Raw genomic sequence first — 72,089 nt, forward strand, 5'->3', positions numbered from 1 at the left:
CAGCAATGTTGTATTCAAAGTAACCCTTCCATTTCCTGTTCTTCTTAACCATTATTTGTATATTTCAATCGGACGAAGAAGTCGAATACTGCATTGTTGAAATATTCTGATGATATGGAAAACTCGAGCATCCATTTTTTGAAAAGTTATGTTTTTCAACATTTCCAATTATTTGAAAAACGATAGTTTTTCCCATATGCTTTAGATGCACAGCAATCTTTGGTTCTCTTGTGATATTTGTAGACATTTTCAAATTTCTTTTTACATTTCTTGAAACTTTTAATATACCCATGATTTGCCATTTTCTTTGTCATGATCACAACAATTTGAAATGTATTAGAATGATGGTAACACACAACATAAATAATAACAAAAAACAAAAACTACACTTATTTAATCCCTTGGTAATTGAATCCAAGTAAAATTAATTTTTTCATATATTACTATATCTATTCATACTATTTACCACATGAAATAAACATTAAGATTAAGATATCATTAAGTAAGATTAGACTAATTTAGAGTTCAATTAATTCAACTTATTCCGGGTTCAATTAATTTGAATATCTAGTAATTCGATTTTTTGAACCAGTTGAAGGGTTTTCCTATATTCTCGAAGACTGATTTCAAATCAAGGTACCACCTATTAAAGATTATTCTTAAGGACATATCTTAAAGATCTATCAGGACCTGTATAGGTATCATGAGTTCTTAATTATATTTATAAGGTTGACTAATTCATCAATAGCTTTCACGAGCTTGATGATATGATTTTTCCTATACTGTTTTGTAATTGAGTTCAGTGGACATATCTTGATCTACTCCAAGAGTAAGAAAAAGCGCATGAAAATACCTTTTATATTGTTCTGGGTGTCTGGAAAACAAAATTTGTGTTGAAAATTTTCAAAAAATGTGAATTCTAGTAGTCTTTGGGTGCGTTATTAGGGCTTGTTGTTGTGGTAAAATGGGTGATGGTAGATCCTGAAATGACTGAGGTGGTGAAAATTGGGTTCGACCTACTTCTTTGACAAAGTTAGGAGGTTTGTGTATATTGTTAGCTACTATTGTATATTTTTATGAATTTTACTTCTATTGATATGAATCTAAAAAGTCTAACCCAAAAAGAGGAACTCTTGAACATTATCAGGAAAGCTTAAATGCGCTAATGGCCCTCTTGATACCTACCTCTATTCTAACATACCAATACAATATACGAAATATGATATACAACTACGAAATTATTAACTGTGAAATCAAATTTATCAGTAATTGTTCATTTTTAGTGACAAAATTTACTTTTCGTGCTTAAATATATCAGACACTTAATTTTAGTGACGTAACATGAAAATTCCTAGCAATGTTTTGTCTATGAAAGCTTCCCACCAAAAAATGAATTGGCACCATTTGTTAAGTAGTGTTAGTCATGAAGTTAAAACTATTAGTAACATATTATTTCGTAATTAATAATGTACCTAATTCATGTCAAAATATTAGTTGTATTAAAATTTATAAATTTTTCAACGCAAATAAATTTAATCAAAAGTAATATGTTGTAACAATATCGATAAATTAGAGTTCGTAGTTAAGTATTATAAGTTTTAGCTATACAAATTTAGATTTAATCAAGACATTTATTTTTGTCGCTAAAAATATAAATAATTGGTGACATATTTTATTGTATATAATCAATATATGTTTTAGTGACAATAACAAATGGTCATAATATATGTAAGGTGTTAAATGACGGCGATTTAAAATTGGTAGTGAATAATTCAAATGTTTTCTATGAAAAAATCATAGCTAAATATTATTTTTTGGCTACAATTGTTCGTAATTACAAGTGATAACATATAAAAAGAATAATACAACTTCTTCATAAGAAATAGGCAGAGTCCATTGGTTAATTGGCGAGGAAAAATATTAAAACCAACGAATTCAGGCGATTTTGTAAAAATAGAATACTTCAGTTCATTAATTGCCTTAAATATGCAATTATGAAATGCATCATTTGAAAAATATAATATAGGTTGTTAGTACCAAGAGTGGGGTACGGTTCTACAAATATATTGCTAATGTTTATTGGCTTAACACTTTCGTTTTTATTTGATAACACTTTCATTGATAAAGTCAATAGAAAAACTATTTCTCAAGTTTTGGAGCAAATTTTTAGTGTGTTTATTGATTTGGGATGTGTAAACTACATATCATAAGGCGATACATTTACTTCTTCCTAATATGTACATATTTAATAGTGATTCAACATATGTACGTAGAGAAACTATACAAAGATAACATCGACTTAAAATTTAGATTTTTTTAAAGGTGTGAAATATATCATTAATTCCTATAACTTTTTCCATCAGTGTGAAAATTGAAATAAACTAAAAATCAAAGCAAAAATAAAACAAATTAACCAACAAATAATTCAAATATATTATTATGAAGTTCTATAGTTATGGAATCAATATATTTTTAAAATAATTGATTTACTAATAGACTCGAACGGTTTATTAAAAATTTTAAAATAAAAACGAAAGTTTAATTTATATAAATTTATAATTGTACTTAATAATCTATAAAATATATAAAAATAAAAACATAAAATGACAAAATCATACTCAACATATATAACGATATCTTAAAAAGTAAACAATTTAATTAAAATATAGTCTACATTTCAATGAGTGGGTGGTAAGTTTAGTGCATTTCTGTACATGTATAAATAATAATCATACAATATATTATTTGCTACAGAATTTGAATTTGAAATAAGTTAATGAAGTTAAAATTAAATAAAAATGAGAGTCAAGATAGAGTTGATCGGATGGTAAGAACTCCTCACATTCAACCTTAAGGTTGTGAGTTCGAGTCCCCAAGAAAACATAACGTAGGAGACCCTCTCGAGGAGGGGCTACAAATATTTAGATGGGGAGATAATATGAACAATTACCTTTTGTATAATAATAAATTTATCCCTAATGAATAATTTTTGTTTAAAAATTAACTTTATTATATAAATGTAGTCATAAGTAACTAATTTAGATTTTGTTCAACTACTTAATACATATAACTTTAGTTAAAATTGATGTCATCACTGATTAAAGTAAAATAAATTAGGGACGATATAATTTTTTCGATAGTATTAACCGTTTTTGTGACAAAGCATACTATGAACTATAGAAAAAACTTTACTTTTTACGTCAAATAAATTTGTCACGAATGTTTAAGCATTTAGGGACAATATACACATTTAGTGACGACTTATTGACAAATTAATTTTTGTCTCACTAGATTTTAAGTGACGAAATATGATTTATAATTGAAAAAATTAATTGTCCCTGATAATCAAATTGATGTAGCTATTTAAGTTAAGTATTATATTTTTATGATGATATTTCACATTTGGGTTTTGTTTTTATGTTGATACAGAAGATAAATGTCATAGACTATGATTCAAGGTAGTTGAAGGTTCATGTGAGATGATACTGAACTCATGATTTGGAGTTGATAGTGTTTTCTTTCAACGTTTGGCGGCACTATCTCCATGGAGTCAAATGTGGGGCATTCACTTACTATTAAAGTTTACAACATGTGTTCACTATGTGATATTTGAATTTGAGAAAAAGAATGTGGATAAAATTGTTAAAAAAGACTATGAAATTACTATTCAGTTAAGGCTATGGTGGCTGATGCAATAAGTAGAACGACAATTAGCATGGCATTTTGGCTTGCTTGGAGTGTGTAAGTTACCCTTAGTAAGAGAAATACAAACTATAAGGCAACTTTCATTAGAAGAGATAAAGACCAAGCAGTTTGAGGACGAGGACTTAAACAAGATCAGAAATAGAATACAATTTGGGAAGATTTAACATGGTACTCTAGATACATGTGAAGTTCTCGGTTTTAAGGGAAGGATTTGTGTTCGTCAAAAGTTTTTAATGTGATACACTTTGTTTTAGATAAGTCTCACTATTTACAGGATTACATTCATTTGGGTGTGACCAAGAAGTATCAAGATTTGATGAGACTTTATTGGTGTTGTGGAATGAAGAACACAATTGTTTAGTAAGTATCCAAATGTCAAAGTTACGGAAAGACTGAGATTCAAACGTTTGAAGGATTTCTTAAAAGGATTCCTATTTTATGAGTAGAAGTGGGAAATAATAGCCATGGTTATCATGGTGGGACTTCTTATGACTTTGGGAGAGTATGACAATGGGTCATCATTGATAGATTGACTAAGTCTGCCCACCTTCTCCTACACAGAGTTCACTATCACTGTCAACAATTGATTATAACCTATGTCAATGAGAGCGTGAAGTTTCACAGGGTGCCTATATATATTTTTTTAGATCGTGACACTGATTTTACTACTATTTTTTGGGGTAAGTTTCATGAAGCGTTGGGATGTCAACTTACTTTTAATACCAATTTTCATTCACATATAGATGGTCAGTTGGAGAGGATGATTCAGGTACTTGAAAACATATTTATGTGTATATAATTGATGAATTCTGTCACAATAAAAATTATCACTGCAACATTTATATGGCTCTATTGAGGCATTTTTTTGAAGGGGATCATATCGCCCATAGGATGGTCAGATGCGGTTAATGTCTTTGGGTGTTGATTTAATTAAGGAAGCCTAGGAAATGGTGAGGGATATTTAGGCTAAGCTAATGGCATCAAACAGTAGACATAAAGAGTACGCATATTGGGAGCTAAAGGAAATGATATTTAATGTTGGTGATTAGATATATTGAAGGTTTCACCGATCAAAAGAACTTTGGTATTAACAAAGGTAAGCTTATCCCTCGTTCCATTAGTCTATTAGATATTCATGACAGTATTGTCCCATGTCTTACATGTTAGCACTGCCATCCTACATGTCTAAGGTTCATTATATTTTTCATATGTGTATGCTAAACAAGTATCATGGGAATTGAAGATTAAATCAACAAGTGGGAATAAATATTACTATAAAAGGATTTTATTATGAAATAGAACTAGTTGTAATTTTTTATTGGTATGTGTGGATGTTTACGGAAAAGGAGATCAAATTGGTCAGAGCATAGTGGTAGTATCATCTAGTTGCAGGGGCGGAGCTACAATTGCTCAAGAGTGTCCAATTGGGCACCCTTCGTATATATAGTCAAAATCTTACTTTATATTGATGTATTAAGCCTTTTGCACTCTCAAAAATACTAATGAGACGTACATCAGTGGTTAATGCGTGCTCAATTTGTACACAATTCCCAAGTTCGAATCTTATCATCAACGTTTTATATATTTTAACCCCCATTCGTGATGCTACAATCCAATCCGTCACTCATATTAATGTGGTCTTCTTAGTTCATTAAAAACGGAATAATTTTCCAGTATAGAGCACTAGCTTGATGGCAATATTGTGCAAAAGTGTGTTTTCCACTAAGGTTCAATTCTTCATGGTTACATTTTTTCCACTCTATTTTGGCTTTACTTTGGATACCCTTCACAAATTTTCTGCCTACGCCACTGTCTAGTTGAGAAAGATTGAGGCAAAACCCAGTTTTAGTATTACATCACTAGAGAATGTGTGATGGTTAAATTGTATCTATTATAACAACCTACTCATTTCATTATGAGTAGACCAAATGATGGAAGAATTGCCCCACAAAAATATTTTGGGTAGAAACATAAATTCTACCCTAGCAAAGTCTTAGCTAGAATATGATCAACGACTGGTCAACCAATGTTTGAGGATTGGTGGGATAGTATGTATAAGCTTCCTTTATGTTTTCCAGTAGCTAAGTCAATGAGGAACCCATGGGGATTTTTTGAATTGAATTTGGGTGAGTAAAAGACCCATAATTTAACTTGCCATGAAAGGGTTGGTATATGACGTTAGGTTCGAAGGTATGTTTTGAAATGGATGCTTTTGAGAGATCTTTAAGTTTATAGTTTCATGATAGCATCTTTATTGGGCATTATTCTGCTATATCAGGACATCTATGAAGGCACTATAGTGGTGAAACACACTATGAAAGCACAATTATAATAGGTTGGGCCTCTATTGTCACATTCAAGGAGCACCCCCTTGAAGTAACATGGCGTACTTGACCTCTCGAAGGTCTTATACAAGCCCATAGTTATTACTCATCACATCGACATTGTAAATTGAGTGGAAAATTTATAACTTTTCATAGAATCTTATAAGGCCTAACTTATTCCCCAAATCTAAAGTCTACTTGTGCAATGTATATTTAAGGCCCCATAACCTTACACATACTTAGTAAACTTATCATGGGAGCACAAGCCTTTATATCCAAGTCATATATCAACATAGTAAGAGGACACCACTTCATTTATATCTAGAAATACCTTCATCATATAGTCAACAAGATCAGCATCACCCATAAAGACTCATATCATGCACATCTTCATAAAAAGAAAACCAATACTACAAAGTCATGAACATGGACATAAGCATAAACTTACATATTAGGTCACCTTACTAGTACTTCCTAAGGATCTACTTGTGAATTATCTAGATGGGTTCATTACATCAACCAATACTAAGTAATTTACCTTAAGTCCTCCTAGCTAGGATCCTATTCAATTACTTCCATTCTCCATTTTACTTTAGGGAAACTATATCCTTAACCGACACTTAGGCCATGGGTGCTAAAAATGAAATTTGGTGTTGTAGAGGCTTATACCAACGGAAAGTGTTCCTACGTAGCAAAGGTATAAAATTAACATATATCCTAGCATCCTAAGTGAATTCACTTTGCTCGATCCTATGTTGCAAGCACAGTTTATGGAACTAACAGATAGGTATTACCTCTTCATACGAATTGTTGATTGGGGCCTCATCTCATGAGAAAACATGAGTGAATCTTCCTCAAAGGAAAATCAACACCTCATGTGGGTCCATAGGTGAGTATTCCTCTAAGGGAAGTAAACATTCTAGAAGGGACATATGGTGAATCTTCCTCCAAGGGAAGTCAACACCTCTCAATGTCAAGTTCACTCGCTGCTAAGCTAGGTTCCTTTTATTTAAAAGCCTTTATTACATTTATTTATAAAATATAGACTTAGTATATTTGATATTCATATGCTTATAGCGTACTCAAGCACCTATCTAGTTTAGAGTATTCTTGGGCACCCTTCTCAAGGTCTCTGTACTTACTAGACCATCATACATGTGTGTGAGTGTATACATAGATGTGAACAAACCTTTCACATAACATATAAAACCACACATGATAATACATTAATATTCATGCACATAGAGACCAAACCTAGGAACTATCCTATTAAGGTACACATGTCCAATGCATAGACAAGGTCCCATACCCTTGCCAATATTAGTACACCTATCAAGTCATCCTATCTAAGGAAACACATATCATGCTTTCATAAACATCATCTTAACCTTTATCGTAATAGATACTAGTGAATATGAGAACTACCTTTCATATAGATACCATGACATTTACTATTTGTAACATGCATGTAAAGTGAGTGTGTGTGTACATTGGTCAACTTCATCATATAATGACTATCAACAACATATTGAGGTAGCCACCCTCATAGAGCATAATACTCTATCAAGGATAAACCACACAACACACAAAAGCATAGGAGACATGTCAACTTCATATTACACTTTAGAATCCTAACTTGTGCTATTCATGAATTCACATAGGGGTACATAGGTAAGGGATTATTAACCATTTTAATCATAAATCGAAGAAACTGTACTTTACCCTTACATGGACATACACATGCTCATACAATAGCCATACAACCTAAATCACAACTAGAATAGGAAAGTAGGAATAATTTTCTCATAGTATCATCATAACAACATGTTCATATATTCATCAATTTGCCTTCAAGGCCATGGTGAACATATATATAATGACAATAAATTAAAAACCTCCACAATAAGTGGACCATACCACACAATGCCATACAAGGCTTCATCAACTACAATACTATAAGAAAAGTAGATGAGATAAGCATACTTACCAATTTCTCACCCTTTGATCATCATTGATCAATATACCTTATTAATAAACAATAATATATATATATATATATATATATATATATATATATATATATATATATAAGTATATATATATATATGTATTTTAATCATAAAAAATCCATGTACAAGTCGCTTCAAGATTATACTATCACATAATACAAGGCATCTCACATGTAATGGGAAGTAAAGACTCGTAGGTCATCAACTAACCTACCTAGTTTAGTTCATCAATCGTAATGTACCAATAATAAACATTTAGGGCAGTATCCTAATAGACATAAATCAAATCTAAATCATGCTTCATCTACCCTTGAATTAAGATCACAGAATGTTCTTTACAACATTCAAATTGTAGTGTAGAAGAACCTAGATTAATTCATGCCAAGATTACCTTTCTTTGATAATGAAGAATTCATACCCACAATCCATTAATATAATCAATATAAGTCAGTATATAATGACAATATAATGTACACGAAATCCTAATACCATTGCTATAACCTTTAGATTACAGTGAACATGTTATTTAAGACGTCCATGGAGAGTAGAAGAATCGTAGGCTAATCAACATTGATCAATCATGAAATAAATTATTTACAATTCATCCATAATATCAAATTAAGAAAGTATATACAATGATCTTTACCCAATCGAAATCTCCTAACAATCACTATAAATCCGAACTTATAGTGAACTCATAGAACATAGGCTAGTTTTTTCAAAGCTTCATTCATGGATTCACATGGATAATTCATCAATGATTCACCATAAGTATACATACTAGACAGTGGAAATAACTATATTAACGAAATTGAATCACAAATCGATACTTATAAGATCAAGATCATAAAGCCATACATAGGCTAAAATTGAGTTTGTGAAAGATGCACGTGTTCATCATTCAATGGGATTGAAAATCACATAAAAATTAGTAGATAATCATCAATACATTCATATTATGATTTTTAAATCAGTTTAAGAAAGAATCCATGTCTAGAATGAAGAAGAAGAACTTGATCATATTTTTCTCTTTGAAAACTTTTTGATTAACTCTCTAAGTGGAAGGATAAGTAGAGATGAAGGATAACCTTACCTTTATCTAAATTAAAATATCTAAAACATTACGATTAATACATGGAAATCCAAGATCCAAGATGTTCTTGAGATTCACCAACAATCAAGGTTCTAGAGAGAATATTTCTGGACGGAAAAGTCTAATTTGTTGAATTGTATTGGGAGTGGGGTTGATCACGTTTTTACTCCCTTATGTACACCCAAAAGTATATAAATAAACCTATTCAAATAAATTTAGGACGTGGGGAGAATTTCTCATTCACTACTTTAATGAAAACAGACACAAGCAATAATTGACAGACCACAATTAACGGAGCAATCGACTGTCCTTAGGTCGTCAGTCTACGGGCCGCCCTTTGGCTTCCGTCAACTGTTCTTTTGCCAAATTTTAGGTTGATACCTGACCAAGATAAGTAATAATCGATGATACCTCACCAAGGGTCCGTTGGTTGACCAACCGGTCGTCATTTGGTCTGTCGATTTACACCGCCAAGGCAATGTCTCAACTAGCTTTAGGTCCTTCTTTTGGGGCCTTTTGCGGGGACCTTTAAAATTCTTATCCGGAAGTTTACAATGTGAGTACAAATTTTAAGAAGTTTTAGACCTTCCACGTAAGTTTCACCTAAATCAAACACCTACAACTCGTCCAAATAGGCTAGGTCCCATCGAGACACATGTTGAGCGTCTTAATGTCTATCGTTCGAACGCCTTGGATGTTCTTGGTCGTTGACCACCAAACTTCTCGAAACTCCATATACCATCTTGAATAATAACTATATATAATTTTAGGAATTAATAAGATCATGACATATAGTATATAACATGATGGACATATGAGGCACATAGGTGACTAGTCGTCGAATATTTTAGTTGTCCATTGACGTTCGACTTCCAAATAACTTCAATCTTTACAAAATTCATCTAAATAATATTATAAGTAATTTTAGGACCTTATAAAATTATGATAAACATGTTAGGATTTAAAAACCCAGTATCATTTTAGGGTCTTACATCTATAGCAGGGTAAGTTAGGGTTTTATGCAGAAAAAGTTCTAAACCTCCTTATTTTCTGTACAACATCATTATTAGGAGAAGGGAAATGGATTAGGGAAATTAATATATATATATTCCAACAAATCTTTGGTTAAGTTAAGGTCATTATTCTACTATATTGTAATTTGATTTTTAATCTGTATGATATGGAATATTACTTTTGGGGAGGGTTTTGACTTGACTTAACGAAGGGAAAAGACCTAGTTTCTATAGAGTGATTATGAATTGTCATTGGTTTAGGATTTGAGTATAATCCAAGTTGTGTCTTTATCTATTCCTGTTACTTTATGATCCTAGTTATAATCTCATGTAATGAACCTAATTATTTTACTGGTAATTTCTAGTATGTTTTTTCACTCCAATTGTGATTTTGTATGTTGTGTGAATGCTTTTAGAATCAGGTACCATGTAACCATATTAATAGTAAAAGTTGGTTTGTGTACCACACTTAGCATAGATTCTAACAATGGTATACTTGGGTACCATTCTTGTACACTAACAGATTGTGGGTGTTGATTCCATAAAGGATTGCGTATGTGAATTTTGTTTTCATGTGAGAAAAGTTTCACACATGATTTGATTGAGAACATTATTGTTTGGGAATTTTATTACATTATGCGTTCCATGAGAGGACCGGGCATTTGTAATTATTTTTCATGTGGGACATGTTTCATGATTATTTGATACAATAATTTTATGTTTCTGAATGTGTATTATATTATGGTTGTGGTATATGTTTTCACCTGTTTTACTATTTTCTAGTTGCTTGATTACATATGTTTTGGAACTGGCCACATGATTCTCCAAGTACATTAGGCTGTGTTTTGATTGTACACTTGGTCTTATCTTGTAGACTATTGGGCATATCTAGGTAGCTTATACGAGACTAGATTGAGACGCATGACCATTTAAATTCAAGGGTGAGCTAGTTATCTGTGCTACCATGGATTCTTCTCTGTTTATTAGCTCATATTTATGGACAGAGATAATTTAGACTATTAAATTTATGCTTTCTATTTTTTAGAATTGCATCCCCATTATTGAAAATTAGAGTTTTTGAAATATGACTTTTAAATTCTAGGGTGTTCAATTCCATAAATGTTTTGACAACTATAGAGTTTATGAGAACTGAATCTATTTTACATTAAATATATCATGTTTGACTGTTATACCTTCGGTTTGAGTTGGTACATGGTTCTTCCACTAGGTGGTTTATCTGGGTGTCACTCCCGGTATTTTGGGTCGTGACAACTTCAACCTAGCAAGTGTTACTTCCTCAGCAGTAATGTTATTTATTTTTCTCGATAGACATGGATTTGAAATCCTTTTAATTATAATTCATTTTATTTCTTAGTAGGAGTGAACACAATATGTATTCACATGTGGATAAAATAATCTCATGTTATTACATGATAATTGGTTGGAAGTGCTCACAGTATTCTACAACACATTATTTTCCCTTGTAGTAGAATTAAATTTATTATATACCCTTTGCTTTAGAATTTATGTGATCTTAGATATTATTTTTGTTGTACGCCAAACGTCAATCTAAATGAGGAGTTATGAAACTGCAAGTTGTTCCCCATAATTTGTGGTAATACTAGCAAATCATAAAGTTTATAAGGTCCAAGTGGTGCAAAATAAAATAAAGGGTTTACTTAAAATTAGAATATGTGGTTTCAATGACTTTGAGGACCCCTATTCACTCATAGAATATGATTTTTTTAAAATATATTTATGAACAACAAAAACTCTATCTTTATTGTTTTAGTATTTGACCAAATATAAAGCTTCTTTTTCAAATGAGCTCTGATTATCAAACACTTAGACATTAAACCGCGAATCTTCATTGTACTCATATACAAAGTAGTTTTTTTCTTCATGGATATGGTTATCCACAAAATCTTTTTATCAACATGTAAAGTCTGCATTCTATTTGGACCCTTTTGGACCTGTTAGGCTAATGGGATCTGCTAGTTTTTCTCTCAAACTGTTCTAAATATTTTGGAGAATGATTGGAAATTTCAAAATTTGTCTTTAAGACTTACCTTTCATGTATAATGTGAATACTAGCTATGATTTTGAAAATTCAAATAAAGGGCTCTTCGGGTAACATTCTGGTCTATTTTTATTCTGTAGCATGCGATTCAGAACGGGATGGTTCCATTTTCTTGTGTGTGTACACCGACACAATTTTGTAGTAGATTTATCCCAGCTCCAGTGTGGTCCTTTTAGTGGTAGGTTGAAGAATACCAAATTCCCAATTTAACCATTGAGGGGAAAATTGCCACTAAATCCTATCAATTATGTTTTGTCTCCAACCCACCCCCCTACCACAACAATCCCCCCACCACACCCACCCCCTATCTACCACACCATGTAGCTCTCCCAGTAGTCACCCTGTTGCAAAAAAATTATAAGTACCCCCCACCCTTCAAATTTTTAATTACAATACAAACATTATTAATATTCTCTTAATATCTCTCAAAGATTTAATTTTATTATATTGCAATTGAAGATTTCTATTATATTGGTGTATTTTGGAGGAACAATCTTATTCAAACTTAAAGTTTTGACATCAATTTTTTAATTCTTAATTATTGTCGTATGCTCTTTTAAATAGACATTTCATACATTCGCTCTCCTCTATAACCTTATATTTTTTTCCGTATTTAATATTTATTCTTGTTAATTTTAAAAATATAAGGATTTTTTTACTTAAATAGATGAATCTTTTAATAATTCTTGTAAATTAAATTTCCTCTTACTAAAATTAATACAGATGAATTCTAACAAGCGAACAAAACTATTTTGTCGTGTCCCTATCCTACTGAATTTAATTCTTCTACGCCTATTATTTATGCATAGGTTCATAAAAGATTTTATGGTGATTTTGAAATATATTTATATGACAAAATAATATAATTTAACAAAGTAGTTGATTTAAAAGATACACCAAAGTTTCCAAACCCTGATATTACTGAAGCTCCAACTAAGGATGTTCCTTAGGTTTGAGCTATTGCAGAGATGCTATACCTTTGACATGGAACGTAGTCGTGATGTTTTGATTATTTAGGTTTTATTGCACATTAGAGTGAATATAATTGGAATTGCAAAGAAAAATTTATTATTTATAAAATTTGTTAACATAAGAAAAATAGGTAGTTATAGCTACTATTGTATTGAGAATTTTAGAATATTATTGCTCTTTATAAAAAAGTGGTTAGTATTACATTAAATAATTATCCTACTTATTTAAGTGTAATTAATTTGTTAGATCTACACTTTGTCTAATTAGTAAAGATTTTTTTCATGTTAGGTGTGTTGTACATCTCATTAATGTAAATCTTGGCATAGCCCTCCCCCATATATGTAGTCTTGTGATCTATAAAGCATGGAGACTTAGTAACTCTATCTACAAGAATCCAAATGGAGTCATGTTGTCTGCGAGGACGAGATAAACCTGTGATGAAGTCCAAGTTACTAACTTCCCACTTTTATGTATCGTGGTTTCACAGTATTTTCAATGCATTTTACTTAAGAGTTGTGTGTGTCTGAAGACTTTTTGTAGTAGTTTAAATAAGTTTTGTGTTGTGTTTTGCAGGAAATTTGTCAACGTTGAAAGCACAGAAGGGATATGAAAAATTGTAGAAGACGAATTACGCAGGCCATCGACGATTCGTAGTTTGTGATCGCCGATGAGTAGTTCAGGCTTTGGGAGAAGATCGGGGAAATATGAACAAGTGTGTAACCAAGAGAGTAAACAACAATCTATCAATTGATCGAAGGATCGTATGGGTGAACGATCGATTGGTTCAGAGAGGGGTCCAGTACTTGACTTTTCAAGATTCTAAGTGTGGACCTACAGAGGAGCAACGACGGACCGTACTGTTGGTCTATTGTTTGATTAAAAAAGGTGCTATTTGGTGGACAAAAATAGTTGTAAGTCCTGACAGACGGAGGAAGTCATTGACCAACGATGGTCCGTTAATAGGGTCATCGATTAAAGTTGCATACAGGGACAAAATTTTCCTTATTTAAATTCTCTTTTGTTTAGGAATATTTTTTTATATATATAGGGTATTAAAACCTTATTTTTTGGAGTAAGCTACTATTATTTTTGTTCTACTGTGTGTTTGGAGATTGATTTTTGCAATGTTTGTACTTAATAGATATCCAGATTTGGTTTAAAGGATTTTCTTGCAATTTCAAGTTGAATTTCAGTGTTTTTTCTTCTTATTAAGTAACTTAATGATTTTTTTCATTAAAAATTTTGAATTGTAATCTTGATTGCATGGGTAACTAAATCCACAACTAGGTTCGTGGGAACCATGGATAATTAACAAGGTATAACTAGAAATAAGCAATTATCAAATATTCTGTTTACATACATGGATAACTCTTTTTCATAGAAGTCTATTTAATGAGTGCACGGGGTGTAACTCACCTTGTTTCTACTTGTTGGACCTAGGAGGTAGGAATAGGAAAAGAATAAACAACATAGATTTAGTGTGATACTATCTAATAGACTAATGTCGACTGGTGCGATGTAATGACTAAGCCATACATCGATTATGATGTCTAATATGAGGTTAAGGTAAGGGTTAGTAACTTATACACACGTTCCCGGACAAGGTACGGGGTGGAATTCTCTAGATGTTGGACCAAAGATTTAGATATACCTGACTTACCACTTTTCATGTAAAACACAAGGAAAGAATTGCTAATTTTAGGAACATTGCGTTATGAACCTGTAAGGAACAGATATACCGTAGTTATTATAACAACTTGATAAAATCTCAAAATATACTTTAGTTTACTTGGTAACTTACACTTATTAAGGAACTTATTTCACAAACACCCCCCTATAATTTCTTGTTTTGTAAAGACATTGACTAAACATACATCATTGTGAATTAAAGCTAAGTCTACATCATCTTCCTTGTGGGATCGACCCCAACATATTAGTGGATTTTCTACTTGATTAGGACCACTTATACTTCTTTAGGGAGGTATAGTTTGAGTGTATAAAATTTTGGCGCCTGTCGGGATATTTGGTTTTTAGATTAACTTTAATCATGTTATTGAAATTTAGTCAATCATTTCTGGATTTTACTTTTTCTTGTTGTTTTTGTTTCTCTTAAGTCTAGCTCTAGTATATGAAAAATAAATGGAGCCGAGGCAAACAAGTCATTCTGTATGATCATGAACTTAATGGAATCTTAAGAGGAATGGAGAATAAAGAGGCGCAGTGAACCCTAACAGGGCGAACTTAGATTATGGAATAGGTCAAAAACCTCCTTTACCAGTTGAGGCACACAATTAGGCACGAGTTGAGAACCAACTGGGAGAGGTTGTGAAAATGAAACCTCCATCAGCCCCACGACTTTAGAATTACTATAGCGGCAACTTGAACAATGCCGATTTTGATGTACCTCTTGTCCTACCCCCTCTTCCACATGTATACACATTTGTGGTGTCGAGTAGCTCGATGAAAATTTCACCGTGAGGGTATTATTAACGAGACTTCAAATGGAAGACACACATGCTCATATAGCTAAACTGAGGTTTTGCAAAAGTTGCATGGGTATACTAGACTTGGATATGAATGTCATTGGGTTGCGACTGTTTCCTTTATCACTAACAGGATATGTCGCTATATGGTTCATTGAGCTAACCTACAACTCCATCTATACTTTGGATTAGTTGAGAGATGTGTTCTTTTCAAGATACTATCCAGTGTCTAAAAAGCTCAACGAGAAGGATAACGTGAATAACTTTGTGGCACTACCGGGAGAGTCAGTGTGTAGCTCTTGGGACAGATTTACTGCTTTCGTGAAAGGCATCCCAAACCGCTACACTGATGATAAGTCACTAAAATATTACTTCTACAAAGTTGAAGATGTCAACAATAAAGTAGTGCTCGATATATTGCTGGTGGCTCCTATGGGGTATACACGTACGCTTATATCGTATAAAAGTTGGAGAACATATCGCACAACAATAAATCCTGGAGCACTAGAAAGTAAGATACTGGGCAAAAAAACCTTCGCAGTACAGGCTACAAACAATAAAACCGCATATAAAAGGCGTGAAGAGTTGGTTCAAATGAGAACTGAGTTAGGGTTGGTAATAAAACATGTGAGCGGAGACACATAGAAGGTCAGTGCAGTGAACTATTAGAGTAAACCATCACCGTCGACCGACCAATAGTACGAAGAAGAGGATGCATATGCAATTAATGATTAGATGGTGGGTTTCCAACCAAGCCCAAGGTTCCAATAAGGATAATTGGTGCCGAGTTTAAAGAAACCAATGTGATGGGTAAATATGTTCAAGATGGGAACTACGACCGCGACAATAACTTTAATCGAAATAAATATTGTAATAGTAATGATCGGAGTGGTCCATATGTTCGCCATCAAAATTGAGTAGTTTCTCCTAGGGACGATGGAGGTAGTATGACGTGAGATGAGGATATGCTGCAAAAGATGAATAACAGGTTTGATGAAAGTAATGAGAATGTCAAGGAGATAAGAGGTGCCTAGCTATCATCAGACAAAAGGTCGATGAACATGCGGTTTAAATATAGCATCTTGAACTAGAGATGACTCAGTTGTCTGCTACTATGAACCCACGCTGACATGAAACTTTGTCACATTAGGGGAGCACCCCTTAGATGTAACCAATGTCTTCGTCCTTGAAGAGGTATAAGACTAGGCTCTTAGCATTCGTCATAACATATCATATGTTAAAAATGCTGAAAATTTAAAACTTTTCATCTACATCTACATTGAGGTTTACATAGAGCTCTCACTTACACATAACATATACATAGCGAGTTCACATAGACTCCTCGCAATAGAAATGATTTCATAGGTTTTTACTTTTATTTCACATACACAATATAGGGACATATTTTAATAGGAAGTCTAGAATAAGTCTCATATCGAATATCGAAAACGAATACAACATTTGGGCATAACCCCGAATACAACATTTGGTCATAACCCCGAAGACAACATTTGGGCATATCCCTTACGTCATTACAATGATATCCATATGTATGCTTATGCAACAATCGTATCAAATACAAAAAGAAAGAACTCAATATATCGAAACTAAAGCAACAACAATAGCTAGATAGTGGTATCGTCCTCGAAAGGTGAAGACATACCGAACATGGGAAATATTCAAAGTTCTCTTGAAAAGAATCGTTGGGTCATCAAAAAAACAAACCTATATTATTGTAGAAATAGAAGCAATATGGGTTAGTACAACACTTGTAGTAAATATAGGCATTTGCACATAAATATTTGGAAACATGCATGAAAAAGATCATTTCTGTAGAAACCTGCTAGGTAATTTGAAATCCCTTATGCACACAGAATATAACATATACAAGATAAGGAATCACCAACAACATAACATATGTTTATAAACAGGACGACTTCACCATGGATTAAACTTAACATATCATGTTCATTACTTAATATCATCAACATACAAGAACCTTACAAACAATTCCATCCGAAGCCTACAAGTGCAATGCTTATGTGAAGCCCCATAACCCCACACAATCAAGTAAACAAGATAGGAGAGCATAAGTAAAGCATTGCTTCATATCACATATAATCATACACAATAATCACCACATATAGCAATTTAGACCAATATAATGTTCATCGATGTAACCAACATCATATACGAGTACCATCATGTAGGAATAACATATATACATTTCATGATATCATTATACATAAGACCAACCTACTAGGTCTCCTCTTAGAGCCAACTTCTGCAATTTCTAAGTAGAATAACGTACCACTACCTATACTAAGTCAAAATCCTTAAGTCACCCAACTTAGGGTTCATTTCATTTGTTTTTACTTTCGGGAACATTTGCCTTAACCAACATAGACCATATGAGCTAATCATATAATGTGATGAACCCTACAACAAAAGAAGGTTGTCTACTTTCCAAGGTAGAACTAAAACATAAACATATTTTTCTAGGTGGATCCACTTGCTAGTCTTCTTATGGGGGTAACATAGTTAAATAACTAGGAGATATGTCTTGAACCCTCTACATGACCATTAGCATTGGAGTTCTCATCACATGAGAATCCATAGGGTGAAAGTTCCTTCAAGGGGAGTCAACACCTCATGTGGAACTATAGCTTGAATCTTCTTCTATGGGAAGTCAACACCTCTTATTGTCAGGTTCACTCATTTCTAAGCATAAGTCCCTTTTTGAAATGTCTTTAAGCCTTTATTTTTAATCATAGCTTAGTATAGGTCATAAGAAACTAACCTCTTGTAAAATATCATTATTAGCTCAATAGGATTTGCATGAGAACATCCATTCAAAACAACCCTTATATGTGAGATTAGCACATCATTATCATTATTTCATAATAAAGAACATAGATAATTCGTAACCAATATTATATCATTACATCTTAAGAATAATCTCACAGTCACATAATCAAGACATTTAAATTTAATCATCATTCCAAAAAATATCTAGTTCAATCACATGCTATGCTTAAATTAAACTACATCATCAAGTACAAGCCATCACAGTTGAAGTAAAGGTTCAAGAACACAAAGTCTTGCAAAAGAATCCTTCAAAATCCATCATTGGTATTACCCTCAACTAATCCAATTACATCCATCAATTAGTGTAACAAAATCATCAATAGTAATTATCATAATAACTAAGTCAATTTCATCATCACTATCCCAATAAATTTGCATGCACAACTTAGGGTTGGGGGCAAAGGGTTCATTCATGAATTGTTAAAGAACCAAGATCAAGCACAAAATAGATACTAGGCATTCCATATACGAATTAGGACAAGTAAAACAGACCACACATTCACTTACTTCCATTAATGTACAAGTACGAACCAAGAATTGGGGAATTAGAGAAGCGGAATTGATCCATATGAAATTCCCTTTGATTAAAATCAATTACTCATCAATCGATACTTAATTAGTCATAGATAACCATAATTGAACATAATTAATCATCAATTTCGACTTAAAAAACCCATTCATAGAAGAAAACCCAAGTGTTGGGTAACTTGAAAACAAACTTTGAAAGGACCTGTTGGGGAAAAGAATTCCAAGAGTGAATAACACATACCTTATTGAAGCTTGTTCCACAAAAATTGAGTGAACACCTTGGATACTTTGTATTCTTCCTCACACTTCTTGTTCCTTCAATGGAGGATGAATTGAGAGAGAAAGTAGTGATAAGTGGGAGCAATTTTTGTTTCCATTTTTGTTTGTGTTTTGTACTTGGAAATGAAATATTTTTAACCTAAAGTCAATATATAGTCCACCCCATAAATACCCAAACTTACCCACATTAAGTTGGACTTCCAAAAGTGAAGTCAAACTTCACTTAATAGTTGTTCCCCCGTCGATTTTCATGCCCCACTTCATGGTCCGTGAAGTGAATGATGGACCGTGGTGGTGGTCGTCAAAGGTGAGGCAGTAGCTTCGTCTAACTTGACACCTCCACGTCCCTCTAATGCAAGACAATCAAGAACCCTTGATCCCTTCCGTGAAGATGCACCACGGTTTGTTAAGTGTCTCGTTGAGCTCTTAGGAAGTGGCTCCCAATTGCTTGCCCAAACTGTCCTCATTTGGCTAAGGCATTTTCACGGCAAACCGTCTCTTTTGGTCAAGTGCACCATATGAGTAATAAAGTGGATATGTTTTCTTGTAGAGTAGCTTAGGTCATAAGAAATCATTTCCCCATGGACAAGTAACCTTCACGAGCTACCCACTGTGGCTGTGGTCATGACAACGAGCCGTGGTCATGACCACGAGCCGTGGTCATGCTCGTGAAGAGTGAGGCAATAGCCTCCATTCTTGGGAAACATTGACCTTTTGGATTTTGCTTTCCCTTGAATGATGGCACCCCTTACTTTTTATAGTTCCCCTTTACACCTTATTAATCATCTATGTACATTTTCATTACCTCACTAATATTAATCCTTAAGACACCTCTTGAAAACTGTGAAGACACCCCACTAGTCCAGGTTACAAGTTCATCGGACGTCGTGGACATTCCTTGACTTTTTAACTCCAAAAAATCCTAAATGTTTTATATACATTATTTTAGGATGTAAAATAGTGTTACAAGAATTAGTTCACCATGTGAGGCTCTATCTTAGGTCGTGTACTCTCGGAGTGTTACATTATCCCCTCTAAGGAATATTTATCCCCGATCTTTTGTAGGGAAAGGATTGACTCTATACTAGCAGCCCAACTAATCACAACATATTAAAACATGATTTACAACAAAATTCAACGTCACAGCATGACCTTTACACATAGAAACTGTAAACATCGTTTACTATATATAATAGCTCTACATCACAACATTAGAAATTTCTTTCCTAACAGTAACATGAGTTCAGCACATAAGGAGTCACTTATGCCAAAACTTCTTTAAAAATACATCAACATGCTAAATATCACTTCATAAAGGCAACAACATACCTAAATACACAAAAAGTGCTAATCAAGTAAAACAACATTTTTCCATGAAAAATCTTTTTACAAAAATCATTACCATGAATATGCACATCTTGCAAAACAAGTCAAATTCAGATTTATTCAATATTTTCATTATTAATAGAAATAACTAACTTTAGTTATCAAATAGATGAAGATAACGAGAATTTATGTCGGCCTCGTCCTCCCATGTTGCTCCCTAAACTAGGTGGCTCCTCTATAACATATTTAATGCGGCCACCTCTCTGTTCCACAACTTCTTCACTTGTAGCTCAAGGATTTCCACTGGAACCTCTGTATAGGATAGATTCTCATCCACTCCTAGACCTTCAGTAGGAAGAATGGACTCCAAGTAAACAATTCACTTATCAAGCATATAAACATAGAAAACTGTGTGAATCAAAGCTAGCTCAATAGGTAATCTCAACTCGTATGCAACCTTGACAATCCTTTGAAAAATTTCATCGGGACCCACATAATGAGGAATTAACTTCCCTTTCTTACCAAAACTCATCACCCCTTTCATGGGTGAAATTTTCAAATACACTTTATCACCTTTTACAACCTCAAGTTCTCTTCTCCTTTTGTACGCATAAGACTTTTGCCGGCTATAGGTTGTTTTCAATTGATACCTTATATATTGCCTCCATTCAACGCATCATTGAAAATTTGGAACCTAAAAGTGAAGACTCACAAATTCAAATCATCCCACTGGAGATCTACATCTCCTACCATAAAAGCTTCAAAAGGAGCCATGCATATAGAGGAACGGTAACCATTATTATAAGAGAACTCTAATAAAGGTAACTGCTCAAACAAACTTCACTTGAAGTCAATGACACATGCTCTAAGCCTATCCTCATGGGTTGAATAGTATGCTCCTCTTGACCATCTGTTTGAGGATGAAAAGCGGTGATAAACTTTATTTTTGTACCCAACCCTTTTTGAAATGACCTCCAAAATCTAGTTGTGAATTGTGCGTCCCTATACAATATGATAGATAACATAATACCATGAAGACTTCCAATATCATCTATATAGATCTTTGCATAATCCTCTACTGAGTAAGTAGACTTAGCGGGAACAAAATGAGCTGATTTGGTCAATCTATGTACTACCACCCATATGGAGTCCTTTTGCATTCGAGACCGAGGAGAATCCACTATAAAGTTCATATTAATTTCTTCCCACTTCCATGTGGGAACTTGAATTTCTTGACGTAAACCACTCGGATTTCGGTTCTTGGCTTTCATTTGTTGACACTTCGGACACTTTGCAACAAATTTCCGCTAAGGCCTTTTTACAAGACATTCCACCAAAACACTTCTCTAAGGTCATGATACATATTAGTATAACCAGGATAAATCGGATAACTGTAACCATGGACTTCCTTTAGACTCCGATTTCTCAAATCATCAACATCCGGTACACATAACCTACTATGCTACATTAGTACACCATCCTCCCTTGGGAGAATAACTAATTAAGCTTACCAAGAACAAATTCTTTTAACTCAATTAATGATGGATCAATGTGTTTCTTAGACTTCATATCAACCACCAAAGATAACTTTGAGTTATTATGCACCACAAAACTATAATTTGGATTAACTTCGAATCAAACACCCAAACGAGCCAACTTATGAAAATCTTTCACATAGTGTATGTTTAATTCTTCTACGTGAGACACTCTACCCATGGTCATACGACTAAGAGCATCCGCAACTACATTGGCTTTTTCGAGGTAATAGAGAACACTCATGTTATAATATTTTAAACAACTCTAAATATTTTCATTTTGGAAGATTCAACTCGTTTTGTGTAAACACATATTGAAGACTCTTATAGTGGGTATATACATCAACATGAACTCAATATAAGTAATTCCTCCATATTTTTATGGCAAACACCAAGGCTGCTAAGTAAAGATCATGAGTTGGGTAGTTCTTCTCATGAACCTCAAGTTACCTAGAGACATATGCTATAAACTTCGCATGTTTCTTAAGGACATAACCCAAACCGATTCATGATGCATCAAAATATACTACAAAGTCCTTGGTACCCTTCGGTGAAGTCAACACTGGAGTGGAGGTAAGCCTATCTTTCAACTCTTGGAAGTTTCTTTCATAATCCTCGAACCACTCAGATTTCACATTCTTTTGGATTGAGGTAGTTAAAGGAGAAGCAATGGAAACGAAACCGTCCACAACACTCCTAAAATACCCACTAAAACTAAGAAACTTCTGATTTATGTTGGTGTCAAGGTCTAGGAAAATTGTTTACCGCTTCCGTCTTTCTCAAATTTACCTATACACCTTCACTAAGATGATATGACCAAGAAAAGCCACCGACCACAACAAAAACTCACATTTTCTATACTTGGCAAAAAGTTGGTGTTTTTTAAGGACTTGAAAAACCAGTCTCAAATGATCCATATAGTAACCCTAGTCCTTTGAATATACCAAGATTTCATCAATGAAGAAAATGACAAATGAATCTAGATAACCTGAAAACACCTTATTCATCAGATCCATAAACACATCAGGGGTATTAGTGATACAAAAGGACATTATTAGGAACTCATAGTGGCCATATCTAGTCCAAAATGCCATTTTTGGCATATTTTGACCTCTCACCCTAAGTAGATGATACCTCAATCGCAAGTCAATATTATAAAAGTAGATTGCCCCTTGGAGTTGATTAAACAAGTCGTCAATCAGAGGGAGAGGATACTTGTTCTTAATATTGACTTTATTGAGGTGGAGAGAATCAATGCATATTCGAAGGGAACCATACTGCTTCTTCACAAACAATACCAGAGCACCCCATGGAGTAATACTAGGTCTAATGAAGCTTTATCTAGCAAGTATTTGAGTTGAGCCTTCAACTCTTTCAATTCATCCGAAGATATCCGATAAGGATGAATTAAAATGGGGTTTGTATCCAGTAGCAAGTCAATACCAATATAAGTTTCATGTTCGGGAGGAAATCCGGGAAGATAATTAGGAAAGACCTCCAGAAATTTCCTTACTACGGGGACCGACTCAATGGGAGGAGTTTCAGAGTCTAAATCTTTGATGGGTTCATTAGGAAAGTTTATATGACAACTCTTGTCATATAGTCAATGGAAACAAAAGATGCATGCAACCAATCCATACCCAAGATAACATCAAAATCAACCATATCAAGTTCTACTAAATAAACATGAGTAACTTTATTGGACAATATTATAGGACATTTCTATATACCTTTTTGGCAATCACCAACTCACCTACCAGGATAGTCACGATAAAAGGTTCATTTAGAATATCGCAAAAATTTAACATTTCTAGCTACCAATAGAGTAACAGAAGATAAGTTAGAAGCCGGATCAAGTAAAACATAAACATCAATAGAGAAGAATTGTAACATACCAGTCACCACATCGGGAGAACTATCTTGTTCACCCTTAAAACGAAGAGCATAAAAGCGATTATTTCTTAGAGTATAAACATTTGAACACTTTCTTGTCCACTCCCCTTGTCTTACAACTTCAAATTTGCGAAATGTTTAGTCTTGTGAACACTTTTACTATAACCAAAGCAATTACCCATTCAAACTAAGCATTCGCCTATATGACCCTTACCACACTTAGTACAAGTAGGCTTCTTATTAGGCAAGTTTCCACTCTTTCAATTTTGGATCTTAGATTTAGGAGACCTATCATCATGAGCCTTAGGGAAGGTAGATGGAACTTGATTGGAGAACCTCTTCTTGAATCTAGGCTTATATTGGATTTCCAATCTCCCTCTTGGAGCTCCACTTTCGAAAGACTTGCCCACTTGGCCTCTCTATTCTTTCTCCTTAGCTTACTCTCTTCCACTTTTTGAGATGAACCATTAGAAGGGAAATATTAATATTATCATGAAGCATAGCATAACGACATTCTTCTACCAAGTCGTCGAACAATGCCGTAAGAAAATGAATCATCTCATCCATTGGTTTAGACACCAAGGATGAAGCATAGTTGGCCAATTTAGTAAACTTTAAGGATTAATAAAGTATACTCGCACCTCATTTATGAAGTTTGATGCATTATTCCACCTTATCTTCCCATAATTTCCTAGGAAAGAACCTATCAAGGAAGGCCCTTTTGAAAATCTCGCAAGTCACCCGCCCACATCTTAGTGCCTTATTATCCATCCATTGAGTGTACCAAGTTTGTGGCTTATCTTTGAGTTGTTAGGAAGCCAACTTGACATTTTCATTAATAGTCACACCCATAGCGAATACAATCTTATAGTCTTCATCAAGGAAATCTTGTGGGTCTTCATCCACTTTTGACCCGAAGAACATAAGAGGGTTCATCCTAGTAATGTCTCTTAGATGACTAGAATAATGTTGCATACGACGTCCACCCTCGTGATTCACTTGATCCTTCATAGCTTGGACTTGATAAGTTATGTATTTATCTTGTAAAGTCATGGCTTGGGCCAAAATAAGAAATGCCGATCTTATTTCTTCATCTGTCATAGGTGGAGTAGGATAAACTGAAACTTCATCACCCATAGGTACTTGCTTATGTGGAGGAACTTTTTGGTTTTGCGGAGGATATTTGTTGTCATGAGCCCGCACATTAGCAATTCCTTACTCCCCCCTTCGTGCAGCTGCTCTTTAAATATTCATAACTATTAGCACAGTAAAATGTTTAAGTGAAAGCACACACAATGTAGACTCTAAAGGCATGACATAGAAATACAAGAAGATGAGGATTTCCTAAGCATCACATATTCTCTCATTCATAAGTGTGGCGCGCTTCACAATTATAAATAAGAATCTACATAGACGTTGTTTATTGAGACATTAATCCTAAAGATATTCAACCTCATGCTATGATACCATGTTTGTCACATCCAAGGAGCACTCCTTAGACGTAACCAACATCGTCGTCCTCAAAGAGGAATTAGAATAGTCTCTTAGAATTAGTCATAACATATCATAGGTTAAAAATGCATAAAATTAAAACAATTTCATCTACATCTAGATTATCGTTCACATAGAACTCTCGCTTACACATAATATATACATAGGAGTTTACTTAGACTCCTCGTAGTAAGAAACACTACATATTCTTTTACTTTTGTTTCACATGTATAATATAAGAACATAATTTCATAGGAATTGTGGAATAAGTCTCACTTTAAACCATCAAAAACTAATACAAGATTTGGGCATACCCCAACTTCATTACAATGATAGAAATATGTTGTCCTATACAACAATCGTTTCAAAATGAGAAAGGAAATAACTCAATGTATTAAACCTAAAGAAACAACAATAGGTAGATAGTGGCATCGTCCTGATAAGGTGAGGACCTACCGAACTTTGAAATATATATAGTTCTATTGCAAAGTCACCTTGATACTTGAACGGCCTGAACCAACATAATTATAGAAATAGAAGCAATATAGCTAGAAAATCATGTGTCCTAAATATAGGCGTATGCACATAATACATTAGGAAATATTCATGAAAAGGACCATTTCTTTCGAAATATTTGAAAGCCCTTATGTACACACAATTAAGAACATACAAGAAAAGGAATCATAACAACATAATACATGTTCATAAATAGGACAACTAATCATAAATTCATCTTAACGTATCAAACTCATTAGTTCATATTATCAAGATACAAGAACCTACCAACAATCCCATCCCAAGCCTACAAGTTGAATGCCCATGTGAAGCCTCATAACCCCACACAATCAAGTAAAATATAAATCAGGACATAAGTAAAGCCTTGTTTCATATCACATATCATCATAGGTAGTCATCACCACATATAGAAATTTATACGAATTTTATGTTCATAAATCTAACCAACATCATATAAGAGTACCACCATGTAGGAATAACATATATATATATATATATTTCATGATATCATAATACATAACAACAACCTCCTAGGACTACTCTTAGAGCCACGTTGTGCAATGTCTATGTAAAATCTCATGTTGCAACCGATACTAAGTCAAACCCCTTTATTCACCCTAGTGAGGGTTCACTTCATTACTTAATTGTACTTTAAAGAACAAGTGCCTTAATGATATACCGTGGTTTCACGGTATAATTAATACTTTTAACTTAAGTTTAGTGTGTCCGAAAGTATTTTTGTGCTAGTTTTTATAGGAGTTTCTCTTTGTTTTGCAGGAAATCTGTCCAAAGTTGAATGCGGAGATTTTGAGTGAAGAAATGTAGAAGAGACCACCTACGGAGCTGATGACGGTCCGTCGTGCTTGCGACGGTCCGTAGGTGGAAGCGTAGAGAAGCTGCTGAGGGAAAATGGGGAAGTCTGACCAAGTGTGGGGTTACGTAGCTTGTGACGGTCTGTCATGGCTACGACGGTCCGTCCTGCAGGTTCGTCATGAAGTTTAGAGAAGTGATCCTAGTACCCAGATTCCAAGAGTTGAAGTGTTTTGAAACGAAGACCCTCGACGGACCGTTGTGCCTATGACGGTCCATCATACTTGCCGTTGAGGGGACTAAAGAGAAAAGCAGAAGAAATTGCTAAGTATGGGATGACAGAGTCCATGACGGTCCGTCGTGACCACGAAGGTCCATCGCGAGGACCGTCGACCTAGCTGCGTTTTGTCAGATTTCCAACAATTAGAATCCTTGTTTAATTAGGTTTTTATTTTTTTATAAATAGTTTGAAAAACCTCGTTTTTGAGGTTAGACTCTGCTAGATTACACATCATATTATTACACTTTGTGTATTAGTGTGTTGATTTGGAGATTCTTACAAGTGATTTTTGGTGATTAATCAAGCAAATTTTCGGACTTTTTTCTTTCTCATTGAAGTAATTTTATGAATTCTTATTTAATATATTTGAATATTGTGTTTATGGCTATGAGTATCTAAAAACCATAACTAGGGTTGTGGGAACCATAGGAAAATAATGAGATAAACACTAATTAAAAGTACAATTCTAGAATAGTGTCTTGCATGTATTAATAATTCTTTCGTTTAGCAGTCTTTTTAACGGATGGCCAACGTTAGAACTCGCCTTAATGCTACTTGCCGGACCAAGGAGGTAGATAATAGGAAAAGAATTATTAACATATATTTAGTGCATACTACCTAATAGGCTACTATTGATTGGTACGAGGTAATAACATAGTCAAATATAGAATACGATGCTTAATATGAGGTAAGGATAAGGGTTAGGATAGAAACACACGTATCCGGACCAAGGTGCGGAGTGAGATTTTCTAGATGCCGGACCAAGGACTTAGAAATACATAACTTATCACTTTGCATGCAAGATACAAGGAAAGAATTGTTATAGTTAGAGTTATCAAGTTATGAACCTGTGGGGAACACGTAAACCCTAGTTACTTTGATTAATTGATTAAAACCAAACATTAAAAGCTGTTAAGTGTCTCTTTCAAGTTCGTTGTTTATTTTCACTTATTTAGAGATAGAACCCCCCTTTTATATTTTTACTTTCTAAAGAAGTTATTGACCAAACGATAGTAATAATAGGTTGAGGTTATGTCTAGACTATTTTCCTCATGGGAATGATCCCAACCTCACTAGTTGGGTTATTGACTTGACACGACCACTTTACTTCTCATTTGAGAAGTAAGTTTGAGCGTATCAAATTTTGGCGCCGCTGCCGGGGAATTTAGCTTTTAGATTTACTTGAACTTATTACTATAGTTTAGTTGATATTTTCTTGATTTTACTTTGTTTTATTATTTTTGATTTCCTTTCAGAACTATCCTCCTTGTATGCCAAATACACGGAGAGGAAGAGAACCATTGTATCCCTACGATCGTGAGTTATAGCGTACACTGTGCAACATGAATCGAAACTTGGGAATAAATGATGAGGATCCAAACCAGAACATCCCAGATCCAGTGGATGTTCATGGTCAGATGTTACCCGACGCTCTGGGTGAACATCAACAGAGGGGACAAAATCCTGTTCCACGGCCCCAAGCATACTATAGAGGGTATGATAACATAGCAGACTCGGATGGGCCACTTGACTTGCCCCCTCTACCCACAGGCCACACTTTTGTGGTAACTAGTAGCCTGATGCAAATGCTCACTGCCTGAAGGTTTGTTTTCAGGGCTATCTTCTGAGGATCCACATGCCCATATAGCTAAGTTAAGGGTAGTGTGTAAAAGTTGTGTGGGGAGGCCTGATTTGGATCTAGATGTAATAGGTCTCAGAGTGTTTCCTCTCTCACTGATGGGAGAGACTGCTATGTGGTTCACTAAGCTCCCATACAACTCCATCTTCACTTGGAACCAAATACGGGATGTCTTCTTAGCACGCTACTACCCGGTCTCCAAGAAATTAAACCAAAAAGACAGGGTGAATAACTTTGTGGCACAACCACGAGAGTCAGTTAGTATTTCTTAGGATAGATTCACCTCATTCTTGAGAAGTGTTCCAAATCACCGTATAGATGATGAGTCACTGTAGGAATACTTCTATCGGGGATAGGATGATAACAGTAAAGCGGTGTTGGACACTATAGCAGGTGGATCATATGAAGAATGCCCTTATGCTAAGATTGCAGAAAAACTAAAGAAAATCTCCCGAAATAACAAAGCTTGGAGTACTAGGAAGTCTGATATAGGGAGAAACACCTTCGCAGTGCAGTCCACTCACAACCCAGCCACAAATGAGATTAGGGAAGAAATGTCTCAGATGAGAACTGAGCTTGGGTTGGTACTAAAACATGTCACTGGGGGTGCAGAAAATATTAATGCAGTCAAGTACTTTGCTAAACCACCACCTCCAAATGATGAGTGTTATTATGAAAAGGATTCCTATGCAGTAAATGAACAGATGGGCGGTTTCCGACCAAGTGCCCAAGGCTCTAATCCGGAGAATTGGCACCAACGTCAAGGGAACTAAGGTCGGAACTATGGTAACAACAATCGTGAGAGTCATTATGTCCGAGATGGAAACTACAATCGCGACAACAACTTCAATAGGGTTAACTATTGTAATAGAAATGACAAAAATGGACCCTATGTTCCTACTCAAAATCGTGAAGTTACTCCTCGGGATGGTGGAGGTAGTAAGTCGCAATTTGAGGATATGTTGCATAAAATGATGATGAGGTTCAATGCTAGTGATGACCACAATAAAGAGTTGAGGAATGATTTAGCGGGTAATGGGTAAAAAGTTGATACACATGCAATATCGATTAAGCAACTTGAGTTACAATTGTCCCAATTATCTGCAACTGTGAACACACGGCAACCAGGCACTCTTCCTAGCAACACTGTCCAAAATCTAAAAAATGATGGACATTGTACGGCAATTGTTAGCACCTCGGTGAGAAAGCAAACCATTGACCCGCCTATGCCATCTAATGAGAATAGGGTGACAAAAGATACTGATAAAGTGGTAAATGTTGATGCTGATTTAGAGGATAACATTGCAAAAGATGCTGAAGTGCCTAAAAAGGTAACTCCTATGCCTAGGCCACCACTCTCATTTCCTCAAAGATTAGTAAAAAAGACTGAGGATGGCAAATATCGGTGTTTTATAACAATGTTGAAGCAGCTTTCTATCAAAGTCCCTTTGGTAGAAGCTTTAGGACAAATGCTCGGTTACGCCAACTTTATGAAAGATCTGGTCACAAAGAAAAGATCGGTTACTTTTGAGGATGATGATAGAATGCAGCATTGTACTGCTATTTCTACAAGATCTCTGGTCCAAAAGAAAAAGATCCGGATGCGTTTACTATTCCATGTACAATTGGGTTATTACATTTTGCTAAAGCATTATGTGATCTGGGGGCAAGCCTAAATCTCATGCCTCTCTCGATTTACAAGATGTTGGGTGTGGGTGACCCAAATCCCACTGCGATGCGGCTACTGATGGCTGATCGAACAATAAAATGGCCCATCGGGATACTTAATGATGTGCTAGTAAAAGTGGAGTCATTCATCTTTCAGGCTGATTTTGTTATTCTTGATTGTGAGGTTGATTTTGAAGTGCCTATTATCCTTGGGAGGCCATTCCTAGCTACGGGAAGAGCCTTAGTAGACATGGAAAAGGGGCAGATGAAATTTTGGTTGAAAATTGAGGAATTGACCTTTAATATTTGAAGGTCCATGAGGCAGAGTGGTGAGCTCCAATCGGTATCTGCTATATCCTACAACATGGGTGAGACATCTGAGACACAAATATAAGAATGTCTAGGTGTAGAAGCACTAGCGGCAGTGATAATGAACTTTTATAGCGATTTCATTGAATAATATGAGTCATTAGTCGCGGCGCTTGATCGAGATGATGTTTGGTTTAAGCCAAAGAAATTTGAGCTTGATATGAAAAATTGCGAGTCCCAACCCGCGAAACCATCAATAGAGGAGGCTCCAAAAGTTGAATTAAAAGCTCTTCCACCTCATCTTAGGTATGAATTCTTAGGAAATGGTGATACTTTGCCGGTAATGATTGCATCAGACCCGGATGAACAACAGGTTCAGAGTGTTGTGAAGGTACTAAAAAGGTTCAAAAGAGCTATTGGGTGGACCATTGCGGATATTATTGGGATCCCTCCTGGTATTTGCTCTCATAAAATCCAACTCATGCATGATCATAAGCCGAGTATTGAGCACCAGAGACGCTTGAATCCTCCTATGCAAGAGGTTGTGAAGAAGCAAATCATCAAGTGGTTGGATGCCGGAATAATCTATCCAATCGCCGATAGTAGTTGGGTATGCCCGGTTCAGTGTGTACCTAAGAAAGGTGGAATGACTGTGGTCCCCAATGAAAAGAATGAACTTGTTCCAATGAGACCAGTTACTGGATGGAGGGTGTGTATGGATTACCGTAAAGTGAACTCATGTACTGAAAAAGACCATTTTCCTATGCTCTTCATGGATCAGATGTTGGATAGACTTGCCGGAAAAGGGTGATATTGTTTTCTTGATGGGTATTCGGGGTATAATCAGATTTCTATTGCACCAGAAGATCAAGAGAAAACCACTTTCACTTGTCCATATGGGACCTTTGCGTTCAGAAGAATGTCATTTGGGTTGTGCAATGCACCCGCAACCTTTCAGAGATGTATGATGTCAATATTTTCTGACATGGTGGAGGATACTACAAAAGTTTTTATGGATGATTTTTTTGTTGTTGGTGATTCATTCGAGCAGTGATTGACCAATTTATCTGGGGTTCTTAAGAGATGTGAAGACTTCAATTTGGTACTAAACTGGGAAAATTGTCATTCCATGGTGAAAGAGGGTATTGTGTTGGGTCATCACATTTCAGAAAAGGGCATAGAGGTTGATCGAGCTAAAGTTGAGGTAATAGAGAGACTTCCCCCGCCGATCTCTGTGAAAGGTGTGAGAATATTTCTTGCGCATGTAGGTTTTTACCGGAGATTCATCAAAGACTTTTCAATGATTGCACACCCATTGTGCAAATTGCTGGAGAAAGAACGTAAATTTTGTTTTGATGAATCCTGTCTTAAAGCATTCGGTGAGCTAATAGAAAAGTTAGTGTCTGCGCCTATCATTATTTCTCTGGATTAGAACAGTCCATTTGAGGTAATGTGCAATGCTAGTGGGGTGGCTCTTAGTGTAGTGTTGGGACAGGAAGAAACAAAATCCTTCACCCAATTTACTATTCTAGTAAAGCCCTAAATGTAGCTCAGAAGAACTACACAGTGACTGAGCAAGAACTCCTTACAGTAGTCTTTGCTTTTGAGAAATTTCGCTCCTATTTGCTAGGTACTAGAGTTATAGTGCATACTAACCATTCACCTTTGAAATATTTGATGGCGAAGAAGGACGCGAAACCTAGGCTGATTCGTTGGGTATTACTACTGCAAGAATTTTACTTTGAAGTGCTGGATAGAAAAGGAGTTGAAAATCAAGTTGCTGATCACTTGATTCCATGGTTCGCAGATTTTGCGAACTATCTGGCTAGTGATATTGTTCCATCAGACTTGTCCTTTCATCAAAGGAAAAAGTTCATGTACGATGTGAAGAAGTTCTTTTGCGATGAACCATACTTGTATAGGAGTTGCGCCGACAGGCTTATTCGGCGTTGTGTGCCAGAATGTGAAATGTTGAGTGTATTGGAGGCATGCAATTCTTCACCTGTTGGCGGACATCACAGTGGTATCCGAACCGCTCTCAAGATATTACAATGTGGTTACTATTGGCCAACTCTTCATCATGATGTTCATGGGTTTGCTAAAGCATGTGACATATGTCAACGAGATGGTGGTATTTCAAGAAAGCAAGAGCTCCCTCTAAACCCCATTCTTGTGATTGAGTTATTTGATGTGTGGGGTATTGACTTTATGGGCCCTTTATTGAGTTCTCATGGAATGAAGTACATTCTAGTAGCAGTCGATTATGTATCTAAATGGGTCGAAGCCATATCCCTCGTAAACAATGAAGGGAAGAGTGTCACTGCATTCTTGAAAAAGAATATATTCTCTCGTTTTGGCATCCCAAGGGCCATTATTAGTGATGGAGGCTCCCACTTCTGCAACAGATTGTTCAAGGGGTTATTGGAGAAATACGGGGTTCGCCATACTGTGGTCACTCCTTACAACCCTCAAACTAGTGGGTAAGTTGAAGTGTCGAATCTGGAAATAAAATAGATATTGTCAAAAACAGTGAATGCTAGTAGAACGGATTGGTCAAGGAGGCTTAATGATGCTCTTTGGGCCTATCGGACAACATATAAGACTCCCATAGGTATGTCTCCATACAAACTTGTATATGGGAAAGCTTGTCATCTTCCAGTTGAGTTAGAGCATAAAGCCATGTGGGCTATGAAGAAGTTAAAAATGGATTGGAGAGAAGCTGCAGAGCAACGGTTAAATGGGTTGAATGAACTCGATGAATTTCGCCTAAAAGCCTATGAGAGCTCATCACTATACAAAGAAATGATGAAGAACTACCATGACAACAAAATTGAAAAGCGAGAATTTATGGTCAGGGATTTTGTGCTTTTATTCAATTCAAGGTTGCGATTGTTTTCGGGCAAGCTCAAGTCTAAATGGACTGGTCCTTACTTGGTTACCCAACTATTCCCTCATGGAGCACTTGAGTTAGAAACTAAGGAGGGTGTGCAGTTCAAGGTGAATGGACAGCGCATAAAAATCTATTTCGGGCATGCTCGTTCGGCAAATGATGTGATAGAGGCATACCATCTTGATGAAGTCTGAGTAATCGAGTGTCCCCAGTCGTGCCGCGCCATTAAATCAGGCGCTTGTTGGTAGAAAACGCAATACTTATCGTCTTTTTAGTAATGGTAGCATTTTTCTATTAATGGGTTTTAAATTTGCAGGCACATCACCAGGGAATTTTGCAGAAAATTACTCTGCTGCAGTCACTGACGGACACATCGACGGACCGTTGCACCTGTGATGGAGCGTCGTATACATCCGTCATACCAGGTACGTTTTTCTGTTGTTTTGAAACTAGGGCACGCACGACGGAACCAACTACGGGTCGTCACAACTACGATGAACCGTAGTCGGGGAACCGTCGCGTGATTAATGAGGTCTACCCAACCCGACCCGGCTGGACCCTTTTTCCAAAATCAGACCGTTTAATCTCCCCACCCCTCCATATTTCACCCCATTACTCTCTTATTTCTCCCATTGCTCTCCCTTTTAAACTTCCCCATTCCCTCCCACCATCATTGCTCTCTCACAAGTCTCCAACGCCCTAAAGTGTTATCTACTAGTGGAAACTACTGCTGTGAGTGTCTACTTGGCCACCGAGTATTTTTGCATCTGTTTTTCTCCATCTATAAGGTATGTGTCCCTAATTTATACTCATTTATCTTGCATTTTAGTTACTAGTTAGCATTAATCTTAGTTCCTCATAGTATTTTGTTTACTTTATAGGATTCTGCCTGACCTAGGTTACAAATGCTCGAAATTACCATGTTTACCACCCTAGACATAGGTGCTTTTGCATTGCTAGTTTCCCAGGTAGTTGGGGTAGACACATGTAGGTCTAAAACACTAAAAGGTTGATGTGGGTTCATCGGGGTTGCTTAGGGTACCTATAGTTCTGTCTCTGTCATTCAGAAAGAGATCCCGATGACGGACCGTCGTAGCCACGACGGACCTTCATAGGGTCCGTTGAACAAGCCCTAGCACCCCTGTCCTACTGGACATATGTGACGGATCGTCGTCCTCGCGATGGTCCGTCCTGCATTACCGTCATATTGGTCAGAGACCCCTATCCTAAGGGTCTCCATTTTATTTCAAAGTGTTCTTCAACGGACACTTGTGACGGACAATCGTACCCACCACGGTCCGTCCTGCATGACCGTAATAACAGTTAGAGACCCCTCTCCTAAGGGTATCCATTTTTTTCCCAAGTGTCCTACGATGGACATCTACAACGGACCGTCGTACCCACGACGGTCCGTCCTGCATGACCGTCATAACAGTCAGAGACCCCTCTCCTAAGGGTCTCCATTTTTTCCCCAAGTGTCCTATGACGGACGTCTACAATGGACCGTCGTAACTGTGACTGTCCATCCTGCACACACCGTCATGCTAGTCAGAGACCCTCTTTCAGGGTTCTCTATTTATACATAGTTCAAGTACACAACGACGGACCTCACCACGGTCCGTCATAGTCACGACATGCCGTCATCAGGCCCGTCGTTTGTCACTGTTTATACAGCATTTACATATTATTTTCACTGTTTTATAGCGTATGGCTTCGCTTGTCTAGTTTGCCATTACTCGTACTAATAGTGATCATTTGCAGGTACTACCTACTATGGCACCCAAGAAAGACCGAACCTACGCACGCGGGCAATCAAAGTCTTTTGCCCCATCTGCACGCTTGATCATCGGCTCTGATGATGAGCGGGACCCCGAGTATGTGCCCCCAGGCACTTCCGCACGTTGCTGTGCTGCACGTGCTCCCAGAGCCACACCCAAGATGGTGGTGTCCGGCGTAGTCACTGCCTCCCAGTCTGATGAGGAGCGCACAGTGACCGGCACACCCTCTGGGTCAGCCACAAATGATGAAAGAGCGTCTGGATCCTTAAGAGTATCATGGTCCGAGGAAGCTTCAGGCTCTGCTGAGGTTCCCGCACCCGCCACTGCTGCAGCGTCGGCCTCGTCTGATGAGGCTGATAGTTTAGACTCTACATCTGGCGCAACAGCTCAGGTCCCCACCCCAGCCTCTGACCAGCAAAACCGGTAGTGTGTCGACGACCAATTTCAAGTTTACTCCGACGGAAAGTTCCTGACTGATAAAGGAGTAATGACTCGGACACTCACCTTGGAGCGGTGAGTACTTACAGGAAGTCTCCCAACGATGCCGGAGATCCACAACCTCTTCACCAGGCATCGCTTAGAGTGCACAACACGTCCGTTGGAATGATACAGTGAGGAAATTGTCCGAGAGTTCTACGCAACATACGTAGCGAATCTCCGATCACAGATCGATAGGCGGGCTGCTCTCGCTAAACACACCCCACTGGAGCAGGTTCAAGTCCGGGGCATGCAGGTTGACATTTCCCTGCCAGCCATCCGCCGGTTTCTATACGGCATAAGTGCAGATGCTACTCAGACCCCCATCACTACCGAGTTTGACTACCGCTTGCAAATAGTAAAGGATGGACAGTTCTTGCACGAGCCAGCACTATGAGAGACCACCAAGAGGTTGATGGCCCTCCACCTGTCAGTAGATGGAGAGGGTGCGGATTGGGTAACTGAGCCGAAGGGGGCTATCAAGATGGCCAACCTCACGTTCATAGCAAAGTTCTTGTGGCTGCTCGTCCGTCACTGCCTCTCCCCCACAGCTGCTGATAGCATCGTTACCTGGGATCGAGCAGTGTTGATGGCGGTGATGATAGCCGGATTCGAGGTGGACTTCGCATGGATTCTCCAGGCAGTCATGCACGAGAGGGAATTCAAGGCCACTACTACCTACCCCTTCTCGTGTATGATCTTTGCCCTTTGCAGGTCCGCAGGTGTTCCCATATGGCATGTAGATCAGCTGAACACCCCGCATGGCACTGTTGACATCGGCCTCATCAGAGACGAGGCCAATGAGTTGGCTCCACGCAGAGGGCCCCGTCCAGAGCTGCCCCCACTTGCTGGTGATCTTGCGGATACGGTAGCCCAGGCCCGCACAACTACACAGGCGTCCACTGACACTACTCCGGTCGAGTCTATCCCGGGTAGTAGCACAGCCCCGAGCTCCTCTCGCACAGCCCCTCTACTGGCACCGGTCTCGCTTGATAGGGTCCAAAAACTAGAGGCACAAATTTCCACTCTTCTGCATCATATCCAGTCGTGGATGCAGAAAGCGATCACTGATTCTGAAGAGCGTCTAGAGCGGAAAATGCAGCAGTTTATAGAGCGGAAGATTGTTGAGGTTAACCAGCGCCTGGACGCCTTTGAGTTGAGAGTGTTAGCCTGACCAGCCCCTCCGGTGGATGTGTCGACTCTTCAGTCTGCAGTCGACAGTCTTCGTGCAGACATCGACACGATCCTAGAGGCGAGGGTGCCGGAGTCTGAGGCTCCTTCTGTCGAGCCTGCTGAGGACACCGTGCTGGCAGCCCTGTTTACTCCTTCAGAAATTCCACCACCTCCCCCTTGAGAGAGTGCCAAGAGGCGTAGGGGGCGAGCAGAGGATGAGGCGCGAGCAAGGAAGAAGGAGAGCCGAGAGATGGAGGCTGCAAGGAGAGCCTCACTTGATGAGGAGGAGGCGCACCAGATCAGAGCATCACAGTTAGCGGCTGGGGCGTCTAGCTCCCGCACTGTAGAGACAGCAGGAGGCACTACTGATGGTGCGGTTGTTGCTGAGGACACCACTGAGGGTGTCCAGATTACAGAGGACGTGGGTTCCGAGGAACCAGACCCACCATCTTGCTTATCGTCGGTGCTTTGCGCCATAGGTTTACTTCACCTACCACTCTAATATTTAGATTTTTTTTTATGAATTGGGGACAATTGGATTCTTTTTTTTTGGGGATGGGGTAAATGGAAAGTGAATGTTAGGGTGAAGTGTGAGTAGCCCAACTCACTATCCTCTTTTGGGGTTTTCTTGCCTGTGTTGTTTTCCCCCAAAAGACTAATTACTTTTTGTTGAACCGGCATGTTTATTTCTTTTGTACATAGTTTAACTCTTAAGCCTGATGGCTAAAATGATATCCTGAGAAAACTGGAAAATGTTGCATGACTAGGCATAGTAACTCATAATTGTGTGGCTCTAAGCATGAAATAGAATTACACCATTGCATTACCCTAAGTCTTCAATTCGAACTAGGTGTCTAATAATCTGGTATAGTGTTGAGATGTCAAGTGAGTGTGAGGAAATTTGAATAGTCAACTATTGGTACTGAGCTAGAACTTGCCTGGCTAGTCCTGCTAAAAGTAAGTTGTAACAGACAATTAGGAAAGGATCATAGGCCCTTATTCAAGATAGCCTATTTCAAGCCTAAATAAAACAAACCAAATGAAAGTTATCCTTCTTTGATCCAAATAATCTGAGCTTAAAATTAGACCTTTCTTTTTCACCCCAACTGATCTTTTCTGGGAACAATATGTTGGCCCTGGTCCCTCCTTGGACATGTGCACCTCAGCTTATGCCAAAAGCATAAGTTGAGGGTGGCTAATGCATAAACAACCTTCGTTATGGCCCTGATCCAACTTTGGGTATTGTGTACCTTGACTCATGGCAAAGCCATGAGTTGAGGGTGGCTATTTTGAGGAATGCTCTGGATAGTGGGGTTGAAAGAACAAAGAGAGAGAAAGAACAAAAGTAAAGTGACTCAAGAACTCGTTGAAAAAAAATAAAAAAAAAAAGAAGAGTGAAAAAAAAAGAAAAGAAAAAGAGTCACTTACATAAATGAAGAAAGAAGGGAAAATAGCAAGGTGAAAGAATGGGAGAAACTAGGCGAGATAAAGTGATCGAAAGTGGAAGGTTTAGCCGATATTTCAAGGAGTGAAAAAAGTCACTAAAGTATACCTAAATATACCCTACCTGACTCTAAGCCTATGTTACAAGCTAAGAAAGTCCTATCGTGATCCTAAGGGTTGTATAGCAAACTTAAGGCAGTGAAAATAAGGGCAAGCTTATGGAAAAAGGTATGAATTAGTGTGACTTTGTTCTGAGAGCGAGTGTTGAAAGTAATCCTTATACTCAAACTGAAATCATTGTGTGAAAAATGAGGATTTTGTTTTAAAGTGAGGACACTAGATGCAATACAGGAATTGTTAGCACCTTGGTGAGAAATTGAAGAGGATAGGTGTTAGTGCATGGTGAGTCTGTGTCATGTTCTAATCCCACAAAATTCAAGCCTAATAGTGATAGCATGCATAGATTTGATGAGATTAATCGGGATTGATAGCCAAATGATTGCAAAGAATAAAACATGAATACCATTGTACAAAGATTGTGTAGTGAGTCATAGTGCGTCGCTTGAGGACAAACAACGAATTTAAGTTGAGGGTGTTGATATACCGTGGTTTCAAGGTATAATTAATACTTTAAACATATGTTTAGTGTGTCTGAAAGTCTTTTTGTTATATTTTTTATATGAGTTTCTCTTTGTTTTGCAGGAAATCTGTCCAAAGTTGAATGTAGAGATTTTGAGTGAAGAAATGCAGAAGAGACCACCTACGGAGCTGATGACGGTCCGTCGTGCTTGTGACGGTCCGTAGGTGGCAGCGTAGAGAAGTTGCTGAGGCAAAATGGGGATGTCTGACCAAGTGTGGGGTTACGTAGCTTGTGACGGTCGTCGTGGCTACGACGGTCCGTCCTGCAGGTTCGTCATGAAGTTTAGAGAAGTGATCCCAGTACCCAGATTCCAAGAGTTGAAGTGTTTTGAAACGAAGACCCTCGACGGACCGTTGTGCCTATGACGTTCCTCATATTTGACGTTGAGGGGAATGAAGAGAGCAGCAGAAGAAATTGCTATGTATGGGACGACGGAGTCCATGACGGTCCGTCGTGACCACGACGGTCCGTCGCGAGGTCCGTTGACCCAGCCTTGTTTTTGCATATTTCCAGCAATTAGAATCCTTGTTTAATTAGGTTTTTATTTTTTTATAAACAGTTCGAAAAACCTCGTTCTTGAGGTTAGACTCTGCTAGATTAGACATCATATTATTAGACTCTCTGTATTAGTGTGTTGATTTGGAGATTCTTACAAGTGATTTTTGGTGATTAATCAAGCAAATTTTCGGACTTTATTCTTTCTCATTGAATTAAGTACATGAATTCTTATTTAATATATTTGAATATTGTGTTTATGGCTATGAGTAACTAAACTCCATAACTAGGGTTGTGGGAACCATAGGCAAATAATGAGATAAACCCTAATTAAAAGAACAATTCTACAATAGTGTCTTACATGTATTAATAATTCTTTCGTTTAGCAGTCTTTTTAATGGATGGCCAACGTTAGAACTCATCTTAATGCTACTTGCCGGACCAAGGAGGTAGATAATAGGAAAAGAATTATTAACATAGATTTAGTGCATACTATCTAATAGGCTAGTATTGATTGGTACGAGGTAATAACTTAGTCAAATATCGAATACAATGCTTAATATGAGGTAAGGATAAGGGTTAGGATAGCAACACACGTAGGCGGACCAAGGTGCGGAGTGAGATTTTCTAGATGCCATACCAAGGATTTAGAAATAATTAACTTATCACTTTGCATGCAAGATACTAGGAAAGAATTGTTATAGTTAGAGTTATCAAGTTATGAATCTGTGGGGAACACGTAAACCCTAGTTACTTTAATTAATTGATTAAAACCCAACATTAAAAGCTGTTAAGTGTCTCTTTCAAGTTCGTTGTTTATTTTCACTTATTTAGAGATAGAACCCCCCTTTTTATATATTTACTTTCCAAGGAAGTTATTGACCAAACGATAGTAATAATAGGTTGAGGTTAAGTCTAGACTATTTTCCTCGTGGGAACGATCCCAACCTCACTAGTTGGGTTATTTACTTGACACGACTGCTTTACTTCTCATTTGAGAAGTAAGTTTGAGCGTATCAGTTAACCGAAATAGACCATGTGCGCTAATCATGGAATCTAGTGTGGTGAATCCTATAGTAAAAGAAGGTGCTCTACTTTCCAAGATAGAGCTTAAATATAAACATATATTTCTAGGTGGATCCAACAGCTAGTCTTCCTATGGGGGAAACATAGTTAAGGAACTAGAATATATTTCTTGAACCCTTTACATTACCATTATCATTGGAGCCCTCATCTCATAAAGATGGATAGGGTGAATGTCCCTCCAAAGGGAGTCAACACCTCTTGTGGAACTATAGGGTGAATCTTCCTGTATAGGAAGTCAATACCTCTAACTTTCAAGTTCACTAGGTCTAAGCAAAAATTCCTGTTTGAAATGTCTTTAATCCTTTATTAATCATCATATCTTAATTTAGTTCATAGGAGACTAATCCCTTGTATATAATCATTGTTAACTCAGTTGAAATGGCATGATAACATCCTTTCAATATGACCCTCATATATGAGATTAGCACATCATCATGATTATTTCATAATACGGCACATAAGCAATTCTTTACAACCCTTATATACTTACATCTTAAGCATAATCTTAGAATCTAATAATCAAGACATTTCAATTTCATCATCATACCAAGACCTATCTAATGAAATCCCAAGACATGCTTCAATTGAACTACATCATCAAGTAACAACCTTCATATTTGAAGTAAAGGTTAAAGATCACAACGTCTTATAAACTTCTCCTTCAAAATCCATCATGATTGGTCTTACCCTCAACCAATCTAGTTTAATCCATCAATAGGTATAACAACATCATACAATCGTCACTGTCCCAATAAACTTTCATTCACAATCTAGGGTTATGGGCGAATGTTTATTCATTAATTATTAAAGAACCAAAATCAACCCCAACAACAATAGATATTAGCCAGTCCATAAACGAATTGGGACAAGTAAAACAGCCCACACATTAATGTACTTCCATCAATATACAAGTAAGAACCAAGAAATGGGTAATTTGGGAAGAAGACTTGATCCATACAAAATCCCCTTTCATTAAAATCAATTACTCATCAATATGTACTTAATTAGATAATAGGTAACCATAATCAAACATAATTAATCATCAATTTTGACTTTAAAAGAAAACCCATTTGTAGAAGAAAACCCTAAATTTTGGGTAACTTGAAAACAAACTTTGAAAGGACCTGTTGGGGAAACGAATCCCAAGAGTGAAGAATCCATAGCGTAATGAAGCTTGTTCAATTTGGCTTTCAATTTGGGTTTGTGTTTTGGAATTCGAAATGAATTATCTTTTACCTAATGTCAATATATAGTCCACCCCCAAAATACCAACACTTTCCATCATTAAGTTGGACTTCCAAAAGTGAAGTCAAACTTCATTAAAGTGTTTTCCCCCCTCAACCTTCACCCCTCACTTCACGGTCCATGAAGTTCATGATGCACTTTGGTGGTGGTAATGGAAGGTGAGGAAGTAGCTCCCTTTAACAATCCACCTCCACTTCCCTTATATGGAAAGAACACTTGATACCCTTTACCCCTTCTACGAATATTCACTATAGCCCGTTAAGTGGCTCGTTGATCTCTTAGGCAGTCGTTCCCCAATACCTCACCAAACTCTCCTTACTTGGCTAAGGCATTTTAACGGACAACCCTCACCTTCCGTAAAAGGAACAACGAGTCATAATGTTGATCCTGGTGCCTTGGACTGTTTCTTAGGTCCTAAAAAATATTTTCCCCCCACGTTGGCTGTGTCTATGACAACGAGTCGTAGTCATGATCGTAAAGAGTGAGGATGTAGCCTCCCTTATGGGGTAGCCTTGGACTTTTGGATTTGGCTTGCCCTTAGATGATGACCCTCCTCACTTGGCCTACCTCCCCTTTACGTCATCTTAATCACCTATGTCCATTTTCATCATCTCACCAAGATTAATTTTTTTGACACCTCCTTAAAACATTCAAGACACCCCACTAATCCAAGTTACAAGTTCACTGAACGTCCTGGACATTCCTTGACGTTTTAAGTCCAACACCTCCTAAATGTTTTATATACATTATTTTAGGACCTAAAAAGTGTTACAGGTATTAGTTCACCATGTGAGGCTTTAGGTTACGTCTTGGACTTTTGGTGTGTTACACACTCTTCTAAGCAACACCATCAAGAATCCTAAACACGATGGGCATTGCATGACAGTCACTACTCGAAGTGGTAATAAGACCATTGATTCACCCATGACGATTGTAGTATAAGGTGATACGAAAAAGGAAAAAGATGTAGTAGACTCTAGTGTAGAGTTGGTGGACCAAATGATAAAAGAAGCGGAGGTATCTAATAAAGTGGTCCATTCCTAGATCTCCACCATCATTTCCACATAGATTAGTGAAGAACATGGAAGATGGAAATATTATCACTTTATTGCTATGTTGAATCAACTTTCTATTAATGTGATATTGATAGGATATTTGGACCAAATGCCCGGATATGCTATGTTTATGAAGATATGGCGACGAAGGAGAGATCAGTGAGTTTAAGGATGATGACAATTTGATGACAAAGAAGAGATCCATGTGTTTTGAGAATGATGACAAATCGAACATTGTAGTGCTATTGCTACAACGTCCCTTGTACAAAAAATGAAGGATCCGAGTGTGTTTACCATTCCATGTACGATTGGGCTACTTCACTTTGCAATGGCACTTTATGATATTTGACCGAGCATAAACTCATATCATTATACGTTTATAAGAAGCTGGGTTTGGGAGACTCAAAGTCTACTACGATGCAGTTATTGATGACCGATCAAATTGTGAAGAGGCCAATAGGTATACACAATTATGCGATTCTGAAAGTAAAGTTGTTCATCTTCCAAGCCAATTTTGTGATTCCTGACTGTGAGGTATATTTTGAGGTCTCTATCACTCTAGGGAGACCATTCCTTGCCACTAGATGTGCACTAGTCGATATAGAAAAGGGGTAGATAATGTTTAGGTTGAATAATGAAGATTTGACCTACAATATTCATTAGTAAATGAAGTAGAATGGTGAGATCCAAATGGTGTCCGCTATATCCTACAAGGTTGAGAGTGTGTCCGAGGTTTGAATCAAAGAGCGAATAGGTGTTGAGGCACTAGCAGCGATCATGATGAATTTTGACAGTGATGGTATTGAGGAGTGTTGTTATTTGGTGGTTGCACTTAAACGGAATGAATATCGGTTAATGCCAAAGAAAATAGAGTTTCATATGAAGCATCGAGAGTCTCCACCTACGAGACCATCTATTGTTGAGGACCTAAAATTATAGCTTAAAGCCTTACCACATCATTTTTGGTATGTGTTTTTGGGCACAAATGACATTTTGCCAATAATAATTGCATCCAAGTTAAATGGGAAACTAGTAGAGTGCTTAGTGGAGGTGTTTAACAGGTTCAAGAGAGACATAACTTGGACTATTGCGGGTATCATTGTGATCCCTCAATGTATTTGTTCCCTCAAAATCCAACTCATGCCCGATAAGAAACCGAGTATTGAGCACCAAAGAAGGTTAAATCCACCTATGTAAGACAGAGTGAAGAAAAGATCAAGTGGTTGGATGTTGGATCAATTTATCCTATTACGGACAACATATGGGTGTTCGTGTTAAGTGCGTGCCTAAAAAGACTTGAATGACAGTGGTACCTAATAAAAAGAAACACATTGTTTCAATGCATCCAGTAAACGGATGGAGAGTCTGCATGAACTTCCATAACTTGAATGCTTGGACATAAAAAGACCATTTCTCCATGCCCTTCATGGATCCTATGTAAGACATACTAGTAGGCAAAGGTTTGTATTCATTTCATGATGGTTATTTGGTCTACAAAGATATATCTATTACCCTTATGGAACGTTTGCCTTAAAAATATTGTCGTTTGGGTTATGTAATGAACATGTGACCTTCCAACGTTGTATCATGTCGATATTCTATGATATGGTGGAGGACATGGTTGAGGTATTTATGAATAATTTTTGTATAGTGGGAGACTCCTTTGATCGGTGTTTGAGTAATTTTTATGAGGTGCTCAAGAGGTTTAAGGATTGTAATTTGGTATTAAATAAGGAGAAATGTCACTTTATGGTGAAAGAAGGCATTGTTATTGATAAAGTATAAGTAATTGAAAGGCTCCATCAACCCATCTCTGCCAAAAGTGTTAGAAGTTTCCTTAGGCGTGCTAGATTTTATCGGAGGTTCATAAAGGATTTTTTTATAAATTGCACACCTTTAATGAAAATTGCTCAAGACTGTAAGTTCAGTTTCAATGAATATTGTCTGAAAGCACTTATGATGTTGAAAGAGAGTGATATGTCATGCAAGTAGGGAATTTTGGTGTGGTATTGGAACAGGGAAAGGATGAAATCCTCCATCCATCTACTATGTGAGTAAAGCCATGAATAAAGCCCAAAAGAACTGCAAGGTAACAGAACAAGAACTTCTTACAGTGGTGTGAGAGTAATAGTGCATACCGACCATTCTACTTTTAGGTACTTGATGGAGAAGAAGGTTGCAGCCAAGGTTTATTAGATGGGTACTGTTGCTGCAAGAGTTTGACTTTGAGGTCAAAGAAACAAAGGTGAATTATAATTAGTTTTCGACCACTTGCCTAGATTGGAGGATGAAGTTATGTGTGAATTGGGAGGAAAGGCTGAAATTGATGATGTATTCCCACATGATCATGCATTTGCTGCATCTCTAGATTCGATCCCACGGTTCGCACACTTTCTGAAATATTTGGAAAGTTATATAGTACCGTCAGACTTGACCTTCCACAAGAGAAATAAATTCATGCATGATGTGAAAAAGTTCTTTTGAGATAAGTCTTACTTATATCAAAGTTGTGCTAGTTGGATAATTCACCGTTGTATACCTGAGGTTGAGATGTTGAGTGTTTTTTAAGAATGTAACTGCTTGCCTGTGGGTGGCCACCATAGTGGTATCCGTACTGCGCATAAGATCCTGCAGTGTGGATACTATTTGCCAACCATTCCCAAGATGCTCACGATTTCGCCAAATCATGTGATCAGTGCCAATGAGATATAGGATTTTTAATTGGCTAGAACTTCCCTTGAATCTTATTCTGGTGATCGAGCTATTTGATGTATGGGGAATTGTGTTTATGGAACCGTTGGTGAGTTCTCATGAGATAAAGTATATTCTTATGGCAGTTGACTATGTGTTTAAATGGGTGGAGGCAATTGCGCTTCCTAACAATGAAGGAAAGAATGTCACTGCATTCTTGTAAAATAATATCTTCTCCTGATTTTGCAGACCTAGGGAAATAATTAGTGATGGTGTCTCTAACTTTTGTAATAAATTTTTCAAAGGGTTATTGGGGAAATATGTTGTTCGCCATAATGTGGATATTCCTTACCATCCATATTCTAGTGGGAAAGTCCAGGTGTCCAATCGTGACATCAAGTAAATTCTAGAAAAAAACGTGAATGTTAATATAACGAATTGGTCAAGGAGGATTGATGATGCTCTATGGGCCTACAACATTGTATATGGGAAAGCCTGTCACTTGTCAGACGAGCTAGAGCACAAGGCTATATGGTCAATGAAAAGAGTGAAGTTGGATTTGACTGAAGTAGCAGAACAAATATTAAATGGGTTTAATGATCTTGATGAGTTTTGCCTAAAGTCCTATGAATGTTTAGCCATCTACAAAGAAAAGATGAAGAAGTATCACGACCAAAGTATTGAGATGCAAGAATACACGGTTGGTAAACTATGTACTTCTATTAAACTTATGGCTACACCTCTTTCTAGAAAAACTCAAGTCCAAGTTGAAAGCGCCATTCCTCATAACTAAAGTGTTCCCACATGGATAGGATAAGTTGGAGAACAAGGAAAGAGAAAAGTTCACGGCTATTGGACAAAGGAAAAAGATCTATCTAGGCTATGTGGAAAGTGTTCATGAAGTGGTTGAAGCCTATCATATTATGAAGTCTAAGTAATCAAGAGAAATGTGTCATGCCACGACGTGAAATCAAATTCTTTTTTGGGAGGCAACCTAAGGTGTACTCTCTCCCTAGTAGCAAGAGTCATAGTTTTTTTTCTTTAAATATTTCATTTTTTCTTTCGTTCTAGTGTTTGATAGATAAAAGTATGGGGTCTGTGTCTTAAAAGTTTCTAGGAAAATAGAAAGAGAATGGCCTAATTGGTTCTACATGTGTATGGAGAAAAAGCACAAATCCGCAAAAAGATGGTCTGGTCCAGAGATCTATGAACCATACCGACAGCCCATCGACTCATCGACGGACCGTTGTATGGTGTCCATAGATCCCATGTTTGTTTTTAATTTCTTTATAAGTCTGAAGTGATTGATTGTCCCAGTCGACGGACCGTCTCTGGGGTTTTGTAGGTCCAAATCTGCCAGCGACTCGACCCGTCAGGTAATATTAAAAGACATAACCTTTCAAATTCATCCCTTCTTTCGATTTTCTTTAAAATTTACTTCCATTATTGTTATAACCCATCGATTCCCCCCCATATTTCACTTCAAAATAAATAAACTACCCTTCTCAAAAAAAATTGTCCCATAAGTTTTATAAATTCATAAACACTCTCTTCCCCAAATTCTCTTTTTCTCCATTATTAAGAGGCCGATGATCGAGTTCGGACACATAGGATGCTTCCTCAAAGTTCAAAAGTGCACAAAACCACACCACTACTATGAAAGGTACTTCAGTTTAACGTTGAATTCTCATTCATAGTTGTATATTGATGTTCGGGTGTGGATCTGGACCTTCAGATTAAATTAAGTTAAATGGCATACTTGAAATTCATAATTACTCCCATAGGGATAATGGACATTTGTTGTGTAGCAAAGTATACGATTTAAATTCTAATTTATCTAAATAATCTAACTTACCTTTCCATGTTCTTAGTAAATTGATCGAATCATTACATAAAAGAGGAACTCTAGAAATGAAGAACCCATATTGGGTGTGTAAAAAGTGCATGTTGAATCTTGATTGTGGCAAAAGCGGGTCACCAAAGACAAAAATTGGAATTGGTAAAAAGGCATGAATTATGTCACAGGCCAACAGTACGAGACCCTATCTACGGACTGTCGATTGATCTAAGAGTTGTTGATGTGGTCCGTCAATTTAAACACCCTGAAAAAACTCTAAATTCAAAATGATGGAAGTGGCCTACGATCCATCGATTGATCGATGAACACTGATAGACGTTTGTCATTTCCATCATAGAACATGTTTCACTGCTTTCAAAAAATAAATATCAATGTGAGACGAAGAAAGTCGACCATTGTCCATCGAGTCATCGATGGGACGTTCAACACGTCCATTCTTCCCATCAAAATCCATGTTTTGAACCAATCATAAAAATAACTCGAAGTGTGGGATGACGTACATGATCGATAGACCATCGAATCATAGACGCCATCAATAGTGTCCGTCAACATGACACTATAATAACAATATTCATTTCTGAGTTTCAAGTTTACTTTATTCTGTTGTTTATCTAGTGTGTTTTGGTTCTATGATGATACTAACAATTGCTTCAATGTTACAAATGACTCCCAAGAAGTACGTTGTCTACTGCAAGAGGGGAAAATCGGAGTTGGTTTCTCCGTATCATTAAATGATCAAAGATGACTTCGATAACAAGTGAGACCCAACCTATTACCCTCTAGGTTCAACAACACCAACTGCAGCATGTCTCGCTAAGGGAACCACCCGGAAGGTGACTCCCGGTGGATTCACTGTCTCCAGTCTGATGAGGAGCGCACACTGAGTGGTTCACCAATTGGGAATGCTTCCAGTTATGAGGAAGGATCAACATCTGGCTCTGAATCTACCACTGCTTCAGTGTCCGCCCAATTTTTTGGGTGAAAAGCAGCCATTACTTTTGGTTCAACCTTTTAGGGAGTTAGTACATCGGGGGAAAAATACCACGAAGCCTCATCTGATGAGGGTACAATTTTAGAGTCTACACCCACACCCCAAGCAGACGACCCCACATCAATTTCTCATGAAAAAAGTTGATGGTGCATCGAGGGTTATTACTACGTGTAGAGGGATGCTTAATGACAAGGGGTGATGACCGGGTTTGTCACTAAGGGCCGTCGTGTCCTCATAGGGAGTCTTTACACAATCTTCGAGGTATAGAGACAGTTCAATTTCGATAAATGCGATGGGATGGCTCAAGACTTGAATAGCTACAACGAGGAGATTGTTCTGTAGTTTTATGCCTCCTCCATAGCCATTCTATGAGGGTCCATCTATAAGCGGGCAAGACCTATAAAAAAATATCCCCTAACTTATATCATCGTTCAGGGATGCCAAGTGGATAAGTATGCAACAACTATCAACCGCTTCCTATATGGATCCTCCACCGGATCATAGTGGACCCAAAATACTTCAAAGTTTGACTATTGGTGGGAGATTGTTCAGAGTGGTTTTTTAGAGAAATTTGGAGCAGTGTGCGACATTGAAAAAATGGTTGGCTCAATATATAGCGTCAGACGGTGAGAGGTTAGATTGTGTTATAGATCCCTGAGGGCTCATCAAGAGGGTCAATATCACCTTTGTGGCCATGTTTTTCTGGTTGTTGCTTCGGCACTGATTATTACCCACCAAGGCCGAGAACGTACTTAACTGTGATAGGCGGTGATAGTGGCAGCATTGGTAGTAGAACTGGTGATAGACTTCGCTGTAATTATTAAAGCATAGATTCATGAGAGGTTGTTCAATATCTACCACTTACCCCTTTCCCTTTCTTATCTTCATGATATTCAGGGACGCCAGAGTGCCAATTTGGCACAGTGACAAACTTTGTAAGCTGACAGGTACTCTAGATATAGGTCTCATCAAAGATAAGGCCTATTTGACTTCACCACACACAGGGCCCAGGATAGAGGTGCCTCCATTGCGCAAGAATTTGAATGACCCTAACGCACAAGGTTCTGCTAACCCCACTCTGACCTCGTCTTCACATGTAGCCAACAAGCCCCCTAAGTCGTCAAGATCTACACCACCATTTCAGGCGTTGGTCCTTTTAGTTTGAGTTCATAAGTAAGAGGTACAAATGGACACTTAGCTCTATTATATTCAGCCTTGGATGCAGAATCCATTGTTGAGGTAGAGGACCGCATAGTGAAGCGGGTGGCCAAGAAAGTCGAGATGCAGATCTAGGCGGTAGACAAACACCTCAATGCCTTTGAGCTAGGGGTTCTAGCACGCCTTGTCCCCAGTTTTGACCTCACTACTCTCTAGTGTGAGTTAGCCAGCCTGTGTACCGACGTCAGTGCCATCTTAGATATGAAGAGGAATGAGCTAGAGACTTCTCCCACTAAGCTAGCATAGTACTCGGTGCTTGATGCATTGGTCAATTTTCATGTTGAGCCACAGCCTAAGAAGCGTGTGTGTTCCAAGAGACACCATTCGAGCCACACAAAATTTACCGATAATGAGGCCCGTCCTAGAAAGAAAGAGAGGAAAGAGTTGGATCGATCAAGGTTAGCCGCCTTAATAGATGAGGAGATACGTCAAATAGGAGAATTAAAGATTAATGATGGGGCGTCCAGTTCTACATCGGCGAGCAGTGAGAGGAGCACTATTGATGTTGCGTAGGTTGCTTTGGCCGCTAGTGAGGGTGGCCCACTTTATAATCCAGCGGGTTCTGGGAAATCGGACCCACCTTCTTGTTGATAGTCCTCAGTGAAATGCGCCATAGGTTTGCTTCACCTACCTCCCTATTACAATCACATCTGAGGAGTACCCCCTAGAAGTAACATGTTGTACTTAACCTTTCGGAGGTCTTTTACAAGCCCATAGTTATCATTCATCGCATTGTCATAGTAAATTTAGTAGAAAATTTAAAACTTTCCATTTCACATCATATGCTAGAAACTTCACTTCATTTATACTCAAAATATCATATTAAATGCTTAGACTTTAAGTCTCTTTGTCATACTAGACACGACATCGTAAGAGTACAATAGGGACATGACCCTTTTTACGTAATCATAAGTATACGATTTATAAAACTTTAGAGTAAACATGAGTAGGAGATCCTTGGAACTCAAGGATTCCTTCTCTTGAGCTTGGGAATAATCTATCAAGCTTCTCACCATTTAATACATCCTTTAAGCATCCATAACCTACACTTTGTGTAAAAAGTAGACAAGAATGGTATTAGTACAAGAATGCACTAAGTATGGCAACTATAAAAAAACAAGCATTAAAAGGGACATTTTCTTGAAATCATACTTCATGCCTTTTTGATTAAATCTTTACAAAACCGTTGTACATTTGAAATTATATCAGTCACATACTTCATATAGACATTATTAAAGGCCAAACATCATAGAAAAACACATATTGAATGTAAGTCATATTTGTGGTCACTTTATAATGAGCTCTTTTACTTTACAGTGAGCTATCTTCTCTATTATTCACTAACTTTGGAAGTAACCCTCCAGTGATACATGGTGCAATGCATCACCTTAGGCCACTAAGAAAGAATACATATAACCTATAAAAGCCAACACATACCATCATACAAGTATAAACTATTAAGGACACGTTTAAGTGAAGGCTCTATTGACTTTACAATAAGGTACATCAATTTGCACATATAATGGCTTCACTTGACCATAGTCATTATAAGATCTTATTCATGACCCCAGTCTTAGTCTAATAGAGCAATTTACATGTGAAGCCCCATAACCTCGCACATACTAAGTAAACCCTTCATGAGACTACAAACCTTAACACATCATATATTAACATTAACAAGTGAAGGCAACTTCATCCCAAGATAGGAAAGACCTTAATCATATAGGCATTAAGACAAACATTATGCATATAGGGATACGTTCACATCTTTTAAACTTATATCATGCACAAATTTATGACAAGTAGACAATTACTAGAATATCATGCATAAAGACATAAGCATAATCATACATATTAGGCCACCTCCCTAGGACTTCCTAATGAGCTACTTATGCAATGTCTAGATGTGTTCATTACTTCCACCTATCCTAAGTAACCTCCCTTAAGTCATCCATGTTAAGATTCTAGTCATTTACTTCCATTGTCCATTTTACTTTGGGGAAACTATCGCCTTAACTGACACCAAGACCATGAGTACTAAACATGGAATTTGGTGTTGTAAAGACTTACACCAATGGTAGGTGTTTTTACCAAGCTAAAGTAGAATAATAACACATGCTAGCATTTTAGTTGATATCACATGGCTAGATCCTATGAGGCAAGCATAGTTTATAGAACTAAGAGTATGATCCCTCTACATGCCATTTGGCTATTCAGGCCTCCTCTCACGAAAAAATATTGGTGAACCTTTCTCAAAGGGAAGCCACCACCTCATGTTGATCCATAGGTGAGTATTCCTCTAAGGGAAGTCAACACTCTATAAGGAACAAATGGTGAATCTTCCTCCAAGGGAAGTCAACACCTATAATTGTCAAGTTCACTCGGTTCTAAAATAAGTTCCCTTTATTTAAAAGTCTTTATTAACATTTTTTATAAATCATAGGCTTACAATAGTGATTTGTTTATATTCTTATAGAATATTTAAGCACCTATCTAGGTTTAGAGTATTCTTAGGAACACCCTTCAAGGACACTCAATTCAGTAGATCATCATTAATGTGTGTGTGTGTATACATATATATGAGAAAACTTTTCACATAACACATTAAGTTAAAAGATGTTCATACATTCATATTTATGCACATCTAATCTAAAACTAGAACAATCGTAGGAAGGCACATATGTGTAATGCATAGACAAAGTACCATACCCTTGACCATACAAGTACACCTATCAAGTCATCCTAGTTAAGGAAGCAAATATCATACTTTCAAAAACATAAGCTTAAGATGCATAGTAGTAGACACTAGTGAAAATGAGAACTACTTTTCATTTAGACACCATGATGTATACTACTTGTAAGCATGCATGATGAGTGAGTGTGTGTGTACATTAGTGAACATTATCACATAATGGCTATCAATAACACATTGAGGCATCCATCCTATTAGACCGCATTACACTTTCAAGCATAGACCGAATAACACCATTTAGCATTGGAGGCAAGACAATCTTCACATTTCATTCAAGACTACTAAGTTTAGTTATTAACACACTCACCTAGCGATGCATGGGTATGGGTAATCCATACTTAATACTTCATTGAAGTCAGCACATACACATAGTCTCAACATAACCATTTACATGTTCATCACAATAGTAACATAACCTACATTCACAACTATAGTAGAAGACTAGGCACAAGTTACACATAAGATGATCATCATAACCACTCATTCATATATTTATCAATTTTCCTTTAAGGAAATTTTCAACACATATATAATGACAATAAAGTAAACACCGCCACCATAAGTTGACCATACCACACAATGCAATACAAGGCTTCATCAACATTATTATAAAGAAGTAGAGAAGTAGAAGAGTTGAGAAATTCTTATGAATCATTTAGCCTTTGGTAATCATTGACCATTACTAATCTTTCATAAATAATTCAAATATAGGGCAGTATCTAAATTACCATAACTATCAAATAAACCATGAAAAATTCGCTACAAGATCATATTACAATCTAATACAATATATCACATATATACAAGAGAGTAGAAGAACATAGATCTTTAACCCAATTTAATTGCATTGATCATCAATAAAAATTCATCAAAAATATACATGTACGGAAGTAGCTAAAGAGATCATTATTCAAACGAAATCATACTTCATCTACCCTAACATTTAGATCATGTCATACATACTACAACATTCACTTTGTAGGCTAAAATAATCTAAATCAATATTTACTAGTAAAATGGTTATCTATTCATGTTAGATAAATTATACATAATTATCATCACATTATACAAATAGGAATTATTTATTGATAATTAACCATGATCGAGTCATATAACAACAAACCTAACGTCAACATCACAAGTTTCCACTTAATAAACTAGAAGAACCTATATTAATTCACAAAAGCCATCTTTAATTTGATCATAAAGGATTTATAATTACAATTTGAAAATCTTATTAACCTAATGCACTAGCTTCAAAATCCACAACATAATCGAATTCCACTATTATTCATTAAAAGGTCCATATTACAGTGATCACATAAAGGCTATATTAGTCATGTTCAAATCTTCATATATTCATCCACATGAATACTTCATCATAAACTACTCATAAATGCACGTAAATAACAGTAGATATAAGCAATTCAATGTAAGATAATCAAAATTCAATCATTAACAAGCCATGATCACAATGCCCATGCAAGGGCGAAATAGATTTTGGGAGGAGACATGGGTTCATAATGCAATTGTATTGAAATTCAAATTAAAACACCAATACATAAACATCAATTCATAATGATTAATCCATTAAAAACGTTTTTAGAAAGAACCCATGGCTAGATTGAAGAAGAAGAGATTTGATCATGAAACTTCTTTAAAAAACAATTAGATTAACTCTCCAAGTGAAAGGTTAGTTAGAGATGAAGGACCACCATACCTTTGTATGGTTGAAACCCTTTAAAAATTTATGAATAATATAGGTTAATATAAGCTCCAAGCTGTTCTTAAGCTTCACAAACAATGGAGGTTTCTACGGAGCATTGGTTTTGGAGGGAAAGTGTATTTTGTGTTTATGGGATTGGGAATGGATTGATCACATTTCTAATCACTTATATACACCCAAAAAAATCTAAGTAAATAAATTAAGGTCAGTTAAGGAGGTCGGGTGATTTCCCATTCACCCCTTTAATGAAACAGTGCGCATGGCATAAGTTGCAGGCCGCAATCGACAGGAACCATCGACGGCCAGTAGGTCCATCGATGGGTCCTCTGTGGATTTAGTAGATTAGATCTTGGATTGTTCTTTGGTTGTTCCTTTCTCAGTCTATGTTTCCATTGACGAGATCTCATCAACGGTCTGTTGGTCAACCAATTGGGTGTCCTTTGGTTTAGTCGATTGACACTGCCAAGGTAGTGTCTCGACAGCCCTTAAGTCCTTCTTATGGATCCGTTTACGGGGCCCTTGAGAAGTCGTACCTAGACGTTTCAAACGTAAATATGTAGATTTACAATTCAAGGACCTTCTATGAAAGTTTCACCCAAATATCACACATAAAACACGTCCAAACATGCTACGCCCCTTCAAGACTTACTTGAACGTCTCAAGGGCTATCTTTTGAACCTCTTAAACGTTCTTGGTGTTTTACCTCAAATCTTCACAAAACTACATATACAGCAAATAAAAATAATTAGAACTTATTTTATGACTTCATAAGATTCTAACATACAAATATAAGCAAATATACACACATGAGGCACATAGGTCACTACTCATCGAACGTCTTGGTCATCCCTTGATGTTTGACTTCCAAATTACCTCAAACTTTACACACTGACTCTAGAACATATTATAAGTCATTTCAGGAACTTACAACCTTATTATGAACATATTAGTCTCTATACACCCTAACTCATTTTTGGGGTCTTATAATTGCTTTATTTTTATTGCATTGGGATAATTGCAAGTTTTTTATTGGGGTTGGGGTAAATGGATAGTGAGTCGTAGGGTGAAGTCTGAGTAACCTAACTCATAATCCTCTCTTGGGGTTTTCTTGTCTGGGTTCTTTATTCTTAAGAGAAAACTTTACTGTTTGTTGAACCGGTGGTCGCAGTTTATACAAGTATAAACGCATGAAAAATGAAGCATGATTGTTTAATAAAATGACACCCCATCCTGGATAGTTCTTGCATTTATAGGTGAAAATAAGTTGTATGTGTTTGGTCTAAGTATGAAATGAATCGTCAACCACTGCGTGACCTTCAATAAAAACATGAACTAGAAAAGCTGATAATCTAATAGTGTAATGATGCGCAAAGAGAGTGTGAGGAGATTTGAGTGTTCAACAGTTGGTACCTAACTAGAACTTGTTTAGTTGGCACTACAAAGGGAATCTGTGTAAGAAGATAGGAAGTGATCTAGGACCTTGTTTGGAATAACCAATAGCTAGCCTAAAAGAAGTGAACCAAATAAATGTCCTTTTTTTATCCAAATATGTTGAGCCTGTAGTAGAAAAGATTTTTTTTATCACCAACTCACATTCCTAGGGTCCAATGTTTTTGGCCCCAGTCCCTCCTTACACATGTGCCCCTCAACTTAGGCTAAAAGTATAAGTTAAGAGTGATTTATGCAAAAAACGACCTCGTCTTGGCACTGGCCCAAATTCGTGTATTGTGTACCTAAACCCATGGCAAAGCCATAAGTTGAGGATTACTATTATTTCTTTTTACCCAAAAACGGGTATGAAAAGAGTTTGATGTTCAAAAGAAATGCTTAAGTGAGTGCAAGATGTAACTTGTTGAAATTATCAATTTATGGAAAAAATAAAAGGAAAACAAGGGTTTTAAGAGAAAAATATAGAAAAGAAGTGAAAGTCACATGAAAAAAAAAAATAAGGCAAAGAAGAGAAGAAAAGGTAAACGGGATGTCTAAGGAAACGAAAAGAGGTAGGAAGCTTAGTGGTGATGTCAAGGAGGGAAAAAGTCACTAAAAATGTACCAAATGTATCACACCTGACCTTGAGACTATGTACAATAAAAGAAAGTTCTACCGTGATTCAAGAGTCTAGTGTGGTGAACCTAAGCAGTGAAAACAAGGGAAATCTTGTGGCGAAGAGTACTAACTCTATTTGAACTGGTTCTTGCCCATGAGTGTTGAACAAAAATTCATTCACCTGAATGCATAATCATTGTTTGAAAATGAGAATTTTTTTGAAGTGGCGGTATCGGAAAGTTGGTACCTCAGTAAGAGGCAAAATAGTAAAGGCGCTTGTTGCATGCTTAGTTTGTGTCATAATGTTATCCACATGAGTTAGCTTGTTGAGCCTGAAAACGGAAGCCGACACTAAAACAAAGAAAGGGTCATAGGCTTGTGATTGCTAGAGATTAAAAGTGTATACTTTTGCACAAATGTTGTTTTGATTCATAGTGTGTAGCTTGAAGGAAAACTACTTATATAAGTTGAGGGTGTTGATGTACCCTGGTTTCACAGCATTTTCAATGCATTTTACATAAGAGTTGTGTGCGTCTAGAGACTTTTTCTAGTAGTTGTAATGAGTTTTGTGTTATGTTATGCAGGAAAGATGTCCATGTTGAAAGCGTAGAAGGCAGCTGAAAAAATGCAGAAGCTGACCTACAAGGGCGATCGACGGACCGTAGTTTGTGAACCTCGATGAGTAGTTCAATATTTGGGAGAATATGAGGGAAATATGACAAAGCTAAATGTGGAACCATGAGAGTAAACAATGGAACGTACTTGTTAACCGCTGATTGGTTTGGTGAAGGCTCTAGTACCTTTTTTTTCAAGATCCTAAGTGTGGAGCTACGTAGGAGCATCAATAGACAGTACTGTTTGTCTGTCATTTTAATCAAAGAAGGTTCTATTCGATGGAGAAAAATATTTCTAAGTCCTGACTGACGGAGGTAGTTGACAATCGTCATTGATGATGCATCAGTAGGGTCAATTACTGAGAAAAACATTCCTTGTTTAAATTCATTTTTCTTTCGGACTATGTTTTCGATATATAGGGTGTTAAACCCTTGTTTTTGGGGTTAGCTACTATTATTCTTTTTCAACTTTGTTTTTGGGGATTGGTTTTTGCAAAACATAGCAATCAATCAATTTATGTATTTTGTTAAAAGGATTTTCTTGGAATTTCAAGTTGAATTTCTGGTTTTCTTCTTCTTATTGAGTAAGTTCATGATTTCTTCATTCAACACTATGAATTTTGATCTTGCTTTTATGGGGTAACTAAAACCACAACAAAAGTTTTAGAAACCATGGGTAATTAACAAATTATAACTAACAATTAAGAAATTCTCAAATAGTATTTTTGCAAGCATTGATAATCATTTCGCTTAGAAGTCTTTTTAATTAGTGCATGCTTTAGAACTCGCCTTATAGCTACTCTTCAGAACAATGAGGTAGGAATAGGAAAACAATTATCAACATTTGTTTAGTGTGATAGTATCTAATAGGCTAGTTTCAATTGGTGCGAACCAATAACTAAGACATACCGCTATTATAATGCCTAATATGAGGTAAAGGTAAGGCTTCATAACTTTTAGACACGTAGTTCGACCACTGTACGGGTGAAATTCTCTAGATGTCGGACAAAAGATTAAGAGATACCTGGCTTTTTATTTTGCATGTAAAACACCAGGAAACAATTGATATTTCTAGGAATATGAAGTTATGAACTTCTGGGGAACACAGATACTCTAGTTACTCTCATAATTTCATAAAAACTCAAAATGTACTTTATTTTACTCGTTAACTTACATGATTGAGGAACTTTTTCAGAACCCCTCCCCTGATTTACTTGTTTTCAAAAAGATATTGACTAAACAGACATAACTATGAATTAAATCTAAGTCTAAATCCTTTTCCTCGTGGGATTGACCCAAACCTACTAGTTGGATTCTCTACTTGATTATGTCCGCTTGAACTTATTTAGGTAGGTATAAGTTTATCGTATCACACTTCCAAGTAGAATTATTTATCTCTTGAGTTCATATCTTCTAGTTTTTGATGTTCTACCTTGACTTGCTTACAATTGCAGTACTTAGCCATAAAATCTACTATATCCCTTTCCATACTATTCTACTAAAAGACTTCTAGTTGATCAAGGTATATCTTAGTGGCGTATAGATGAATAGAATATACGAAGTTATAGACTTTTGCAAGAATATGTTATCTTAACTCTCCAACTTTAGGAACACATAATCGACCATGATAACGAAGTACACAATCTCCCCTTTGGGATAATAACTCAGCTTTCTGCTAATGAACTGCGCACTTTAGTTGAAGAAAATAATATCTTGCTTTTTCGTAACCTCCACTACCAATGGAGATGATGAACCATTCTTAACTATTACATCTTTATGTTATGCTCATAAGAAGAAATTCTATGCAAGCAAGTCTGTGAACATCTTTCGTTAGTTCCTTCCTTTGTTCTTCAACATGTGCTACACCACACATATATAAACTACTAAGAGTATCTGCTACTACATTATCCTTACCACGATGGTGATACACACTTTTATCATAATCTTTGGGGAACTCAATCCATCTCTTCAGGCGAATATTTAACTTTTTCTAGGTGAACACATACTAAAGGCTATTACGGTTTGTGAACACTATACAAGTAATGTCTTTAAGTCTTAAGTGTGAAAACTATTGCGGCTAGCTCAAGGTTATAAGTCAGATAGTTTTTCTTATGTACAATAAGCTATCTAGAAGCATAAACTATGAACTTACCTCGCTGTGTTAACACACAACCTAGGTTGACTGTAGATGCATCACAATAGGTAACATAACCATCTAAGCCCTATAGTAGAGTCAAAGAAGGAGTTATAGTTGACCTAGTTTCCAATTCTACAATGCTTTTCTCATAACCATATGTTAACCAAAACTTGATTTTTTAAGAGTTAACATAGTTAATGACTGAAAATCCTTCCACAAAATTTCTATATTAACCAGCAAAACCTAAGAAACTTCTATATTTGTAGGAGAAGTAGGTTTGGGCCACTGTTTTACTAATTTTAATTATTAAGGATCAACTCGTATCCCTTCACTAGACAAAATATAACCAAGGAAAGCAATTGACTGCAACCAAAACTCACATTCGCTAAGCATAACGAATAAATGCAGATCACTAAGTGTTTGTAGAACAACCCTCAAATGATTCACATGTTCTTCCTCAATCCTCGAGTAAATGAGGATATCATCAATAAAGACGATAACAAACAAGTCCAAATTGTGCTTGAACAATCTGTTTAACAGAACCATGAAAGCTGCAGGAGCATTGGTTACTTCGAATGACATTACTACAAATTGATTATTACCATACCAAGTTGTGAACACCGAGCTGAAGGTAATCGAATATGAGATTTATCTTTGAGAAATGCCTCTCACCGCGATGTTTGTCAAATAAGGCATCAATTTTGGCGATGGGGTAGTTATTCTTGATTGTGACCTTGTTCAATTTTCTTTGATCAATATACATTCTAGAGAACCGTGTTTATTCTTCACGAACAACATTGGCGTACCCCATGGGGAAATACTAGGTATGATAAATCCCTTATATTTAAGTTCTTTCAACTCATGATTCAAATTATTAAGCTTAGCCAGAGCCATTGTGTAAGGAAAAATAGAAATGCACTACGTATCTAGAAGGAGATCAATTTGGAAGTCAATAATTTTTTCGGGAGGAACCTTGGGAATATCCTTTGAGAACATTTTGGGAAGTCATTAACTACTAAAACTGATTCAAGAGTTAGGGTTTTAGACCTTGAAACCTTAACTCGGACTAGATTATAGATATACCCTTTAGAAATCGTCTTTCCAACCTTAAGGTAAGAAATGAATTGCCTATAGGTGCTAATCTACAAACCGTACATTTTAAGATTTGTTTGTTTGGAAATTGAAAGCGAACAATCCTTGATCTACATTGGAATGAGGCATAACAAGAATGTAAGAAATCCATGCGTAGATTGACATCAAAATCTACCATTATAACTGTACAAGATATACTGATGTGACTATCTCAAAGATTGTGACACGATAATTTTTGCATGCACATCTTGCTATAAGTGCAGTGCCGATAGGATTAGAGACTGACAAAGGTTCTTACAGAGTTTCTAGACAAACATTAAAGTTGAATTCTATATTAGAGGTTACAAAACATAAAGTAGTCTATGTTGTATTTCCAACGAGTGAACCATATGTGAGCCACATCTTTTAGCTAGTACATGTCGAATTCCACCCTATCACTACAAGTCATTTGCCTCACTACAAATATTTTCTTAACTCAAATTTAATAGTTTTTCACCAACTTGAAACCCTAAAACTTATGTGGATTCATCCTACAAAAATCTTGAACTTTAGTCCACCATTTCTATCAGTAGGAACTCAAACCTCTCGATTAATCTTGTTTATCATACTTTGATCCAAACGTTGAACGTCATTCCATAACTAGAGGAATTATTTTAGTATTTCATTCATTGGCATTCCCTTTTTAACCTCTATGAGGTTGCATGATCTGAAACACAATAAAATAGAAACAAGAAAATTGATCAGACCTCACGCACGATAATAGTAACAAAGAGAATCAAATTTTCCTAAATACTTTGTAGCTTCCCTCTCATTAGATGCGGTGCATTTAACATCCATAAAAATGACTCTACTGAGTGTAAATTTTAGTCCTAAACCTAGTGGTCTAATACAAAGTTTGTCAAGCCCGAGGCTACCCCCTGGATGAACATATGGGACCTAGGATCACGAGACACCCCAACCTAACCATGCTGACATAATCATAAGCATACTAAAGATAAACTAAGTAATTAAATTATGCGCAAGCAAAATCCTATGAATATTTGAAATTATGAGTGATACCCATATATTGTCTGAATATAAGAAGAACAAAGAGTTTGAATAAATGAATATTCAAACTTTAAGACTAAAAATAAGTCTATCAAAACTGAAACTACTTAAACTAAAGACTCTACTGACTAGAAAATATGGGACATGCCCTAACTAAGTCTAGCAAAACTGAAACTATAGATAAAAATAAGAAGGATAATTATGTCACTTGTCCTCGAAGAATGAGCACTCACCACTAATGCTACTGAACAGAAGATGGGGAACCAATCTTTGTGTGATCTGACTACTGAAGAACTACACCTACATCATGAGAAAAAGTAGCACAAATTATGCGTCAATACTTACTAGATACTAAGCATATAGTATAAAATAAGACTGAAAACTAATCATACCTTAGTCAGCATAACTTTGAGTAATGATAAGAGAAACCAAAGGAGAATATATAGCGAATACTAAGCATGAACTTCTTAATTCAATGACCAACTATATAACATGTTGAAACTTAAATCTAAACTAAAAGTGATAACATGATCAATGCAATGGATTCTAACTGAACATTAAGGGAGATACTAATTACAAACATAAAAACATATAAGCTAAGTATGGTTTCTGATGTATACGCCCAATCGATATGTTCAAATATACTAGACCAAAGGTATAGAGGCTTGTTTGCATGATAATGAAAATAATGTCCACAAAGGGGATTTACTACCTACAACGCACATAGTTTTTGGGATTTGAGTGTATGTGAACCTTGTCCGCTTGATATTAATCTTCATACATGATTAAGTAATTTAAAATATTAAAACATAAATTTTGTAAGATTGGATAGATGAAAATTCTAAATGAAAAATCTTACAATGCGACATCAATATACTGATAGTGTCACATTCGGAAATGAGGCATGTATGTATGAAATATTTAAATTATCTGAAATAATTGACCTAGCAAGTGTAATTCATGAAATAAAGAACTCCATAGCTAAGGTTCTAAATTTATGAAGTATGCTATACTAAAACATGTTAAAAGTCATGTTAAACTGATTTGGAATATTAAGATACTATATCATAATAATCTATGCAACTTATAGAAATCGTGGGTTAACTTGATAATAAGGGAATCAAGAATATGAGAAAGATTTAGGGACCTAATAGGTTAAAGTAATGAACTAGTGAAATCCCACATACATTGTGACAAAATTCAGAAAGAAATCTTTAAAATTTGAGCTGGAATTTATGTAACCTTGTTGCACGTTCTAGACGAAAACTATTGCGTCTTTCTCCATCTTTTGCTCTAAGTTGAACAATTTAGGTGAATAATTGATTAATTTATGTTCTAATTATGTTTATAGGTTAAACTAACCAACAGTATGTAGATAGGGGTTAAATGATAAGGAAAAGTCCAACCAATGGAGCTGGTCCACAGGTCGTGGTCCCATTTACGGTCTGCCCTTGTCATTCATTGATTTTCTTCAGAGATTGTGATCCGTGAACCCTTATCCATGGATAGTGTCCCAACCTAAAGTCTATAGTTCCTTGTTGTGGGTTGAGATTTTCTAGGTTTTTAGGAACTTGATCCACAAACCATGGTCCCACCTACAGTTCGTTTGTCCTAGTCCTGGATCAACCCTTCATTAAATTTTCTAGGGGGTATCGAGGGATTGGTTTTAGTCATAAACCAAGGTCCGTGGGTCACACATGCATCTTCTGTAGAATCTACTTTTAGTTCTGTTTTGGATATGGGTTGTTACAAAGATTATGTGACCTTTTATGTAATCCTCGATGCCTCTATCACCGAAAAGGGTTTTCCTACTATCCATGATGTAACCATGAATTTAAGCTAAAGTGGATCAACTATCAAATATATATCTAAGAAATCATCATAAGGGGAAACATAAATAAGGAATAAGGAGATTTCTTTTATAAAACTCGACCTCAATACAAAAGAGCTTTAACCTCAATATCCTCTCTTTGCTAAGCATAAATACCACCAAGTAGTTATTCATCAAAACTTGACTTATCATTAAAAGAGTAGGATCCACTTAGATATCATAGGATAGGTTCTTCGACCATGCATGAGAAAACCAATCACCATCCATAATATTTTAATAATACTTCTTAAGTCCCACATTTATTAACTTTATGCTAGGGAATCCCTACTAATACAAATAAAAATAGATCTGAAATATCGGCTTATAGTCATTTATGACATATCAATATACCACACCTAAAAAGACCTCATTTATGAAAAAAACCCCGAAAAGAATTGAGGGAAATCTAGATTTCATTCATTTCATGTGGCCAAGCTTTATAGAACATATACACAATCTAATTTATAAGCTTTTTTTACTCATAAACAAACTATCATGAACATTCATTGTTTTTCAATAATTCCTATTTAATTCAAAAATCTAGGAAGCAATGGATGATTAGGAGGCTTGATCCTCAAGAGAGAAATATTTGAGATGAGGAGCTTGGTAAACTTTTGTTAATTAAGAGAATGAATTTCGTTATGGAAATTTGGGGTTAAAATTACTTATATAGAGGTTCTAGGCAAGGAAATATGACATAGTATTGTCATAAATCTCCTGACTTAAAACTAATACCTCAAGATTAAGTCCCCTACATGTGGTCTCAGGGACTACGAGCCAGCTGAGCATTCATTACCTTGGACCAGTGCTTGGGAAATTCTTTCTCCACTTCAGCGCCACCACCACGGGGTGTAAGGAACACCACTAGCCATCTAAGGGCTTGTGGGAGGGGAGACCCTCTTGGACAACCTCTGAAAGACTTCAAAACCACCACAACCAGTGGTGGTCTCCTTAAACTTTTGGTAAAAGGGATGCATGAATTGTACAATGGCTTAATTTTGGGCCTATGATCTCCTATTTGGCCCCCATTTCTTAGTTTCTTCATTCTGAGGTATTGTATTATCTTCCCCATGGGAACACTGATCCTTGGATGGAATTAAGGACATCACATGCAGGAAAAGAACTAAAACTAGCACGAAAAGAGTAAGAGAGAAGTTAACAACCCAATGAATCATGCAACTTCATCAAAATGCGACTAATCAAGGAGAAATATCTACTCTTAGCTAAAACATGGTCAAAACATGATAACGAAGATAAGAACTATAACTAGCTTCCCAACATGAACGCAATCACATATCTGCACACATTTGAGGAGCAAGCTTCTAATCTTAGAGAAAACATAACAAAAACATTTTTGTATAAGACAAACATGCAAAATCTTACTCTATACACAAAGTCATTCAGTAATCATATAAGGTAGATCATATCATTAAAAAATAAAATATTTCATTAGCATGCGTGCATGCATGAGAAAACAAGATCATGACTAAGATACAAGGATCCTAAAGAGTGAACCAAGAGGGCTAAGGCCTCAAGATAGACTATAAGATAGTAGGAAAGAGATAGGGACACTAACAACAAACATCACATCCAAAGTCACTCATCAAACCATAAAAAAGAACTCTTCCAAAAAAGATATAGTTCTACTCAGGTATAAACCATGAAGCATACAATCTTCCTCCTTGGGAGCAAACCCCAGTAATATTTTCAAATCAAATTCCCTCAACCCAGCCATAACTCAAGAGTCTTAACAACCACTAAACCATTGATACAAGTAAGTAATAAGGAACTTCCATGAACATTTTAAGATTGACCTTAAAATAACTAACCACGTATGTAGTCTTACCATGGCTAAAGAAAAACCCAATACCAAGCAATGCATAACCACAAGATAAAAGATGTTAACTTACAAATTACCATATCAAGGTAACCTTTGTTATATTCTGAACTTGTAGAGAATAGTATCTATCTTGTTTATGACAACCACTAGGATCGGAGGAAAGGTAGGGTTGAATCGACGATTATCTCCCTCATTCTTAACAAAAATAGGACAATTTCTTATCTTATGATATATTTTTCATAATTAAAATATGCATTTGACTCACACTTATGTCTTCTCCCACACTTCCTACACTCGGGCCATATTTTCTCACTAGAAACGTTAACATGAGAACGACTACCTCCATCAGACCTTTAATGTGAGAATTCACCATCATCACTTCTTTAAGTATATGAATAACTAATTTTCTCCGTTAACTTTCTTCGTTAATTTATTGTGAGTGTACCATTAACTTAAATCCATCCATCTCCATAATAAACATGGTTTTTAGGAATTATCTAACGACTAAGTTCAGAAGCACTCGACACAAACATAGTTATCCTTCCCCTTGGATTAGAATCTATAGTTGTAGCAGATTTACAAATTTTCTTGAATTTTAAAGAATATTTAGTCCCACTCATATCTCATTCGTTAAGGATAATGAACTCAAGTACCTTTGTTTCTTTATTTTCAATGGGAAAGAACCTAAAATTAAAATCAACCTTGACTTTTTCTCTTTCAAGAGGACCCTCATTTACAACACTCTCTTCCTTCCATTGGTTGAACAATACTTCAGCAATACCCTTAAGTTTATAATGGTTCAATTCTACCTTTTCCACTGGTGTAACTCTCATGAGCATCAACAATTTATATCCCTCATCAATGAACTCTTGCAGATCTTCTTCAACTTTAGACCCATAAAATTCAAGAGGATTCAATCTAATAAAGTCCTTCAATCTAGTTATCGTCGTACCCATATATGGGTTAACGGGAGCGACAACTTCACTATTTTCTTGAGTCATAATAACTTGGGACAATGCATTAAATAAAGCTCAGAACTTATCATTAGTCACTTGCTCGATGAAAGGGTTGACCAACACTCGAGGAACCTTTTGTCTCACATTCCTATGAATAGTACTATTCCTTCTAACGGGATTTTGTTGTGAAAGAATATTTTAAAAAACATAAATAGGGGTTAAGATAGGAAGGCACGTAGATTTACAATCTCATGCACAACTTTGGAGTTATGATTAAAGTGGAACTACCTAAACACCCTATAGCCTTTTATACATGAATGTGGCACGCTTCACACTAATGAACAAGATTCTACTTGACGTGGCTTATGAGACATCCTATGACCAATCTAAATCTTGTATTTACATAAAGTATATTGTATATGTAAATGACGTATAAGACCCTGAGAGGCCTCATACAAGTGACTTTGCATGGATCATACAAGATCATAGACATTATTTCAATAGAAAAACGTTTTAACGAGAAAATAGAAACAAAAACATTGTATAACGAGAAGCATGTTTTAAATTTTTATATTCATTGCTATAATAAATGGTACATGTTTAGTATGAATACTATTGCCTACATTTCCCCAAATGATAGGTCGTACAGTCACGATTTCCAGTATAGTGGCTACAGTTTGATTTAAGAGATTTTGAGCTCTGGTGAGTCCTCATGTTTTGAGTATAGATTCGCGTTGTTTTAGCTTTTTTTTCATACTATATTTTTTTTATATATATAAAGTATGAAATAGCCCTAAAGTCATTATTATGTACTAGATGGATAATGAGACAAGTATTTAGGCTTTTATTTTTCTTTATAAAAATTGTTGGAGTTTAAATGTTGTTATTTACATTGTTTTTTATATATTATGTTGTGAATGCTTAGTGACTTGTATGGGGCATCTTGGGGTCTTATACATCGTGTTACTCCAAGGGGAACCTTGGGACACGAAAAACATGGTAATCAAAGCACAAGGTTTGAAAAGGTCCTATATATCTCATAAGCCACATAAACTAGAATCTTCTTTATGAGTGTGAAGCGTACCTCATTTATGAATGAGAGGCTACTGGTTTATAAGGAAGCTCCACTTCTTTTATTATTTTAAATCCATGTGATAGAACTGAAATCTAAAAAGTCTCTCTTCTAATCCTTATCGGATGCTCTATAGGATATTTCTACTCGAAGAGCTTATACAATAAAGAATGTGGGAGAGAATATGAATCAAGAAACTCCTCCTTAAGCTCGTCAAGCTCTAGTTGACCCTTTCTCGGAGAATGCATAGTTTAGGGATTCTTTTCAATTATAGTATCAAGTCATGATGGCCAAATTTAATAGGGAGATAGTTGTTTCTGTAAAACCAAATGTGGGTACAACGATATCTCAAGTGAGAAGCTTCACTAGAAAGAATTCATGAGAGTTTCATAGTTCTAAGGTTGGGGAAGATCCTCAAGAGTTTATTGATGAGGTTTACAAGGTGTTGATGATTAAAATATAGGAAACTAAGATTTGGTATCTTATCAACTTCAGTGTGTTTCTCAAATTTATTTCAACCAATGGAAAGAAGGGAGATTAAAAATATTGGATTCTCTAGATCGGCAAAAGTTCAAGTTGCTTTCCTTGATAGGTTCTTGACCCTTTTAATGAGAGAGGAAAATTTTCTCAAATTATTTAATCTTCATCAAGAGAGAATGAATGTGAAATAATTTTCTTTGAAGTTTAAAGAATTGTGTCGATATGCTCCTACACTAGTTGCCGAATCTAGGGAAAAGACGAGCAAGTTTGTTTTAGGTGTGTTTGAAGAGGTGGTATCACACCTCCATGTTTGTTACTTATATGTATATTTCTCGTCTTATGATTCATGCTAAAAAAAATAACTAGGATAAACTTAAGAAAAAGTATATAGAGGCAAAGAAAGATAAGACTAGGGATGGTAATTCTCACATCCAAGGTTGATCGACACGTTCGTTCTAAGTTCTAGTAAATATTTTTAGGTCAATGTTAACTTCAATGTTTCTTCTATGTTCAAAAAAGACTATGTGTGTAGCACATAGCCTCATGGAGTAAATGGTAGTGGTTCTTTGTTGCCTACTTGTGCTAAGTGTGGAATGAAGCAGGAGGGCAAGTGTGTTGCGGGTTACAATGCTTGTTTTGGGTGTGTTAAGATGGACCAAAATATAAGATATTTTCCTTGAGTTTCTAATAATGAAGGAGATAATATTATAAGGTATCAACCTAATACATTATCAAGTTCAAGTGGTTTGGGTTCTAATTCTCCCAATTAAAACCATTTTTCTAAACTTAAGACTCCATATGAGTAAGAGAATTCTCTCGATGTGGTAACAAGTATGATGAAAATGTTCCACATTGATGTTTATGCTTTATTTAATATGATTTACACCTTATGTTTTGTGATTCCATATGTGGATATGAGGTTTTATATTCTCATGTAAGTATTGTTAGATCCCTTTTCTGTCTGTACTCCTATTGGTGCTTCTATGCTGGCTAAGAGGGTCTATAGAAAGTGTCCTGTTTCATTGTCCCATAGAGTTTCTCTTGTTAACCTGGTAAAGCTTGATATGTTAAAATTTTATATTATTCTTGGTAAGGAATGGTTGAATGAATGTTATGCTTCTATTGATTATATAACATGTAATCAAGTTTCTTTTTCCAAATGAGAATGTCTTGGAGCAGAAAGAGGGAAATTATATGCCTAAGGGCCAATTTGTTTTTTAGTCTTAAAGATAGAAATATAATTTTTAAGGATTGTATTTATCTTCTAGTCAGGATGAGAGATGTAGATTCTAAAACTCCTACTCTTGAGTCGGTTTCCTTTGTTAATGAGTTTCTGTAACTGTTCCAAGATGATCTACCTGGTATTCCTCCTGAAAGAGAAATAGTGTTCGGTATTGACCTTCTCAAGATACTCAATCTATCTCTATTTCTATTTACAAAATGGTTTGAGTAGAACTTAAGAAATAGAAAGATCTGTTGGATAAGGGTTTCATCTAATCGATTATCTCTCTAGGAGGCGCTCCAGTCTAGTTTATTAGAACAAAATATTGTTCTTTCTGAATGTGTATAGGCTATTGAGTGTTGAACAATGCTTTCGGGAAGAATAATATCTTCTCATAAGAATACATTATTTGTTTGACAAACTTCAAGGAGGGAGTTTCTTTTTCAAGATTATAAACTTTTGACGGGTTATTACCAATTAAAGGTGAAGGAAAATTATATTCCATAAATGGACTTTAGAACCCGACATGGTCATTTTTTGAGTTTTTGTAAATGTCCCTTGGTTTTCCTAATTCTCTAGTTACTTTATAGATTTGATAAACATAAAATTTAGACAATGCTTGACATCTTTTTTATTGTATTCATTGATGGTATATTGATTTATTCGAGCAGTTTTGATGATGACATCAACCATTTGAAAATTGTGTCGAAAACCCTTATTGACCAGCAACTCATATCAAAAATTCATAAATGCAAAATTTTGATTTTTTTTGTGGCTTTAATTTTCCACGTTGTTTCACGTAAATGTACTGATATAAATCCTAAAAAGAAGGATGGAGTTTACCTAGACCTCTATTCCCTTTAGATTTTTTAAGTTTCTTGGGTTTTGTTTGTTATTACAAAAGGTTTCATGAGAGGTTTTCTTCTATTGCTTCTTTATTAACAATATTGACCCAAAAAAATGCTATTTTCATATGGTATGAATCATGTGAAAAGATTTTTACATTATTGAAGGATATACTTAGTTCCGCTCAAATGGTAACCTTACAAGATGGGGCTGGTGGTTTTGTTATTTATAATGATGCCTCGAGAATTAGGTTAGGTTGTGCACTTATGAAAAATGGAAAAGTTCTTGCCTATTATTGAAGGAAACGTAAGATTCATTGGAAGAAATCATCCTACCCATGACCTAGAATTAGTGGTAGTTGTTTTTGCCCTAAAACATGGAGGCACTACTTTTATGCTGTTCAGGTAGATGTCTTCACCAACCACAAAATATTGCAATATGTTCTCAATAAGAAGTATATACTTCTTCACCAAATAAGGTGGCTTGAGTTTTTAAAAGATTATGATATGAATGTTCTTCAACACCCTAGTATGGCAAATATTGTGGCGGATTTTCTTTGTCGCTTATCTATGGTTAATATTGCTTATATTGAAGATGGTAGAACAGAGTCGGTTCGAGATTTTTATAGATTTTCCTAATTGGGTTTTCAGACATGATACTCTACTAAAGGTAGTCTTGATCGAACCTTGGTTGAACTAAAGGAAGTGGTGCTGAAGAAGTTTGTCATGTCTTTCTCCAAAGGGGATATGGAGTATTTAGTTCTCAATATTCCATTCCTTTTTGAGACACAAAGATGTATAATAACCTACAAAATATATAATGGTGTAGTGGGATGAAGAAATAAATCTTGTAGTTTTGTGACTAAATGTCTTAATTGTCAAAGAGTGAAAATTGAGCATCAGATATCCTGAGCTTTATCCCAAGACATTAAATTCCTACTTGATAGTAGGAAGACATGAATATGGATTTTGTTGTTGGTTTTCTTCACATCAAGCGACAATATGATTCGATTTGGGTTATAGTAGATTGAAAAATGAAATCGTGTTATTTAAATCCCGTCAAGGCTTTATTATCGGTGGAAGACTATGATAAGTTGTACTTGAGAGAAATGGTAATGTTGTACAAAGTTTCTTTATCTGTTATTTCCGTTTGTGGCAGTCAGTTCACTTCTTCGTTATGGAAATATTTCCAAAAGGTTCTCAGTATTCATTATAAGATTAGTCTGGACTTTCACCACAAACTTATGGACAAGCGGACTGTACTATCCAAACTTTGGAAGAATGATGAGAGCTTGTGTGGTAATTTTGAAGGGTCATTGCGAAGATAATTTTTCTTTGTTTGTGTTTTACTATAATGATTATTACTACTCAAGTATTTGTTTGACTCTATTTTAGGTATTGTACTATATGAGCTGTAGTCACCAATAGGATGGTTTGACATGGGAAAAGTTTCTCTTATAGGTCAGGGACATCGTACATGAGACGAAGAATGTTTGACTAGTTGGAGAAGGTTTGAAAATGAATAAAACTAATAAAAAGTAATATTTTGTTATTAGGAGAAGATCTATTGAGTTTGATATTCATGACTATGTTTACTTGATGATTTCACCCCTAATGGGTGTAATGAGGTTCGGTAGGAAAGAGAATCTTAGTCCCCATTATGTAGTCCCATATCAGATTTTGAGACGTGTTGGTAAGGTTTCTTATGAACATGAATTACCTAATCAATTGGCATCTCTGCATTTGTTTTTCTATAGACCGGCAAGTTTAGGATATGAGAAATAACAATGTCGCTTTCATTATAATTTTGTACAGGAATCAAGTAGTTTAGGGTTCTTCTTAAGAGACCAAGGATAATATGATGTCTCGATATCGTCTTATTTTTTCTTCTACTTGTACTCTAGATTTAGGTATTGAGTCCTCATGGTTTACTCTTTTAGCATCTTTTGTCTTCAATATTTCCATGATTTCCTCATTTATGCATGTTAATGAAAAAGCCTATATTTTGGAAAATGAGTGAAATTGATTGATTTATGCATGTTTGTGTGCATTTAACAGTGAGTTGCATATAGAATTTCTTATATGATGTTTTGAACATGATGTAGCTTGGAGATGATGTTTCCTCCTCGAATATATCCATTTATGTGATTGTATGAATGTTAGGCTTTTTAAGTTAAGTTCTTACCTTTCTTGATGATATCTTGAATCTCTTTCAATGTGGATTGGCAATTTAACTTTTACAAAAATGTAATGTTTTATGTACCTCACAATGGTTCACCAGGAAAGTCCGTATTTTAATGCACGAGCCATAAATATGTACCGTAGGTGAGTCCTAGGCATAGAGAGATTTAGTGGTCGAAAGTTGAGGACCACGGTTTGGACCCATGGCACATAGATTAGACCATGGCCTGCCGATTAGACCACTACCTATTGGTGGCTCCCGTTATTGACGTCCAAAAATTTCAATCTTCTAAACCAGTGTCGGAGGGACAATATTGCATGTAGGTGTACACACGGATAGTAGGTCCC

At 36.2% G+C, this 72,089-nt stretch overlaps 1 protein-coding gene across 1 annotated transcript; it reads left to right on the forward strand.

Annotated features, from left to right (window-relative positions):
- Positions 1 to 30,262: 30,262 nt before the first annotated feature.
- Positions 30,263 to 33,305, forward strand: LOC138348053 (uncharacterized). Its single transcript, XM_069296660.1, has 4 exons — positions 30,263 to 30,510; positions 30,825 to 30,880; positions 30,986 to 31,212; positions 33,063 to 33,305. Exons 1-4 carry the CDS (start codon positions 30,263 to 30,265, stop codon positions 33,303 to 33,305), a joined length of 774 nt encoding a protein of 257 aa, XP_069152761.1.
- The last annotated feature ends 38,784 nt before the right edge of the window (positions 33,306 to 72,089 follow it).

Source organism: Solanum lycopersicum, chromosome 4, assembly GCF_036512215.1.
Source record: "Solanum lycopersicum chromosome 4, SLM_r2.1".
NCBI lineage: Eukaryota > Viridiplantae > Streptophyta > Magnoliopsida > Solanales > Solanaceae > Solanum > Solanum lycopersicum.

Coding starts and splice junctions, on each gene's coding strand:
- LOC138348053 (XM_069296660.1), top strand. CDS start 30,263: ATGTTGAAGCAGCTTTCTATCAAAGTCCCTTTGGTAGAAGCTTTAGGA. Junction 30,511..30,824: donor AAGCATTATGTGATCTGGGG/GCAAGCCTAAAT, acceptor TAATATTTGAAG/GTCCATGAGGCAGAGTGGTG. Junction 30,881..30,985: donor TGCTATATCCTACAACATGG/GTGAGACATCTG, acceptor ATGAGTCATTAG/TCGCGGCGCTTGATCGAGAT.